A 72,089-nucleotide genomic window follows, 5' to 3' on the forward strand; every position below is an offset into this window, starting at 1 on the left:
AAAGTTTCAGCACAACAACGTGCAACACTGATGTCGAAATTCATAGCAGTTGATTGTTAGGAAAAACAATATAAACGAGAATCGAAGATCCCATTAATAGAAATTTGTCAATATAAAGACAGTCGAAAGCAGACATCAGACGACAGAGTTACGAATTTTTAACAGACTTTAATAGTCTAATTGTATTAAAAATATAAATCTAAAAATAAATTCAAAAATAGATGACAGAGTTTAAATGAAATTGTAGATGTCATCGATAGCTACGCGTGGATATAAAATGCGTTGAAAAACGAAGCTCGTATGGAGAAGATATGAAATTTTGAAGATTTTATAAAAATCTGCGCACAGACCAAAGGCGCGGTGCGCATTTGACAAGCCATGAGATCTTGCCACGTGTCACTCTGCGATCAAGCCATGTCACCTTATCCGACATAGGGCGTCGCGTGCTCCCTCTTTTCAGCGTATACGATGTCTAATTTTTTGCCTCATATCACACACATTTCTTTGTATTCTCTCTAGATTTCTCTCGTATCTATATCCCTTTTACTCTCGAGTTTTTAGATACTTTAGTCAGGCCATGCAATGTCAGTCATGCAGCGATTAGAAGCTCTGGGGTCAGAGTTTTGCCTATCTAATTTCCAGTTTTCATTGGATTACTCTGTAAATTAAGCTACACTTAGTTTATTTAAGTGTAACTTTTAATTATACTCATAGTATTTATTTTGAAACTATAATTAAAATTTATCAATAGTTCTATAGACATTATACTGATTGATCTACTTACGAGAATGATGTCTAGGCTGGATTTAGTGAGGTGTTTAAAGTGTGATTTACAAACAATATACTCTGTATACGAAATGGACCTTACCTCTGATATGACCCTACCTGGTTGTTCCTTACTTGATAGATCTTGATGTAGACATTGGGTTAGTGAGGAATCTAAACTATCATTTAGTCATCAGAATCATTAGACTAAGACTTAATGTTAATCATACTTAGGTCACGTCAAAAGAAAAGCTAAGGTGCTAGGCAAAGTTCTGCAAAATTCTCCAATCACCCACCTAAGTCAGGTAAGTGCGCAGTCTCTTTCATGAACATGATTTTAATATAAGTATTATTTAAAGTATTAAATATATGTTAGAAAGTTTATATGTGATCTGTATGTTTATTGTCTGGTTTATGTGTTAGAAATGTATTTGAGGCTATATGATATGCGAACCAAATATGGTTCTATATATATACTAAAAGATAGAAATTAGAGGAAAAAAGTATAATAACACCTAAAATACTTTGTGCTAAGACATATATACACTACAATAGGATATATTGTCAAAACAGAATTCATATTAGGAGCTTAATAGTTATTCCTGTTAATAATATTAGACTTATGCCTAGTTTGATATTAGGTAGTCTCATTTGGGAAATGTATGTAAGTTAGAAATAGAGAGTAGTGTTATGTTCCTTGACACTTTCATGTGTTGATGGTATGAGATACATACAAGAGTACAAATAATATTCCTTTAGATGACTAGAAATGGTGGGTCTAGATCAGGCAACTGTAATGTTATGTCTGCATATTCCTTTCGATGACCAGAAATAGTGGGTCCATATCGGGAAATTGAAATGGTATGTTTGTATATTCAATACGATTCCTTAGGTGAGTTAATTCTTCCTGATAATCGTAAACTAGGATTTGTGAGCATCGATTTGTGATGGGTATGTTTAGGTATGACGTTGTATAGATATCCAAGTCGGAAATATATCTATATATATATATTGTTTGTAACAGTTGGTTTTGCAAGATTAAGACACACACACACACACAAACACAGACACATATACATATATATATATACACACACACACACACACACACACACACATATATATATATATAACATTGTGGCATTGAAATCCATATGTACTCACCAGTTTTTCCAGCCTGGCCCACTCAGATTGTATGCATCACAAGCTTCAAAACCTAAGCCAATAGAACTTGATTAGGATGCTGAGCGTTTAAAGAGAGCTTGCACAGTTGGTCATGACCATTAATTCCTTACGCTAAACATATGATTATGTACTGATTATGACATCCTAAGAATTTTAACATTTTGGAGACAAGAAATTGTATTAAGAATGATCTTTTGTACTGAGATTTACCACAATTATAAATAAAAGTGTAAAGAAAAAGTTTTAATTTGTTCTGAAATTTAGAGGATGTCACATATTTTTTCAGGAGAAATGTCAAAACTCATAAAAAATTTGATGGAAGGTCCTTTTCAGCAAGTTTGCTTATGGTTTTGGTTAGACTCCAATCTAAAAAGACTATTATACCCTTCTTCCTTATTTTTAAGGATTTTTTAATATTTAATAAATACTAAAAAGATAAGGGCACACACACACACACACACACACACACACACATATATATATATATATATATATATATATATAACTTCTTAGAACCATCTTCATTTTCATCTCCACTATCTCCTATATTTACCCTTAACCCCAAATTACAAAAGCTAATGAAAATCAAAATTAGAATAGGAAAAACCAATCAGATCTGACAACCACCATCATCAAAACCAACACAAAATCAAAAGGAAACCAAAACCAAAGTCCATTCATTACTTATGGTTCTTGATTTATAACAAAAATCCCAGAAAAAAAATCCTAGATAACCTTGATAAAATCTCCACCTATCAATCACAGATATGTTCTGATTTTAACAAGAAGAAAGATTATACACATAAGGTTTAAGATGGGGCATTTTTTGAAAACAGAGTTCTGCTAGTGGATATGGTAGAGGAAGTGATGGTGAAATTTGAAGATCCCAAATGGGTTTCATGGAATTGAAGTATATGTGGTTGATAAAAAGCGGATCTTGGCATATAAGGTTTATCGATTTCAATGCATATGGGTTAAAATCATATGAACCTTGAAGATGTTATGATATTTAGAGCTACTCTCAACTAAAAAGACTATAGATATTGTGAAATTTCACATAGAGAATCCTAAATAATGGTGGGGGTGTTGAGTAGCAGGATTCAGAACAAAGGGAGGAGAGGCGTGTTGGATCTATAGACTCAAGAATCATTTTTGAATGATGTTTTCCAATAACATATGATTCTATAGGGTCACGCCTTTAGCAATTTAGCACATGTTGAATATTTACTATTAATATGATTATTAATAAATATATTCAAGTATTGTATTTTGTGACAACCGAGAAAAGTCAACAAGTCAACTCATTCAACTCGACTCGTACTAAAACATTAAGGCTTAAGACTATGTTCCTGGCGTATGTTTTTCCATTATAATACATAATATATATCTCTCTCTCCCAATATGTATCTCAAATCTCTCCCATATCTCTCTATCTCAAATCTCTCCCAAATCGCTCCCAATCTCTATCAAATCTCTTTCAATTTTCTTATTAAACATCAACATCATCCTATCCTTGCCTTTGTCAAAAACATATCAAAACGGAAGGAGAAAACTCAAAAGAACAAGCCCATTTCAGAATACACTATTCATTCTCGGAGCTTCTCTTCCTAGTTCGGAACCCTCTTGGTCCGGAACATCTCTACTTCAGAATCTTCTGAGTTGGCTTCGCAATTCCTTCGCCCAGAAAATCATGCTCCGGACACCTGCTGATCCGGAACTCCTGACTTCGGAAAGCTTCGCATCGCTCCAGAAGGATCAGCCACCGAACCATCTCACACTTGACTCCTTCACATCTCGGAATAAGGCACTCCAGAAACGAACCCTCTCAAAAGCACCAGCCACTCTGGAAACTACTAATTTGACTCCAGAACCTCTTAACCACTTCGGACCATCGCATATTCAAGACTCTACTCCATAGTTTTTGTCCATTTCGAATCTTTTTTTCATATTAAGATATTTTCACGTCGGGAATCATGTTTTCCATAACTTAGACCCCTTAAACCCCTATTTTACGCCAAATTGAATATTTTAAACATATTTACAAAAAGATAATATCTAGGATTTATAAATATGTTATTTAAGTTATAAAGTGATAAGAGGGTTTTACTTTATGATTTGATGTAATTCCCCATTCTCCATGCAATTCACACTAACTCATGATATACCTATAATATAACAATGTTTTAACCTTTAGATTACCAAGCACATATCCCATATTACTTTATCCCTTAAAAATGATAGTAAGAAAAATTACAAACCCCAACATTTCTCTTATTCTCCAACTTCTCTCATATTCTCTAAAATTTTCCTCTCAAGAACAAGAGTAAGGATTTGCTAAAAGCTTAACTCTTCAAGCTTTCCTTAGAGTTTTTTAGTAAGTTATCCCATTAATCTAGTATTTTATACCACTCTTAGGACAACATTCTTTCCAAGGAAGTTCATCAATTCATCCAAAAATTTAGTATTCAGATCTTGACTCCATCATTCCAAACAACCCTTAGACCAAACTCAAGGTGAGCTTCATACCCCCACTATTTTTTTGTTTTTCAACTTTTTTTTTTTTGGGGGGGGGGGGTACAAGTGAAGTTTTGTGTGAATCTTTGGATGTTTGCATGCACTTGTGTCTTTGAGTAACTACTTGTGTTTAAAATGTTGTATGCTTTATTGCTAATACTACATAAAAATCGAGATTTACAAGTCTCATGAGGATAGAGTTAGTCCATCTTTGGAAAGTTCATGTAGTTTAGTTATGTGTGAAGATGTAACAAGTTCACCACTAAAAAGGTTCTTAATATATGTTAGAACTCACAAAGTACATATTAAAACCATTTTATGCTATAAAAGTTTTGTAGTATATTTGTTCACTCAAAATGGTAAAAATGTGAGTTTACACTCAAAAAGTGGTTAACTTTTCGTCATATGAAATCTTAACCTTTATATTTAAACAAATAAGTGACTATAATAAATTCCAAGGTTTCTATAAGTATTTTGTAAAAATCATGACATGCTAGAGTCATACCAAGATAGTATTTTTGGTGTTACAAAATTCTTAAATTAAAATTCGTGTTTTAGACAAACTACAAAACTTCGTTGTTTTGCTAAAAACTATTTTATTAGTAAAATAGTCGTAATATGTTGTCATAATTTTAAATAGTTTGAATACTTAAACTGATGCATGAAGAACGTTATGATAGGAAATTTAGTCATATCAATCATGGTTGTAACAACTCACATAGTGATTAACAGTGATATTTTGGATTTATGAAATTCTACGCTTCATTAGTTTTATAAAAATATAAAGATATGCATCACTCTTGTACTTTACTATTACCACTCCAGTCTTAGGGTTTTAAGACTAAAACTTTTCATAAAACAGGAAATATGGGATTTTCTGGGGATACACACTCTTTTTACTTACAACCAAGAGAAATCAAATGACACGCATGCAATTATTCACAGTTTTAGAACAAGACTACAAAACCACATTTCACAGGAAATATCGGATTTTCTAGAGTTTTACAAATAATTACAATCAAAGTTGTTACAATGCTTTTTATACAAATATGTTTATGAACTCACCAACTTTTTAGTTGACGCTGTTCAAAACGACTTGTATTCTCAGGGACTCACCGAGCACGTATCCGGGCTATGGATTTTGGACATTGACTACATTTTTGGAACAATCATATTTATTGTCACTTTTTGTGTAAAATTGTGAACAAATAAAATTTTGTAAACAATGTATGTTGGTATCTTTAATTCATGATGTTGGTTGTTATGTTGTCAATTATATTCAATTGATATGATACAATACAATGAAGTCACTCGCCCTTGGACGTTTTCTGTCGTCCTGGTTCGGGGGTGTGACCGATTGGTATCTGAGCATTGTTTATAGTGATCTAGTATATCTAACCATACAAGATATACAACTATAAATACAATGAGAATAAAACACTCTGAATAAAAGTATATTTTAAAAATATAAGTAATTTACCAAAGTGTACATACATACCTGCATGCTAGAAAACAATAAGAAGGGTTGGACATTATAACTAAACTTAGACAGTTATGTAATCATATCTAGGATAAATACAGCCTAATCAACTATATTTATTCAAGATATGAGCAACATGTGTTTAAGAGTGGTCAATGTGGACAACAAAATCTAAAACTCATCGACTGTAAATCCCAAGGGTCTAAGAACAAAACTAAAAGACATAAAATAACATGGTGGTATTTTAACATTCTATCTATTTTTTGTACTCATATATTCTCGTGTATACACTATGGCTGGCTTCCACCACCCTGGGGACCCTTTCTCCCGAATCAGGGAAATGGGGGATGGATCGAGGAAGAACTGGAGGAGGACTCAGAAGAGATAAAATAGGAGGAGGACCCGGAAGAGGTGGAAGAGGAGTTTAAGGAGGATATCGACGAGAATATCGATGTGGATGAGGAGGGAGATGAGGGTGACTCGAATGCAGAGTCCGAAGTCATCAACCCACCCTACATTGCGAGGGTTTCGGCACATTGGATGGGCTACAATGACCTTACGACCCCTTGGGCACTCGATATTGAAAGGTGGAGCCAACACCATGTCCAACGCCCACCATTTGGTATGGAGCAAGGTTTCTACAACCTCTAGCATGGAGACCCGGTGGATATCGCTCTTCCGGATATGGTTCGAAGGACAAGGGACATTGGTGATCAGGCACAAGTGACTGCTAACTGGATGATCGAGACGAGAGCCGCAGTGGAGTGTGCAGAGAGGCGCACTCAGGAGCGGTAGGTTGCAATGGAGGTGAGGGTACGACTCGTTGAGTGTCGATTAGCCAAGCTTCAAGGGGCTTCTACCCCATCACAGGCACCACCAGAGGCCTCTCGTCGTGAGTAGGGCTTATCCTACCTACTACTTTGCTGTAGATTTAGTTATAGGTATGTGTTGATACTAATCTTTTCTTTCTCTATGAACTGTAGACCTTTAAAAAGTTCGGTTTTCATGCATTATGTACTAAAACATTACCATTAATGAAGCTATTATGTGTTTTATTTGTGATGTTGTTATCTGCTATGTTCTCTCTTTTCATTTTTATTTGATGTAATACATTTTCAATTATAAGTACAATCAATCCACTATGATCATTAGAAACAAGGGGTTTCCATGAACTCATCATCATTCCTACTTCATAGCAGGATATACCTAGAAAGTACATTCGCAAAAACACTACAATAGTACCACCGCCACCGCCGCCCCAACCAGAAATGGGATCTACTGCTTTTCAGGCATAAGTCTCAACTATAGTTACTCCAGCACAAGCACACATCAGCAACGGCGCCAACGGGGGAGGGAACGGAAATGGAGCAGGGATTTCCAATCATGGGGATAACCCAGAACATCAAAAAACCTACACGTACAAGGATTTCACCAAAGCAAAGCCTAGACCATTTAATGGAAGCGGAGGTGTGATTGCTCTCACTCGATCGTTCGAGAAGATCCAATCTGTTTTTGAAATCTGTGGCTGTTTTGAGGAGAGTAAAGTGAAGTTCGCAACCTAAACATTTTCTAACAGAGCACTCTCATGGTGGAACGGCCATGTCAAGGCTCTAACACTACCGGTAGCAGACTCTATCACCTGGAGGGGGGGGGGGGAACTCAAAAACCTAATGCTCGATGAGTATTTCCCCCCGAGGTAAAGTGCAGAAGCTCTAGCAAGAACTACGGAATCTCACTGGAAAAGATTTCGACATCGAAGCTTATATTTTAAGGTTCAGCGACCTGACACTCTTGTACTCGGGAATGATTACTACAGAGAGCAAGAAAGTCTAACGATTCATCTGTGGACTAACTCCCCCGATTCAATAAACCCTGCAACATTTGACAGTGCCAAGCGCCTCGTGTAAAAGTTATGCGACCATGGAGATGGAAAGGAGATAAATGTCACACCCCAAAACCGAGAACGGTGAAACGTTCTAGGACGGAGGACGTAATGTAAAGTATCACAACACAACATAATAGCAAACAAGTAAACAACATCATCAATTGCATTAAATATATAATTTTAATACAAGTGTGTTATGTAGTATATAAGACACCAAAACATGAATCAAAATATAAGATGAGTATTGTATGCACTCCATCTTCTCAAAAGCTGGCATCGGTACCCGTCTACTGATGACCTGAGAATACTAGTTATTTTGAAAGAGTTTATAAGCATTAAAGCTGGTGAGTTCATAAGTATTTATTGTATATGTTTGTATCGAAATGTTTGAAGCAGTGTTTGAAGTACGAGTTTGTAAACGTTCGTAGTAAAAGTATGTGAATGTTTGTAAGGAGCTGTTTGTTTTTTCTGAGTCAAAATGTCTGCAGTCTGCGGACCACATGTGTAGACCTCTGTAGTTGAAGAGGTGGACCAAATGTTTGCAGTATGAAAAAAGAAGATTGTTTATTTTTTTAACATATGCGGTCTACTAAAATAAACTGAAATCTAAATAACCTGGGTTTTTTAAACTTCAAAGTGTTTTTTTAATATTTTTATGACTTTATTATAAATAATTAACGAATCTAGATCAACGTTTATGTATTATTGTATAAAAAGTAAAAAATAAAAATTGTATGAATTAACGCATATATTTGATAAAAACCAACAACTTTGATTGTAAAGTTATAACTAAACGTTATAATTAGTGATCGAAGAATTTGATATATATAAATGGATGGAAATAAACTTCGATTTTTTCAATTAAATCCATTAAAAACGTACCATAAATATTTTCACGAGAAATTGATGATACTATATTAAATAATGTTTTACAAAATTTGGCAAAAAATATAAGAATATATTATGATTTTTTTTCATATTTATATAAACAACTTCAATGACTATTATTGTAATAAATCTTTATTTATAAATTTGTCAAAAATATCATGTTTTTGGCACCAAATGTTTTTTTTTTTTAAGTTTTGTAAATTTTTTTTCAAATTGTTTATTATTAATAAAGTTGGAAAAAATATAAATTTAAAAAACTTTAAAAAATAAAGATAAATATGTTTTTTATGCTAGAAGATATTAGAAGACTTTGGTCCACATCTGTGCCAAGAAAACAAATAGTCTTCAAAAAAACAAATAGTCTGCGAAGGCTAATGTCTGCGCGGCGCAGGCAGAAGAGGTCACGCAGATCTGCAGACAAAAAACAAACACTACCTAAGTGTTTGTAAAAGGTGTGTGTGTCTGGAAACCAATTTATAAAAACATAACAATGTCAGAGTACAAATCCCCAGGAAGATCTCATAGTGCGGAATACAAAGCGTGTGTGTGATGTGCTGCTATCGCGCCAGCTCCTTCCCTTTAGAAGAAGAGGTACCTGAAACCAAAACTGAAAACTGTAAGCACAAAACTTAGTGAGTTCCCCCATCATACCACATACCATAAAATCACATATCATACATATTGCCGGGTAATTCTGGGGTGCCCGACTTACCCGGTACGACCATTTTGGGGTGCCGACCTACCCGTGTCAAGCCGTTCTAGGGTGCTGACTACCCATGTCAATCCATTCTGGGGTGCTGACTACCCATCAGCCCTAACGACCGATCCTCGGGGACTATTTCACCCCGTACTGTTACTATCACATATATCATAATATCAGACATATCTGGGGTGCCTGAACTACCCTTCGGTCCTAACAACCGAACTCGGGGACTGGTCCCTCCTACTACCTCTATCGCATATAACATAACAAGCTAGCATGCAAACATATCATCACATACTGTCAGATGTATCTGGGGTGTCTGACTACCCTTCGGTCCTAGCAACCGAACTCTACTACTATCACATACGACATATCATGCTAGCATATAACATATCAGGTAGTAGCAAACCTAGATGATATCACAAAGACAAATATCTATCATCTGTCTCTTATTGGTGGGCCGACATTGTGGCCTTAGACCCACCGCTACTGGAAGGTAACTCACCTCGAAAATAGCTGCTGAAGTCTACTTGCTAAGCGTCTGACTGCTGGATCGCAAATCCTCCGGCTATAAACCATAAACGTAGGTTAGACACCCATAAATACCCTTAGGTCAAAAGACTGACCCTCCCTTGCTCCAAGGTCAATACCTTGGTCAAAGTCAATGTCCATTTGATTGGACTCGCCGAGTCATGTCATAGACTCGTCGCGTCCTTCTCCTATTAACCCGACCCTACTCGACTAGTCCTTCTTCCCACTCACTGAATCACCTTTAGCTCATTACTTGGGACGATTGAACCTACTCACGACCCGACTCGTCGAGTTTGAAGAACAACTCTCCGAGTTCCAGGCAATCTTCATAGGACTCGCCGAGTTGTTCATCCAACTCGTCGAGTCTAAGGCCATCTTCATGGAACTCGCAAAGTTCCTCCTTGGGACTCGCCGAGTCCCTATTACCCATTTCCCATATAGACCAAAACTAAGACATGCAACGCTTCAAAACCACAGGTCCATGTTCCTTGAGCATGCTTATCACGTAAAGTTGCAAACTTTACGTGCATGCATGGCCCTATAAGCTCATAAGGCCAAAACCAAACTCTTAATGAGGTCATGCACTCAATGGGGACCTCAATCACTTCAACCACATAAACTTTATGCTTCTAATTCATCCAATAAGCCTAGATCTGAAGTCCCTTCGGATCATTAAGCACAACACATGGAGTTTTTTGTTTTAGGGCTTGAAAACCACCAAATTGGGACAAAAATGGTAACTAATGACCTAAAGATCAAGGTAAGGACTTTTATACCTGAATGGAAGCTTCTCCCTGAGTAGAGTTTGGATCTACTCCTTTCCTTGCACTCTTCAACCACCTCTTTCCTCTTCCAAGCTCCAAACCTTCTTCACAAAGCCAAAAACACTCTCAAGAACAATATGGGGGCTAGGGTCTCGCTCTACTGCTCTCTGGAAGTGTTACGGACAAAGGAGGCCAAGTTAGAGCGTTTAAATAGGGTGCAAACACCCGGATTAGGGTTTTTGCCCAACCAGGGCCTACTCGCCGAGTCCAAAGTCCAACGCTCGCGCCTTGTCCCACTCCTACTCGGCAAGTTTGCCCATCAACTCGCCGAGTCCAAGGCAAGATGCATTCTTATTATTTATTTATTTTTAAAAGGTAAATAGTAAGGAGTACGTACCAAGAACCAGGTGCTACAATTCTCCCCCACTTATCTTAGACTTCATCCTCGAAGTCTGCTGCTCGATCCTGAAATAGGTCGGGGTAGTGCTCCATCATCTCTTTCACCGGCTCCCAAGTCCACTCCGAACCCTTCTGGTGCTGCCATTGCACCTTCACAAGTTCCACCTTTTTGTTCCTCAGATCCTTCGACTTCCTGTCGAGGATTGCCATAGGCTGCTCGATATAATTCAGGCTGTCGTCGACCTGAATATCCTCCAAAGGCACCACTGCCGAGTTGTCCACCAAACACTTCCGCAACTGAGAGATGTGGAAAGTGTTGTGGATCTGGCTGAGTTCGGCTGGTAGATCCAACCTATACGCCACCTTGCCCACCCAGGCTACAACCCTGAATGGCCCGATGTACCTTGGGCCTAACTTACCCCGCTTTCTGAATCAGATGACGCCTTTCCATGGCGACACTTTCAGAAGAACCATATCCCCAACTTGAAATTCCAAGTCTGAACGGTGCTTGTCGGCGTAACTTTTCTGCTGACTCTGAGCAGTCTGAAGCCTACTCCAGACCTGCTGAATCTTCTCTATCGTCTGGAGCACCACTTCGGTGCTTCCCATGACCCTCTGGCCAACCTCTCCCCAACATATCGGGGTCCTGCATCTCCGTTCGTACAACATCTTGAAGGGAGGACGGTCAATACTCGTGTGGTAGCTGTTGTTGTATGAGAACTTAGCTAAAGGAAGATAGGTATCCCAACTACCACCGAAATCTAGCACGCATGCCCACAACATATCCTCAAGAGTCTGGATGGTCCGCTCACTTTGATCATCCGTCTGCGGGTGAAAGGCAGTGCTAAAATGTAGACGAGTACCTAACTCATCATGAAACTTCTTCCAAAACCTGGAAGTAAAACGCACATCTCTATCTGAAATCACTGATACTGGTACCCCGTGCCACGCCACTATCTCCCTGATATAGATATCGGCCAACTTTTCGGCCGAGATGCTCTCCTGAATCGGAATAAAATGGGAGATCTTGGTCAATCGATCCACGATGACCCATATAGAATCCACTCCTCGCGCGGTTCTGTGAAGCTTTATGATAAAATCCATCATAATATCTTCCCATTTCCACAACGAGATATCCAACGGCTGCATCTTGTCGTGCAGTCTCTGATGCTCGGCCTTGACCTTCCTGCAGGTCAAGCACCACTCGACGTACCAAGCCACATCCCGCTTCATGCAGGGCCACCAATAGTCCAGACGAAGATCCCTATACATCTTCATCGCCCCATGATGAATGGAGAATCGGGATTTGTGTGCCTCCTCCATCAAGATCTGGCGCATGCCTCCGAGGTATGGCACCCATACCTTGCGGTGTAATGTCAATAATCCCCTGCTATCATAGTCGAAGGAGGAAACCTGACCCACTATGCGCTCACTCTTCCGATGTTCCTCCTTCAGGGCCTCCTGCTGGGCCTCCCGAATCTGCTCGAAAAGCGAAGTCACCATTGTCATCCGCATGCAAATATCCCTGATCGGCGCCGCCTTGTGGCTAAGCGCATCGGCCACCACATTGGCCTTCCCCGGGTGGTAAAGGATCTCACAATCATAATCCTTCACCACGTCCAACCACCGATGCTGTCTCATGTTCAGATTCGGCTGATCCATGAGGTACCTAAACTCTTGTGGTCTGTGTAAATGGTACACCGAACTCCATAGAGGTAATGTCGCCAAATCTTGAGGGAGAAAATCACCGCCCCCAACTCTAAATCATGCGTCGGGTAGTTTGCCTCGTGAGGCTTCAGCTGCCTCGAAGTGTAGGCTATGACATGTCCTCTCTGCATCAGCACCGTGCCTAATCCCGAAATAGACGCGTTACAATATACCACGAAATCCTATACCCCCTCTGGTAGGGCTAATATTGGTGCCTCGCACAATCTTTGTCTCAGAACCTCGAATGTTGCCTGCTGCTCAGGCCCCAATCGAAAGACTACGACTTTCTTAGTCAACCGTGTCAGGGGTATGGCTATCTTGGAGAAGTCCTTAATGAATCTCCGATAGTATCCCGCTAAACCCAGGAAACTCCGAATCTAGGATGGAGACTTCGGAACCTCCCATCTCGTCACGGCCTCCACCTTGGCCGGATCTACTGAAATCTCGTCCTGGTTGACTAGGTGCCTCAGAAACTACACCTCGCGCAACCAGAACTCACACTTGGGAGAACTTAGCATACAAGCTCTCCCTCCTCAAAGTCTCCAGCACCTCCCGCAGGTGCTCGTCGTGCTCCTCGTGCGTCTTGGAGTAAACCAAGATATCATTGATGAAAACTATCACAAACCAATCCAGCATCGGTCTGCACACACGGTTCATGAGGTCCATGAACGCGACAGGAGCATTGGTGAGCCCAAACGGTATCACCACGAACTCATAATGACCATAACGCGTCCGAAAGGCGGTCTTCTGCACATCCTGCTCTCTGACCCTCATCTGATGATAACCTGAACGCGAATCGATCTTGGAGAACCAAGATGCTCCCTGTAACTGATCAAAGAGGTCATCAATCCTCGGAAGCGGGTAACGGTTCTTCACTGTAACCTTATTCAGCTCCCAATAATCTATACACATCCGATATGACCCGTCCTTCTTTCTCACAAACAGGATCGGGGCTCCCCAGGGTGAACTGCTCGGTCTAATGAATCCCTTGTCTAATAGCTCATGTAGCTGTGTAGACAACTCCTACATCTCAGGAGGAGCCAACCGATACGGTGCCTTGGCTATCGGAGCCGCACTAGGGACTAGGTCGATCCTGAACTCTACCTGTTGCTCCGTAGGTATTCCAGCAAGCTCCTCCGGGAACAAATCAACGTAGTCTCGTACCACTGGAACCTCATTCACCATCGCCTTACCCGCCTCCCGGGTATCTACAACATACGCGACATATCCCGTGCAACCCTGTTGAAGGTAGCGCCTAGCTCTCACTGCTGAACATACTGTGGGTCCACGCTGTGGCCTCTCGCCGTGGATCACCAACTCTCCCCCACTTGGGGTCCTAATCCGCACTAGCTGCTGTGCGCAATCTATCACCGCCCCATTAGGGCTCAACCAATCCATGCCTATAATTACCTTGTTCCCCCGCAACGGAATGGGAACCAAATCCACCAAGTAGCGCTCCACGAATAATCTCAGAACACAATCTCTGAACACCGCTGATGCCTGCACCGATCGATCATCGGCGATCTATACCTCTAAAGGGCAATCCAACATGCCTGAAAACTCAGTAAACTTCTTGCTAAGTGCAAAAGAAACAAACGATCGGGTAGCACCCGAGTGAAACAACACCTGAACAGGGATACCGTTCACATGGAACGATCCTAAAGCATATACACAGAGCATATATCAATAACATAACAACATGAACATGAAATACAGGGAAAGAATCATACCCGTCACCACATCGGGTGCGGCGCGTGCCTCCTTGGTAGTCAGCTGAAATGCCTGGCTCCTCACCACTGGAGCCTCTGCCTTGCCCTGCCGGCCATCAGTGATCCACATGTGTCACACCCCCAAAACTGAACGACGGAAATATTCAGGGGTGGAGGACTTCATTTGTAGTATCACAAAAATGCATAATAGAAACCAAAGTACAACCTATATTACATAAGATTTTAAGTTTACAATTGTGTTTCAAAAAGTATAATTTACAAACATAAATACAAAGAAACTTGGTCTTCCTGTAAACGAGTTGGTACTTGTTTACTGCTTTCCTGAAAATACAAGTAGTTTTGAAAGGAGTGTCAACAATTAAGTTGGTGAGTTCATAAGTATGTTATATAAATAACTTGTTGTTTGTTCTATGAAATATGTATTTGGTCTTTCAGAAAATCCTATATTTTCTGTTGTATATACCTTTGTTTTCAGAAGTAGTATAGTCTTAACCTTCCATAAGACTTTGAAAAATAAGATAACTCAGATATTGTATAATATTCTATACCTATACTTGTAATAAAACTTGTGAAATAGTATTATAGTTTTACTATATTAAAACTATATAAAGTTGTTACTTATTCTGACACCAAATTTAATTATCAATTTCAAACTTGTGAGTTGTCATAACCATACTTGATGACCGAACCCTCGCCTGAAACACAACGTTCTTCAGGCGTTGTAATATGGTACAACAATTGTCATCCCAAGCCTGCCGGCTTAACTGTAGCTAACAGTTGAGATATGGGATTATCAATCACATATAGATCTATATACAAGTGTCACGTTCTCCCTCAAGGAGACTCTAGTTATAACTTTCAGGGCTATTGTTTTATACTTGAATAAGTACTTGAAGTGTGTCTCACAATTACCTAATTGATAATTTTGTGTAAAATATTGAAAAGTATTCTTGAAATAGTCATATCATAACTATATTATAAATTATACTTGATATAATTTATATATATATATGATTTCATCATAAACTCTGATTATGTAGTAAACACATGTCCTTCCATAAAGTATATTAACAAGTTTGTATGAATAATAAATTATACCTATTATAATTTATATGTTTATTGTAGCAAATAATTCCAAATAAGTGCAATAGTTTATTTACATTAATAATATAACAAAAGAATAAGTTTTATCATTTACGTGAAAATTTCCTTGTATTTTACTTGTATTTCCCCCCTAAAACATTATAAAAATAGTGAAAACATAGGGGTATAAACTCACTTGATAGATAGTGACTTGGACAGAGTTTTGACAGGAGAGAGGTTACTTCTCGGGAATCTCGGGGCTTGGGGGCTTGCTCGGGGTCTAAGGTATGCTTCAAGGGCTTTAGGGGTTGTTGGTGAAGTGTTGGAAGTGAAAGGAGTGAAATATATGAAGTTTTGGTGAAAAAGTGGCTAAAATCCGAGATGTCTCGCAACCTTTATATAGGCGCGAGGGTTCGTTCCGAAGGGGAGTCACCAGACACGCGGCGTCAGCAACAAAGGCCACGTGCGAAGTCGGAAGCAGCAGCGTGCGAGGCTCGGATTGGACCAGAGTTCGATCCAATGTGAAGGGGGCACGTGCGAAGCGGAGCGAGGGAGGAGAAGCCGCGTGGCTCGGATCGCAGGATGCCACCGGTGCGAGGCGCGTCAGCTTCTGATTGGGCCTCGGTTTCGGACGAACTAGCATGCGACACGGGGCGGACACGGAAGGCTGCTGATGCGAGATGACGTGGGTCGGGTACTATTCATGCGAAATTATCCGGATTTTTACTATTTTTCTTTATTTTTGAGCCAAAAACTTGTAAAATTCATAACTTTCGCATACGAACTCCGTTTTTGACGTTCTTTATATGCACGCGTAGGCAAAATTATACTCTACAAATTTCGTTTAGACTTTGTCGGCTAATTTTGAATTTATTTTTAATATTATTATTTTTAACAGACCGGGACAGGAAAATCCGTTAAAAATTCATAACTTCTTTATCCTACGTCCGTTTTCGTCAGACTTTTTACCGTTGTACTAGTATTAACGAGACCTTCGATTCTCGTTTAAGTTGTTTTGGTTAAAACTCACTCAATCTTTATTTCGAGTTTTTAGCTATCTACCGTTAATTCGAACTTTAGAAAAATCATAACTTCTTCGTACGAAGTCAGATTCAAATGTTCAATATATGAAAGTTCTTTATTTTTACGAGTTCTACAACTTTCATTAGGGTCAATAAGGCTAAAAAGTAGTTTATCAAAAACTCACTTTTTACGTGAAATAGCGTTTGTCGGATTTGTCGCGGATCTTCGATTGGTCAAAACTTCTTTGTTATAACTCGGTTTCGGGAGTTCTTTATATTTTTAGAATCCTTGTTAAAATTTCTATGACTTGGTTCATTCCAATTGAGATTATTTAACAGTTAAATTTTGAGGGTCAATTATGTAAATATACCCAATATGATAAAATTTCTCTTTATTATTTCAAAAAGAACTACAGACTACATAGGTTTGAAATAACGGTTTGTTACATTATCCCCCCGTTAGAGAGAATTTCGTCCCAAAATTTTTACATTACAGATAGACTAGGGAAAAAGATGTGGGTATTTCTGTTGCATTTGATCCTCCCGTTTCCAAGTGAATTCAGGTCCTCGCTTTGCATTCCAACGAACTTTCACTATCGGGATACGACTTTGTTTGGTTTTCTTAACTTCCCTATCTAAAATCTCTACGGGTTCATCCACAAAGTTAAGATTCTCGTTTAATTCGATTTCATCGAGTGGGATTACGAGAGTCTCATTAGATAAACATTTCTTTAAGTTAGACACGTGGAATGTAGGATGTATGTTACTGAGTTGTTGCGGCAGATTAAGTTTGTAAGCTACTGGACCGATTCTAGCAAGAATTTCAAATGGTCCGATGTATCGTGGGTTAAATTTTCCATGCTTTCCAAAGCGTATCGTGCCTTTCGAGGGTGAAACTTTCAACATAACTCAATCTCCAACCTGGAACTCCAAGGGTTTTCTTCATTTATCGGCGTAGCTTTTCTGTCTGTCTCTGGATGCTTTTAATCTTTCTCGAATTTGTACTATCATCTCGGTAGTCTCTCTAATGATTTCTGGACCTGTGAGAGTGCTTTCTGGAATTTGACTTCTAGCCAATTGTGTGTCTCCAACTTCAGCCCAACACAACGGTGATCTGCACTTTCGACCATAAAGTGCTTCGAATGGAGCAACTTTAATGCTGGTATGGTAGCTGTTGTTGTATGAGAATTCAACCAGAGGTAAATGAGTATCCCAAGATTTACCAAAATCTATTACACATGCTCTTAGCATGTCTTCTAATGTTTGAATGGTTCTCTCACTTTGCCCATCAGTTTGTGGATGATAAGCTGTACTCATATCTAGCTTAGTTCCAATAGCGTTCTGAATTGACTGCCAAAATCTTGATGTAAATCTACTATTTCGGTCTGAGATAATAGATACTAGTACACCATGTAGTCTGACTATCTCCCTGATGTAGGTTCTGGTCAGCTTCTCCATTTTGTCTGTCTCTTTATTTGGAAGAAAATGAGCGGACTTAGTCAACCGATCAACAATTACCCAGATGGCATCATGCCCACTCGGAGATCTGGGTAACTTGGTGATAAAATCCGTGGTTATCCTTTCCCACTTCCACTCAGGTATTTCTGGCTGCCGAAGTAGGCCTGAGGGCTTCTGATATTCGACCTTCACCTTGGCGCAAGTCAAGCACTTGCCCACGAAAGTAGCAATCTCTGCTTTCATGTTTGGGCACCAATACAGTTTCTTTATATCCAAATACATCTTATCTGAACCTGGGTAAATGGAGTATCGCGTCTTGTGTGCTTCATTCATGACAACCTCTCTGTAATCGCCGAACTTTGGTATCCAGATCCGGTTCACAAGATATCGGGCTCCATTACTTTTGACCTCTAAGTTTTTATCCATTCCTCTTAAAGATTCACCTATCACATTCTCAAGTTTTAAAGCTTCAAGTTGGGCTTCTTTGATTTGTGTAGAGAGATGTGAATGGATAGTCATGGTCAACAACTTTATTCGACATCCTAAGTATTCTTTTCTACTGAGTGCATCTACTACCACATTGGTTTTTCCTGGATGTTAACGAATTTCACATTCGTAATCGTTGAGTAGTTCTACCCATCTTCGTTGCCTCATGTTTAGTTCTTTCTGGTTGAAGATATGTTGAAGGCTTTGTGGTCTGTAAAGATTGTGCACTTGGTACCATACAAATAATGCCTCCAGATCTTCAGAGAATAAATCACTGCTCCCAACTCAAGATCATGTGTTGTATAGCTAACCTCATGTGTTTTAAGCTGTCTCGAGGCATAGGATATTACCTTTCCTCATTGCATAAGAACACAACCTAGTCCTTGGTTAGAAGCATCACAGTACACTATGAAATCTTCCGTTCCTTCAGGTAGAGATAAGACAGGTGCACTGCATAGGGCTTGCTTTAGTACTTGGAATGTTGTTTCTTGTTTTTCTCCCCAACTAAAGGTTACACCTTTTTTGGTTAGGGTAGTAAGAGGCTTTGCTATTCGAGAGAAGTTTTGAATGAATCGGCGGTAATAGTCAGCAAGACCTAAGAATTGACGAATTTCGGTAGGCGTTTTGGGTGCTGACCAGTTTTCTATTGCCTTTATTTTGGAAGGATCAACGTGTATTCCTTCTGAACTGACCACGTGACCTAGGAAATCAACCTTCCTAATCCAAAATTCGCACTTTGAGAATTTCGCATATAACTTCTTTGCTCTTAACGTTTTCAAGATTTGTCTAAGATGTTGACTATGCTCCTCTTTGCTTTTTGAATAAATAAGGATATCATCAATGAAGACTATTACGAATTTGTCCAAATAAGGACAGCACACTCTGTTCATTAACTCCATGAACACTGCAGGTGCATTCGTTAATCCAAAAGGCATCACTACAAATTCGTAATGACCATAACAAGTTCGAAATGTTGTTTTGGGAACATCTTCCTCTAGAACTCGTAATTGGTGATACCCAGATCTTAAGTCAATTTTTGAGAAAAATCTTGCACCTTGAAGTTGGTCAAACAAATCGTCAATGCATGGTAAAGGGTATTGGTTTTTGATGGTAAGTTTATTTAGTTCGCAATAGTCTATGCACATGCGAGAAGACCCATCTTTATTCTTGACAAACAAATCTGGTGCTCCCCAGGGTGAGAAACTCGGTCTTATGAATCCTTTGTTAAGAATTTCATTCAGTTGACTGGATAATTCCTGCATTTCTGATGGTGCAAGATGGTATGGAGATTTAGCTACAGGGGTAGCTCCAGGTACTAAGTCGATTCTGAATTCGACTTGTCGTTTTGGGGGAACTCCTGGAAGATCTTTGAGAATGATATCGGGAAAGTCGCATACTTCTGGAATGTTCTTTATTTCTTTCACTTCTTTCTTTACGGCTATTACGTGAGCAAGGAATGCATGATATTCTTTTCGTAAATATTTTTGGGCTTGAATGCTTGAAATTAGTCGGAGGTTTGTGCCTAGTTTATCACCGTAGATAATTATGGTTTCATCATTCAGTAGTTTAAGACGAATGGATTTCTCGAAACATAGGATGTCTGTGTGATGGAGACTCAACCAATCCATGCCAATAATAACATCAAAACTTTTAATGGAGACAGGCATGAGGTTGATTTGAAATGAATAATTATCTAAGTGGAGGATACATCCTATGTATATATTATTCGTACTTTTAGTCTTTCCATTAGCCATTTCTATTACGAATGTTTCTTTTAGTGCCTGAGGTGGTTGGTTGAGTAAATGTTCAAAGTTTTGATTTACGAAACTCTTCTCCGCTCCACTATCAATTAATATGCATGCGTATGAATTATTGAGAAGAAACGTACCGTGACCACCTTAGGATCTGTCACGGCTTCCTCCTGACCAATTGCGAGTAATCTTCCTGTTCCACTAGTATTCCTTGCTTTTGGCCAGTTCCTTTGATAATGTCTGATTTCACCACAGTTATAGCAAGCTTGGCTTACTCCTTCAGTAGGTATTTGGGTAATAGGTTGAGCTGGTGGTTTACAGAAGCGGGCAGCATGCCTCTTCTTCTTGCAATTTCGACAGTACATCTCTTTACAATCTCCTGTATGATGAAAATTGCACTAATTACATCTTGTTAGGGTTCCCACATAGCGACTTGGAAACACTGGGGTAGTAGAGACAGTGGTAGGAATGGTTGCAGGAATAACAGTTGGAATGGTGGCTGCATTAACTATCATCGTTTGTTGTTTCTTCGAAGGTGCCTGAGATGATTGTCCTATTCTTTTATTCCAAAAACTCTTCTTGTTTTCTCCGTCTTTAGATGGTTCGGGGTATGTTACTTGACATTTTCCATGATCAATAAGAGTTTGTGCCAGATGTTTGGCACTGTCGAAAGTGAGAGGTTTTGCAGCTAAAACATTTCCTTGAGTTGGGGGAGTTAATCCCCAAATGTATCTGTCAACTTTCTTGCTTTCCAGAGTAACCATCCCCGGACACAAAAGGGCTAAATCACTAAATCTAGCAGTGTAACCGATGATGTCAGAGTCCTTCATCTTTAGATTCCATAATTCTTGCTCCAATTTCTGTAATTCGCCTCTCGGACAATACTCGGCTAACATTTTCACTTTTAATTCTTCCCAAGTCATAGAGTTTCCCACTGGAAGAGATAATGATTTGACGTAGCCATTCCACCATGAAAGGGCTCTATCTGCAAAGGTACATGCAGTGTACTTCACTTTATTGGCTTCAGGACAGGCACATATTTCAAATACTGATTCTGTCTTCTCGAACCAGCGCGACAAAACAATGACACCTCCCATACCATCAAAGGACTTTGGTTTTGCATTAGTAAAATATTTATAAGTAGATTCTCTTGGTTGCCCATTGTTATTTCCCGGATTAGGAGGATTGTTACCACCATTTGTATTTAATTGTGCTATAACTGTTGCTACAGCTGCTGCTGCTACTGTTGCTTGAAATGTTGCAGCATAAAATTGAGTTGGTGGTGGTGGTGGATTATGTCGAGGCATCTTTTAACTATAATAAAATAAAGGATAATAAGTTATTCAATTTCAATTTAATTCATAAAAATACTGATGTAAATAAATTGTGAGAACAAGATGGTAATATGAAATATTTGTCACTTTATTTATTTATATCATACATAAACTTTAACTTGTTACAAAATATTTTACATAAAAGAAATTTTTACATACATATTTAAAAACTTAATTAAAGTAAAACTTAGTAGTGAAAACACTATTTGCGGTGTGGGTTACGTCGTTTACTAGGCCCTGCTTCGTCTTGTGACTTCTAGTGCTTTTCTTGCGCCGCTTGATACTCTCTCAATTGTCTTATTTCTTCTTGAGCAGCATCAACTTGTCTTTGAAGGGCTATAGTTTGTTGATCAGTGTCTTCTTGCATCTCATCAAGTCGTAAGATATCCGCAGCATTGACTTGTGCGGTGGCATTTACTTCAAGAATCCGATTTATCGAGATTCTAGGTTGATTAGTTTGGCGATTTATACGCCCTATGATAATTGGATGGGCTTTATCAGCTGTACCTCCATCAGTGAGGTTGTAATATTCTCTGGCGATTCCGTAAGGAGGGAGTATACCTTCCTGTCTGCACCAAGGGTTTATATGCTGGCCCCAGTCTGGTATGGGTCGAGCATTATCATGTCTTAAATGGCGTTGTCCTGGATTAATAACTTGGGGATTTGTATCAGTACCACTTGATTCACTATCAGTGGCTTCCATAGGTTCTTCCTCTGAATCACTTCCGTGGTCAGAAATGTAGGGGTCCCCTGGGTAGTTTCCATCCATGTTATCTGAACGAGATATAGGGGTGAGAAAATATATTAACTATTTAGATGTATTGTTTTATAGTATTCCAAAATACTCCTATAGTATTTCAGTCTTTATGTTTAGATCTAAAATCTTCTGACTATCATGTCACAATACTATAATAAATCCCAAACATATGTTGGTCATATATTGAATTAATATAGTTGATCAGGTTATATTAATCCTAGATGTGATTACATAATTTTCTTAGGTTGACTATAATATTTAACATTCAAATACTTTTAAGTTCTATGATACTATATTTATAGATATTAGTATTAGTATACTTCTTAAAAAAAATATTCAATTTTTTGAAAAGCATACTTGTAGTCAGAGCTTTCAGCCCCTAATGTATTTATAGTTGTATATCTTTTATGGGTTGATATACTTAGTTCACTATAAACAATGCTCTGATACCAATCTGTCACACCCCCAAAACTGAACGGTGGAAATATTCAGGGGTCGAGGACTTCATTTGTAGTATCACAACAATGCATAATAGAAACCAAAGTACAACATTTATTACATAAGATTTTATGTTTACAACTGTGTTTCAAAAAGTATAATTTACAAACATAAATATAAAGAAACTTGGTCTTCCTTTAAACGAGTTGGTACTTGTTTACTGCTTTCCTAAAAATACAAGTAGCTTTGAAAGGAGTGTCAACAATTAAGTTGGTGAGTTCATAAGTATGTTATATAAATAGCTTGTTGTTTGTTCTATGAAATATGTATTTGTTCTTTCAGAAAATCCTATATTTTTTATTATATATACCTTTGTTTTCAGAAGTAGTATAGTCTTAACCTTCCATAAGACTTTGAAAAATAAGATAACTCAGAAATTGTATAGTATTCTATACCTATACTTGTAATAAAACTTGTGAAATAGTATTATAGTTTTAATATATTAAAAGTATATAAAGTTGTTACTTATTCTTACACCAAATTTAATTATCAATTTCAAAGTTGTGAGTTGTCATAACCATACTTGATGACCTAAGCCTCGCCTGAAACACAACGTTCTTCAGGCGTTGTAATATGGTACAACAATTGTCATCCCAAGCCTGCCGGCTTGACTGTAGCTAACAGTCGATATGTGGGATTGTCAATCCCATATAGATCTATATACAAGTGTCACGCTCTCCCTCAAGGAGACTCTGGTTATAACTTTCAGGGCTTTTGTTTTATACTTAAATAAGTACTTGAAGTGTGTCTCAATATTACCTTATTGATAATTTTGTGTAAAATATTGAAAAGTATTTTTGAAATAGTCATATCATAACTATATTATAAATTATACTTAATATAATTTATATATATCTGATTTCATCATAAACTCTGATTATGTAGTAACCACGTGTACTTCCATAAAGTATATTAACAAGTTTGTATGAATAATAAATTATACCTATTATAATTTATATGTTTATTGTAGCAAATAATTCCAAATGAGTGCAATAGTTCATTTACAATAATAATATAACAAAAGAATAAGTTTTATCATTTATGTGAAAATTTCCTTGTATTTTACTTGTATTTCCCCCCTAAAACATTATAAAAATAGTGAAAACATAGGGGTATAAAATCAATTGATAGATACTGAATTGGATAGAGTTTTGACAGGAGAGAGGTTACTTCTCGGGAATCTCGGGGCTTCGGGGCTTGCTTGGGGTCTAAGGTATGCTTCAAGGGCTTTAGGGATTGTTGGTGAAGTGTTGGAAGTGAAAGGAGTGAAAGATATGAAGTTTTTGTGAAAAAGTGGCTAAAATTCGAGATGTCTCGCAGCCTTTATATAGGCGCGAGGGTTCGGTCCGAAGGGGAGTCACCATACACGCGGCGTCAGCAGCAAAGGCGACGTGCGAAATCGGAAGCAGCAGCGTGCGAGGCTCGGATTGGACCAGAGTTCGGTCCAATGGGAAGGGAGCACGTGCGAAGCGGAGCTAGGGAGGAGAAGCCGCGTGGCTCGACTCGCAAGATGTCACCGGTGCGAGGCGCGTTGGCTTCCGATAGGGCCTCGGTTTCGGACGAATCAGCATGCGACACGGGGCGGACATGGAAGGTTGCTGATGCGAGATGACGTGGCTCGGGTACTGTTCATGCGAAATTATTCGGATTTTTACTATTTTTCTTTATTTTTGAGCCAAAAACTTGTAAAATTCATAACTTTCGCATACGAACTCCGTTTTTGACGTTCTTTATATGCATGCGTAGGTAAAATTATACTCTACAACTTTTGTTTGGACTTTGTAGGCTAATTTTGAATTTATTTTTAATATTATTATTTTTAACAGACCGGGACAGGAAAATCCGTTAAAAATTCATAACTTCTTTATCCGACGTTCGTTTTCGTCAGACTTTTTACCGTTGTACTAGTATTAACGAGACCTTCGATTCTCTTTCAAGTTGTTTCTATTAAAACTCGCTTGATCTTTATTTCGAGTTTTTAGCTGTCTACCATTAATTCGAACTTTAGAAAAATCATAATTTCTTCGTACGAAGTCAGATTCAAATGTTCAATATATGAAAGTTCATTATTTTTAGGAGTTCTACAACTTTCATTAAGGTCACTAAGGTTGAAAAATAGTTTATCAAAAACTCACTTTTTACGTGAAATAGTGTTTGCCGGATTTGTTGCGAATCTTCGATTGGTCAAAACTTCTTTGTTATAACTCGGTTTTGGGAGTTCTTTATATTTTTAGAATCCTTGTTAAAATTTCTATGACTTGGTTCATTCCAATTGAGATTATTTAACAGTTAAATTTTGAGGGTCAATTATGTAAATATACCCAATATGATAAAATTTCTCTTTATTATTTCAAAAAGAACTACAAACTACATAGGTTTGAAATAACGGTTTGTTATAACAGGGTCGCTGGAGCTGGTGCCTTCACTGGTGCGGGTGCTGTCAACTGAGGGCAATTGGCCTTCTTGTGGCCCCTCTGGTTGCAGTGGAAACACAGCAACTCAGACGTCTGTATCACAGGTGCAGGGGCGGTACAATCCCTGCTGAAATGCCCCGACTTGCCGCACTTATATCAGCCCGACGATCCCAGTCTACATGCCCCCTCATGAGGCCTGCCACATTTCCTGTAGCGGCTCGGTCTTGACTGACCTTTCGGCCTACCATCTGATCCGTTTGGCTTCTTCCCCGAAGCCCCTCTTGTCTGTCCCTCTTCTGTCTTCCTGTTTCGAATGTGCTCCAGATCTATCTCTCTCTCCCTCGCCCTGGCAATCATAGAGTCCAAGGTAGGGCAAGCTAAAAAACTATCACGCTCTCGAATATCAACTCGGAGCATGTCATGGTAGCGGGTCCTCCTCATGTCCTCATCACCCGCATACTGGGGTACCAACAATGCCCTCTCCCGGAACTTGGCGGTGATCTCCGCCACAGTCTCCGTCGTCTGCCTCATATCCAAGAACTCTCTGGCTAGCTGCTGAAGCTCGATAGCTGGCGCAAACTCTGTCATGAACCTGGTCGTGAAGTCCGACCAGGTCATAGCCTTGACAGCCGAGGCTCCCAACGAGTCACTCACGGACTCCCACCAATCCCTAGCTCGATCTCGTAAACACCCTGCTGCAAACCTCACCTTCGACCCCTCATGGCAGAAGCTAATCATCTATGCAGACTCAATGTCTGCAATCCATCGCCTGACAGCTATTGGGTCCTTCGCCCCGTGAAAATCCGGCGCACCACTGCCCCTAAAGTCCTTAAAGGACAGTGTGCGAGATCCTGACTGGCCAGATGCCATGTCGCTCCTGAATGCTCGGAGGCGATCCTCCATCAACTCAACTATCCCTTCCTTGATCGACCCGAAGATAATGGGGGTCGAATCAAGGATGCCCCTGGTGATCTCTGACGCGATGAAATCGCGTAGCCCCTCATCCACCAGCTCGGAACCTGATCCTGAACCCGATCCCTCTCCTGAACTGCCAATTGTTGGTCTAGGGCGCAATACCACCATTCTGAAACACAGCATAATAAACGTCAGGAACACTTATATATCTCGAGGAATCACTACTACCACATGTTTCCTGGTCTCATCTCAGCTTTCCTTGATTCGAGTACGGAGCCTCTGCTTCAGTAGTACAGGCCCATACTACCTTCCACATCTATTCGTATTTTCCTCAAGTACTGCCTTGACTCCACCAAGTCACTATTACTGCTAATAATTTCTGCTACTCCCATCCTAGGCTTGCCCTAGGGAATCCTCTGACTATACCCGACCCAGTCCTCAACTGCTGAAAGCTTCCTTGTGATGTCAATTAGCCATCACCTGAATACCATCACATGCGGCGAGGCTCAGATAATCCTTCAAGTAAAAGACTTGTCCCTACAACGGTTAGACTCAGACAAAAGCTGTGCAATAGGGCCAAGTGTAGCACTCTGAGATTATTCAACCCTGTTCGCATTGACGTGATGCATTCACCTAATGGCTAACTCCCATCAGTTAGAGTCCCACAAAGCACAAAGCAAGCAGCATTCAGACATAAGAGGCTACTCAAGCAATTCCATTCTCATAATGGGAAACTGTACTAGCATACAATGCTAAGCTCATGCTATTAGGCGTAACCTAAACAGGCTATCCTACTGCTATTTACTCAATCCTAGCATGAAATTTTCATATACTGAAGCACATAAAGCCGGCACATAAGGCATCACTCCTAGATCCTTAGTCCTATTCTAGCATGTTGTTCTACAGGAACTGATAAACATATATAGACTTGTATGGGTACATTGGAGAATATTTACTTGAGCTCGACCAGTCGCGCACATCACACACTTCGTTCCTTCTTAAAAAAACTCTTAGAAAACATTTTCTTTTTAAAATTATTTTAATCCCTCGATTTGAGCCCAGACACTCCCGAAGGTGTGTCCGAATCCCTCAAAACAGGGCTCTGATACCAACTTGTAACATCCCAAAAATACGAGCCAAAAATTTCATTTTTAAAACACATACTTAGCAAGACATTAGAAATAAAACATTCACTGATCATATCATTTCATAAAAGATGTGTGTGTCTGGAAACCAGTTTATAAAAAACATAACAATGTCAGAGTCCAAATCCCCATGAAGATCTCATAGTGTGGAATACAAAGCATGTGTGTGATGTGCTGCTACCGCGCCAACTCCTTCCCCTTCGAAGAAGAGGTACCTGAAACCAAAACTGAAAACTGTAAGCACGAAGCTTAGTGAGGTCCCCCATCATACCACATACCATACAATCACATATCATACATATTGTCGGGCAATTCTGGGGTGCCCGACTTACCTGGTACGACCATTCTTGGGGGCCAGCCTACCTGTGTCAAGCCGTTCTGGGGTGCTGACTACCCATGTCAATCCATTCTGGGGTGCTGACTACCCATCGGCCGTAACGACCAATCCTCGGGGAGTATTTCATCCCCCACTGTTACTATCACATATATCATAACATAACATAATATCAGACATATCCGGGGTGCCTGAACTACCCTTTGGTCCTAACAACCGAACTCGGGCACTGGTCCCCTCCTCCTACCTCTATCACATATAACATAACAAGCCAGCATGCAAGCATATCATCACATACCGTCAGACGTATATGGGGTGTCTGACTACCCTTCGGTCCTAGCAACCGAACTCTACTACTATCAAATACGACATATCATGCTAGCATATAACATATCAAGTAGTAGCAAACTTAGATGATATCACAAAGACAATCATCTATCATACGTCTCCTATTGGTGGGCCGACATTGTGGCCTTAGACCCACTGCTACTAGAAGGTAACTCACCTCGAAAATAGCTGCAGAAGTCTGCTTGCTGAGCTTCTGACTGCTGGATCGCAAATCCTCCGGCTATAAACCATAAACATAGGTTAGACACCCATAAATACCCTTAGGTCAAAAGACTGACCCTCCCTTGGTCCAAGGTCAACTCCTTGGTCAAAGTCAATGTCCATTTGACTGGACTCGCCGAATCCTTCTCCTATTAACCCGACCCTACTCGAACAGTCCTTCTTCCCACTCACTGAATCACCTTTAGCTCATTACTTGGGACGATTGAACCGACTCGCGACCCGATTCGCCGAGTTTGAAGAACAATTCGCCGAGTTCCAGGAAATCTTCATAGGTTCGCTGAGTTGTTCATCCAACTCGCCGAGTCTAAGGCCATCTTCATGGAACTCGCCGAGTTCCTCCTTCGGACTCGCCGAGTCCCTATGACCCATTTCCCATATAGGCCAAAAATGATACATGCAACGCTTCAAAACCATATATCCATGTTCCTTGAGCTTGCTTATCACGTAAAGTTGCAAACTTTATGTGCATGCATGGCCCTATAAGCTCATAAGGTCAAAACCAAACTCTTAATGAGGTCATGCACTCAATGGGGACCTCAATCACTACAACCACATAAACTTTATGCTTCTAATTCATCCAATAAGCCTAGATCTTCATACCACCAAATTGGGACAAAAATGGTAACTAATGACCTAAAGATCAAGGTAGGGACTTTTCTACCTGAATGGAAGCTTCTCCATGAGCAGAGTTTGGATCTACTCCTTTCCTTGCACTCTTCAACCACCTCTTTCCTCTTCCAAGCTCCAAACCTTCTTCACAAAGCCAAAAACACTCTCAAGAACAATATGGGGCTAGGGTCTCGCTCTACTTCTCTCTGGAAGTGTTAGGGACAAAGGAGGCCAATTTAGAGCGTTTAAATAGGGTGAAAACACCCTGATTAGGGTTTTTGCCCAACCAGGGCCTACTCGTCGAGTCCAAAGTCCAACTCTCGCACCTTGTCCCACTCCTACTCAACGAGTTGGCCCATCAACTAGTCGAGTCCAAGGCAAGATGCATTATTATTATTTATTTATTTTTAAAAGGTAAATAGCAAGGAGTACGTACGGGGAACCAGGTGCTACAGTTACAACCATATAAGATTGTATATGAGTGGTATAGACTATACAAGGGAGTGTATGGTCGAAATGCACAACAAATGAGTGTGTACGGCCAGGAGATGTGTGTAGTTGCACACTCCTTATGGAATGTGTCAAAACATGATTTTAAGCTATAAGGGACATCTAGGAAGGTTTCATTCTTCATGTCTTAGCCTTAATTGAAGTTTGTTGCCATTTTGGGACCTAAAAAGGGTGTGTATGGTTACACAAGGTGTGTGCGGTCGTACACTTGGTATGTACGGCCGTACACACTTGAAGATCATGAGAAATGACGTTTTTCAGGTATATATTCAAGTGTTCATGGACTAAAACAAATTATAACAAGTATATACGTGTTTGAATAAATCGAATCAACTATCCTAAAAAATAAAGTTTATGTGTTTCGAGACGAAGCAGAATGAGAGGGAGGGGAACGACGACATCTAGTGAAAGAAGAACGAGGTTTGAATAAATCGAATCAACTATCCTCATTAAAACAATTTCTAGTATTTTTTTTTTCAAATGAGTTTAGGGGAGAAACCAAACGGAGTCGTAGGTTTCATGGCAGTGGTAGGATAAGGGGTTGAAGAGTTTGAGTCCGACCATGATCTTCCTCGAATCCTCTCATCTTTGTTCTTCGTTTAACTGATTTGTAGATCAAGTGTATGGATTTGGGTTTGATTTTAGGGTTTAATTCCAGTCCTTTTTTTTGAGATGAATGGTGATGTTTGCCGGTGTTGGCTTGTGGCCGGAGGTGACAGGTGGCCGAAGGTGGCTGGTTGTTGGAAGTGACTGGTGGTAGGAGGTGGTTAACGATCGGAGGGGTTGGAACTGATTTAAAAGGAAATTTTATTTTCTAAAAGTTATAATTAAAAAAATAGTAGATAAATTGTAAACAAATAAAAATAAATGAAAAAGAAAAAGAAAAGGGCAAGATAGTCATTTTATGTATGCGAGGGACAAAACATGCACCTTTTAACGATACGAGGGATGGTCCGAGTTAATTTTTGAAAATAGGGAATAAACGTGCTTTCTGACACATGCACGAGGGACGATTGGTGTAATTTACCCTAAAAAATAAAATTTAAGAATAAATCGAATAAAATAGGGAATAAACGTGCTTTCTGACACATGCACGAGGGACGATTGGTGTAATTTACCCTAAAAAATAAAATTTAAGAACGAGGTTTGAATAAATCGAATCAACTATCCTTATTAAAACAATTTCTAGTATTTTTTTTTTCAAATGAGTTTGGGGGAGAAACCAAACGGAGTCGCAGGTTTCATGGCAGTGGTAGGATAAGGGGTTGAAGAGTTTGAGTCCGACCATGATCTTCCTCGAATCCTCTCATCTTTGTTCTTCGTTTAACTGATTTGTAGATCAAGTGTATGGATTTGGGTTTGATTTTAGGGTTTAATTCCAGTACTTTTTTTTGAGATGAATGGTGATGTTTGCCGGTGTTGGCTTGTGGACGGAGGTGACAGGTGGCCGAAGGTGGCTGGTTGTTGGAAGTGACTGGTGGTAGGAGGTGGTTAACGATCGGAGGGGTTGGAACTGATTTAAAAGGAAATTTTATTTTCTAAAAGTTATAATTAAAAAAATAGTAGATAAATTGTAAACAAATAAAAATAAATGAAAAAGAAAAAGAAAAGGGCAAGATAGTCATTTTATGTATGCGAGGGACAAAACATGCACCTTTTAACGATACGAGGGACGGTCCGAGTTAATTTTTGAAAATAGAGAATAAACGTGCTTTCTGACACATGCACGAGGGACGATTGGTGTAATTTACCCTAAAAAATAAAATTTAAGAATTCATTCAAATTTTTCAAAAAACATTAGGAATCTTGTATGATTTCCCACAGATAAAAATAAATATAGTAAATTATACGAATGGTCCCTATGGTTTGGGGTAATTTGTGTGTTTGGTCCCTAACTTATTTTTTTAACTCGGAAGGTCCATGTAGTTTGTTTTTGTTACGCGTTTGATCCCTACTGTTTATTTTTGTTACGCGTTTGGTCTCTGTATTATCTAAAAAGACTATTATTTAAAGATGAAAAAATGATGGGGTAGGTGAGGTAAGGTGAGGGGTGAGATTAGGGGTGTGTTTATTTAAATAAATTAAAAAAATCAAGGGCAATATTCTTTTTAGGTAAGATAGGGACCAAACGCATAACAAAAACAAACAGTAGGGACCTTTCGAGTTAAAAAAATAAGTTAGGGATCAAACGCGCAAATTACCCTAAACCATAGGGACCATTTGTGTAATTTACTCAAATAAATAAAAGGCTCACTTGACAAACAGCCCCCCTCCCCAAGCTCAAACTACACGAGGGTAAACGGGAACTTCTGTGGATCATGTTCACTATTGTCTATGAACGAATCTAATCCATTTTTGACATTCGAAAGCCAATCTGACCGATAATAACCCAGCAAACAATACAATGGAATCAGCTATTACGTGCCCTCACTATGTACCTGGCTTGCATCCGATTTTTGCATTTAGCAAATCGAAGCTGGGAAGGCTCGGTTTTTCTCTAAAAGGTACTCTTTTCTCCTTACATTATAACCCTAATTATATATGCTCTTTGAGACCAGGTCTCTGTTTTTAATGTCTGTGTTCGTTATATACACAATTTTATGTGCCTATGTTTTACACATGTATGTACTGATTGGGGTTTTTCATTTGGGTTGTTTGTGTTGTGATTATTTTGGTGGAAAGTAACTGATTCGTTGAATGCCTTTTTTATTTTGAACACCCGCTAAATTAAGGGATTCGCTGTGTTTATTTTGCATTTTCTGGATGGAATCTGAAAAAAAAAACAGCGTGTAGTTAGGAAGCATCATTGGAGGTAGTTTGTGGTTGAAATTGATAATCCTCGCGAAAGCCTATAGCTTTAAAGTATAACGTATTCGTTAAGTTGTGATTGGATTTAAAGACCCTAAAATTCTTTAGGGGTTGAATTCTGTAACTGTCAACATGAACATTAGGGCTGTTATTAGTGATGAGGATTTGGAGGGTATTTATGTCTTTTGCACAACACTATCCCACACAGTCCATTTAGATTCCTTAGAAGATTTGTTACATTATGATGAAGATGCTTTTCTTTGTTAGAACCTTAGATTTAAAATTCTTCCACTTTTTGTCGTTTATTTTTAATCTTGAAGATGATGGAAAAGGTACTGTTGTTTTCTGACAATAAAACATTTTCACTAAAAACACATTTTTATACAAAAACCAAAGTCTACAGTTTTGGAGGGCATTCATGTCAATGCCTAGGTATGCTCGGAAACAGAGAGTACAAGTTTTAAGATATGATATATTGAATAGGTAGAAGGCTAAATGTAATAGATAACAATGTACTTTCATTTATCCATATCATAGCATCTTCCTTTTATTTATTTTCTATTGAAGCATTGTATTTTCAACTTTTTTCTTATTAAAGCATTATAATTTAAAAAATACACCAATTAGAGCATCATACTTTCCATTTTTTCTTATTAGGACATTGGATGTTGAAAAATCTACCCAATTAAAGCACTACAAATTGCTTTGTATCTGGATGACATTCACATTGCTATAGTTGGGTAGATTTTTTGTAGTTCAATGTTGTAATGTGAAGAATGAAAAACAATTGAATGAAAGTATATTGTTGTTTTTTGCATTTAACCCTTGTTATTATAAAAGATGAGAACAAAGTGTGAAGTTCAAATGAAATATTTAATGTGATATCATTAAGTTATGAGACCAAGGCACTACGAAGAATGTATAGAATGGACAAGTCTCTACTCTCTATGATCTTATATCATCCCTAATTGCAAATTGTACAAAATAACATCGCACTTTCCTCCTTTTACCAATATAGGTAATGTACTTTATTTTTAAGCTGTAATAGCAATGAACTTACATTTCTTACCCATTAGGATTAGAACTTATAAAACGTCTTCCAAATTGTTTTCGAAAGAGAAATGTCTTCCAAAATTAGAAGCTATTTTTTTTGTCTTTTGGAAAAAGATGTCAAAAAGATCTTTTTATGTCTTTTGTCTTCTGAAAAACAGTATTTTCCTCAAATGTCTTTCCTCCCACTGACATAAGAGGTTTTGGCAAAAAACAAACACCACTTTAGTCTTAAAAAAAAGATTGTTTTTTAAATTCTTCATAAAAACACCTTTTGTGGTGGTGGTGTTGGTGGCGGTGGCGGTGATGGTGGTGTTGGTGTTGGTGTTTGTGGTGGCGGGCTGGTGGTGGAGGTGATGGTGGTGGAGGAGGGTTGAGGGTGGTAGTGGCGGAGGTGGGGGTTGTGTTGGCGGAGGAGGTGGCGAAAAAGAATTATCACATTAGGGTTAGATATTAGAAAATGTCTTCCAAAATCGAAAGCTATTTTTTGCCTTCCGGAAAAAGAGGTCAAAAATACATTTTTATGTCTTTTGTCTTTTGAAAAACAGTCTTCTCCTGAAATGTCTTTCCGCCCGTAGACATAAAAGAATCAAAAAGACTTTCTGACAAAAAAAACAAACACCACCTAAGTTTGTCATTATGAGTATAAAATAAATTACATTGCTATTATTGACAAAAAAAACGATATAACTACATGTCTACTATGGGTAAGAAAGATGAAGATAGTTAAACAAACCTCTAGGATTTTACAATATTCCTAGTAGCAAATTGTAGGAAATAGCAATGTATTTACTACTTTTGCCAATATAGGCATTAGGCAATGTACTTGACAATAACCATGCACTTACCTAATAGCAATGTACTTGCATATTTTATTGGTAATAGCAACATGCATATGTTTGATTATTGACAAAAGCAAGATGTAACATATAAAGTCAATTTCTGATGTTGATAGCAATATGTAAGTACGCTATTATTATGAATAAAAATATGAATAATATGTTGCTATTATGAATAAAAAAAGTAGATTGTTATTAAAGGTAAAAAGATACAAGTACGCTGCTGTTATTAGCATACAAACTTGTGACTGAGAAAACAATCTTTTGATGCAGCTTGTTAAATTTGGCAGAATTTGCAGATGGACACTTGTTTGCACATCCGAGCACCCTCCAATTTCCGATATCAAACATTAGAGCCGATGGAAATAGAAGAGTAAGATTTGCACAAAGAAATCATGATAGTGGAAGATCAATAAATGGTGATGATAACAAGACACCTCAATCATCAGAAGACAAAACGTATAATAAAGATGAGATTCTTGCACTTTTTAGAAGAATACAGTCTTCAATTTCCGGAGAATCCAATGCTTCAAAGGGAAGAACAAACAATGCATCGGCCGAATCGGTTTTAGAAGTTCTACGTCAATCCCGGAAGCAAATGAAAGGTACTTTTAACGATTTTGCCACTGAACTATTATTATAAAGTAAAAGTTTGGTGGCTAAATCGTCAAACTAGATTGTTTTTTCTGTATTTTGGCCTTTTTTCAAAACCGGGTAATAGTGGAAACTGGTTTTTTTTTCGACTATCAAAAAAAGTATAATGGTTTAATCACCATAGAATATTGTTAAGTGGCTAAACCGATAAGATGGTAATGCAAGATGCTACTAAAGATCTTAAGATGGTAAGTGGCTAAACTGTTTTTTTCAATTTGTTTTTTAATCAATTTAGCCACAGAACTATTTGTTTGGTAATTAAACCATTTTGATCATTTAAAAGAAATTGTTCCTGGTTACCCGCTTTTTATATTAATATCAGGGAAGAATATGAAAAAAAAAAAAAAAGACTACTTATTTTCACCATTTTATTGTGGGCTAATAACCTAAAAAGCACTATATTTTGTCACTATTTCAGGTTTAACCACCCATTTTTACTTTGTGTTAAACAAACCATCCCTTTTTGGATAAAAATTCTGTCGTGACCATTATGATATGTCGTTGCCCCCTTTTATCCAAAAATGGGTGGCTCTTTAACACAAATTAAAATTGGGTGGTTAAACAAGTGACAAAATATATGTTTTTATGTCATTATCCCTTTTATGGTAGGAATTAAATTATTATTCTTCTTTTGATCGTTTGGATAAGAATAGTTTTGATGGTGTTACTTTTGATATCATATCAAAGCAAAATACAAAGCAATACAAGTTACTTTTACCATTGTATGGATTTAGCCATCTTTTATGGATTTAGCTACTGAAGAAATATTATATAGTAATTAATAGAGTAAATTACACAGACGGTCCCTGTGGTTTGGGGTAATTTGCGTGTTTGGTCCCTAGGTTTTTTTTTTTAAACTCGGACGGTCCTCATAGTATGTTTTGGTTATGTTGTTGGTCCCTACGTAACATAGAAAGACTATTTTGCCCTTAATAATTTATTTTTTAATTTATTTATCCTTTTTATATTATTAATATATTAAAAAGATATTAAATAATAAATAAAAACAAAAGAATCCTTTGCATCCCCACCCCCTTCTTCACTGTATCCTCTTCCACCTTGTACATCATCACCAGCCAATATGTCCAGCAACCAGAAAATATCCCATCCCGTTGACCCCCAACAACCACCTTCTATCAGCAACTACCACATTGAGGAAAACTTATGAATCAAATCCAGAAAATCAAGAAATATCAAATTTGCAAACACCCAAATTGATTGGCTTTGCTTTGTTCTTCCAATTCCCACACCTCCATTATCTTGCAAAAAAAAAGCTGCAGCGAATAAGTAGGACCAAATCCAACACAGATCATTGGTTTCACATACATCTGAGAAATCGATTTTCAGACCATTGGTTTCAGATTGAGGTAAAGAGATTGAAGTAAAGTTGCCTAATTGTTTGTTCCCATATCTCTGAGAACCGTACGCAACCAAAAATAAAGAAACAAGAAAGACCAACACTCTTTCTCTTTCTCTCTACACAATCCCCTCTCTTCAAATCTTCCTCTTTCTTTAAACAATCGTCCTTCTTGCTAAGATTTATGCTTCGACCCTTCCCTTGCATATCTTAGTTTTTACTCTAGCGAACCTACTTCTTTTGAGTCTAAAAAACTCGGTAACCCTAATTTCTTTCGATTTTGTTTACCTCTTTGTACCTCAAACTTGAGATTCAATCAACTATTCAAATAGTTTGCGGATTCCTTTTTCCTACCATTCTTGAACTGTTCAATCAAGGCACCGGTGGTGGGTGGGACGAAGGGGTTTTCCGACGTTGATTTTCAAATCGATTTTGCTTCACGGTTTACAGACGGCAGCGACTTTGTACTAGTCGGGGATGTTGCAGATAGAAGGCACCGGTGGGTTGAGGATGGAGGCTAGAGGCGGTGATGGATATGGGTGGAAGTGGAGACGTGGGAGATGAAGTGAAACGAGTAGGTTGAGGATTTTTTTTTTATTTTTTGATATTTAATGTATATAATAATAAATATATTATTCATTAAAAATACTTAAAAATCTATAAGGGCATAAAAGTCTTTTTACTTTTGATAGGGACCAAACACGCAACAAAAACTACTATGAGGACTGCCTGAGGTAAAAACTAAAGTTAGGGACGAAACCCGTGGATTACCCCAAACCACATGGACCATTCGTGTAATTTACTCTAATTCATAAATGAAAATAAATCGATAAAATAGTAAAAATATGTAGTGCTTTTAGTATTTTGTGATAACTAGGAAAATTATTTTTTTAATGGTCGAAAGAAGTGTAATGATTTAATCACTATAGAACGCCGACTAAATCGATAGAATGATAATACTACTAATGTGTTTTTTGTTCTTTCGAGTAAATATTTAGCACAAACCCATCGCAAGATTGTAACATGCTGATAGAACATAGTTGTTTCATGATGGTTTAATCACCACAAAAAATATTTAAGTTGCTAAATTGATAAAACAATTAAAGTACAAGTGTTTCTTTTTGTTGTATTTTATAGCAAGATTGAAACATTTGTTTTGATGATGACTAAAACCCATATCCAAGATCCTATTTTTAAGTGAATTTTGTCGTTCAGGAAAGTCATCAAACAGAGAAGGGAGCATGTTGTCGGGTGAGTGGAAAAAAGAGGAAATTGTAGATTTTAAGTCAACCGATGCTAAAATAAGCCGCCCTCCCTCAAATTTCACGAAGAGGTCACCGATCCCATCAATAGAAAGAGTACAACAAGATGAGGTGAAGAGTGAGAGCGAGGGGCTTGAGACAATGAAACTTGCAGATCTTAAAGAATTAGCAAAATCTAGAGGAATCAAAGGCTATTCCAAATTGAAGAAAGCTCATCTCATCGACTTGCTAAGGACTGTATGAATGGAAATTTGGCTGTTATGTTAAGTTTTCTTGATCAATTTTCGTCATTAGTTTTTTTTTTTTTGTTGGATTCGTAGTTTGTTTTAAGGACTAAATGCAAGAAATGGCAATGTATTTTCATTTACGTGTTGTCTAGCATTTTCTTTTTCTTTCATTTCTTTCTATTACAGTGTTGCATATTTAATTTATTTTTCTTATTAAGACATTATAATTTGAAATTTTCTTTTATAGGACATTATACTTTAAAAATCTAGCTAATTATAGTAGTGAAAAATGCTATGTATTTGGATGATATTGGTAGAATTTTTAAAGTTACAGTGTTGTAATAGGAAAGTAGAATATTATAATATAAATAAATCAAGGCTTGTACATACAGAATGTGTTGGTTATATATGAGTAGAGAATGTGTTGGTTATATATGAGTAGACTGAAAAAAAAATTTAGAGTTATTTTTTATGGTGAGAATGAACCGGCCTTTAAGTTTTTTACATAGATGATTGATAGTGAGTTATTATCACATTTTTGTTTCACATATTTTATGTTGTCCAATTGACATGAGTTCCACTTCAATGTACGTAAAATAAGCTACAATTTGTTGTCTTCTGTTGCATAACAAGCGGGCTATAGAAGTAATTGGTTTCATAATTGTTTTTTTTTTTTTTTGGTTCTAAAAAACTTTGAACATGACTCTTTAAGGTTAAAATCTAATAAAGTTGTTTGCTATTATTTCAATTATTATTTGTACACAAATAGACCGTGATTATGTTTTTTAATTGGTTTGGATATGACTGTACATAAGTCATCGACAAAAAACAAAATAATGAATCTATAGAGTTAGACTTGCATTACAGACAACTTTCTTTCTTTGGTGTTTTCACCGATTATTTGTGAACATTTAGAGTCATAACACGTATAATTTGCAGTTTAAGGATTGATATACAACTAATCAGATAAAAATTTTGTACGTTGTTTTAGCAATATTCTATCTATTTTTTATTTTTCAGACGAAAGATGCAACTTATAATTTATTTTGGACCAGAATATGCATCGTAACCAAAGTAGGTTCCTAATATTTACAGTGATATTTTATTTTCTACCAATTTATGCAAAAATGTTTTAATCTCTTATAAAGTCACAAATATTGCAACCACGGTTATAAACATTCCCTATATTTTCTCCATTGTTCTTGTATTATTTCGTTGCCATTAAAGATTTGGCAATGACAATGCGACGTAGTTTCTCTCATCCGAAGAGTCCATTGGTATTCAGTCAGTTCCTTTATCCTCCTAATAGGCCACCAAGTACCTGATTTGACATTCACAATGGAGGTGAGTAGTTACATATACAAAGGAGGGAACTAGTCTCTTACGTTTACATTTCTAAAAATCTTTAGTTCTACTCTTTCATTTTTAATAAAATCATTCAGTCAAAAGCTATGTACAATAATTCGTATCAGAGCATTCGCCCGAGTTGACAAGATATGTGCCACACAAGATGAGGATTTGGAAGGCAACATTCAATCGGAAATTAGAGCTTTAAAGGAAGATTTTCAAAAAGAAATCATAGCTTTGAATTAGTTAATGGAACATCTGCTTAAAAGCAAGAATGAGCCAATAAAAGAGAGTTAATGAAGCAACATCAAAGGACGAGGAAGAATCAATAGTAGAGTTCAAATGCACAAAATAGTTCTTAGCAATCAAATTTTTAATCAACCTTCGTCTCTATTGGAACAGGATGTTTTACCCTAACATTGTACTTTTAATTCTTATTAGAGCATTATACTTTAAAAAAAGAAAAATATATAATGTCAAAAAAAAAGAAAGTAAGTAAAACACTATAATTACAAACTCAGTAAAATTTACAAAGTACGATGTCTTAGTGAGAACAAAAACTGTATTTAATTAAAAATACTTGGTACATTTCTTGAAAAATGGAAATTGGTTTTAAAAAACAAAAAAACGGCTAAAAAAGCAAATTAGGCAGATATTTTAATGTACGGTAGGTATCTTATTAAGAAAAATTGCATTTTGCCCTGCAACAGGAAGACATATTAGCAATGCTTGTAGTTTATATAACGAAGGACCATTCGTCAATCATATGAACCTCAACAGAAATCATAATGATTTCTTAATGTAAATTGAGCAGCAAAAAGGAAGTAGAAATAAGTTGTAATATATATATATATATATATATATATATATATATATATATATATATATATATATATATATATATAACCCTTGGAAAAAACAGGCGATTGGGATACATAACGAGGGTGAAGAGTGACTGACTTGGCGGCATGAGTGAGACGATCGCCAATTTCACCGACGGATATGTTGAGAACAAGTTTCTGAACCTTAATCTCCCTCATTGGATTCGCTTGCTTCCTCTCTGAAGCCTACAATACATTCCGTTTATTAAAATCAAAGTTTCTACGGAAGGAATTAAACATTTATTCGTCTTTACCATTGATTGTTGTTGTAAAGATGTGAGGCAGCGGCAGAAAGAAGAATGGAAGAGAAAAAGCGTCGGTAGAGGTAACTGGTCTGAGACGATGAACAATGCCTGTCTGTTAAGTTTTGTTCGGACTGCGATATGACAAATATACCCTTTACATAGGCAAAAATGGAAAAAAATTTTCCGTTGCCGGGACTTGAACCCGGGTCTCTCGGGTGAGAGCCGAGTATCCTAACCAACTAGACTACAACGGACTTGTTGTTAAATTCATACATAAGTTATTTCTTTGTGGGAGCGATTAGTATGTAATAATTTTTTTATCGTAATTTGTACATTTAAAATGTAATATTATACAACTCTACCTAAATTTTTGTAAATTTTGTGTATGAATTAATTTCCTTTACTCAATGATTATAAAATATCAATATAATAACATATTTCATTTAAATAAGGCAATATGCAATTTGTAAGCATTTGAACATATCTCGTGCGATTAGGACCGTAAATAAACCAAACGTTCGACAAACTGTTTGTGAACCATTTGACAGGAAGTTTGTTTATTTAATAAATGAACGAACATGAACACAAATTCTCGTTTATTTAGTTAAATGAATGAATATTAACAATGATTTTATTCGTTCAATTATGTTCGGAGTTATCTACAGAAAAATCTCAAATTTTTTTCAAAAGTTTCAATAAAATCTTAAAAGTTTTTTTTTTTTAACAGAAAAGTTCCAATATGTTGAAAAAATCATATAATCTATCATTTGCTGTTCAAATATAAAAAAAAGATTTTTTCGTTAATTTAGACAAAATATCAAAATATTATGACTTTTTTGTTTAAAAAAAAACTCTTAGGACTTTATTGAAACTTTTAAAAAAAGTTTGAGACTTTTCTGTAGATTACCCTTATGTTCATGAACGTTCGTTATATTTGTTTATGTTCATTCATTTTAGTTCATTTTATGTTCATATATATGCTTAATTGTGTTCGATTACATTACGATATTATATTTTTTTGTTTATGTTCATATATGTTTGTTTATCTTCATTCGTTTATGTTTGTTTAGCATGTTCACGAACATAAAACGAATAAACATGAACAATGTAATTTGTTGAACGAATGAACATGAACAATAAAACTTGTTCGCTTATCGATTCGTGTTCGTTTGTTTGTTCGACTAACTTAAATGAATGAACATAAACAACTATCATCGTTCGTGCTCGTTCGGTTCATTTACAGCCCTGCATACAACTCCAACTCATTTTTCTGTTTAGCCTAGATGTACACAAAGGGCTCGAACCGAATTCTGCGCAAACATCAATGGGTTAAACTCAGAGATGACTCTATATTTATTAGTGTTGTAAAATTTTCGACTAGGTCCCGATTAATTCCTAGGTGCCACATGAGTGACTAGAAGGCACCTAACAATTAATTTTTGCCTATACAATGAGCGAAGTACAAACTATTTGAGGAATTATTATTGTTATATTAATCATATTAACCTGTTTTGTTATTATATATGATATTAATTATATTTAATTCTTTAAAATTCAATGAATTAGCAATTGAGATTCCCTGATTAATCTCACGATTAATCCCCGCTTAACTGATTAATCCTTGCATCGAGCGTTTTATACAACCTTAATATTTATAGACCAAACTCAAAGTATTTTTAAAGCATTAAGTCATGAGGAAAAAAATAGAAAAAAATGACATCAATGTTTTTCTACATATTTTCTAAGAGTTATTTACTAGATATAAAGCATAACATGAATAAGAAAACAATAATGGTAGTGTATGATGTTTTTCTACATATTTTCTAAGAGTTATTTACTATACATAAAGCATAACATGAATAAGAAAACAATAATGGTAGTGTATGAATGTTAGTTTTCACATAATCATCTAGTGGTGTGTCTATGTTACAATTATTCAAGCTCTTTATTTGTATTGACACTAACTATATAGAAGTTATAACAGAACAATGAGTGCCTTTAATAATGTAAAATGGTGGCAAGATAAGCAACAAAAAGAGTTATTTAACGTTTTAGCCAAAATGCCACACAATATTTTAATAATCCAAGTTATTACCATAGCTCCAGAAAGTTGTTTTCCTTTTAATGGCATGATTATAAATTATGTTGGAGCAGGAAATGCTCTACAATGATGAATGATAGCTATGTTGGAAAAATTTCTTTGTGATTGTAAGCTTCTCCTATCTCCTATAAATAAAGATGGAATTGTCATTACTTTATGTATACCTCTAAAATATAGTCTCTCTAGTTAGATAGAGTGGTTGGAATCTCTTCCAAACCTTTGTTCTTCACTATAATATTTTGCTCTCATTATCTATATTATAATCAATTAAAATTTGCGATTTTATTCTTTCCCGCAAGGCGATCATCTCATGGGATCCTACAAATTTAAAGAGAACTGAAATTGATGATAGGTTCCATTCAAATGTTGGTAGTGCTTAAAGACTACAACTACTCAATTACTAAGAGCTAAGAGGATGCAACTCTTGAATATCTTTGTGTTTTTAAAGAGTGACTTTAGCAAGATCAAGTGGATCAAAAAACCGAAAATTCATAAGCATATTAAATACTATTATGAGATGGAGGGTATTTCGAAAACTCAAGTACCATCTCCAACCTCGAGTAGCCAAATGTCAAAATACTACAACTATGATAACTTTAATTTTTTCAATTTACCTTTCGAGTCTTTCTGATTTATTAGATATGTTTTTGTTGAGGATATTATGTTGTGAAGAATAAAAATGCTAAAAGTATCTTTGAAGTGATGATGATATCGAAGACTTTTCATGTAGTTTATATCGAAATATTCATTATTTCAATATATTTTTTTATTTCACGTAACAGTTTTATGTGTACTTAAACGTCGAAGTCTACATGTATATTTTGTGATAAGTTGAGGGCACTAGTATCACACCCCCAAACCAAGGATGGTGAAAACGTCCGGGGGTGCAGGACTTCGTGTATAGTATCATAACAACAGTTGCAATAGTGACTAAAGTAAACACAACTAACATAAATATAATTGAAAGAGTTACATCATTATATGAGTTTACATGTTTCCAAATCAATTACATTATGTTGACAAAAATGAAATGTTTGACGCCTTAACTGTGACAACCCGAAATTTATTCCGTCATATTTAACCCTTTCTTCCGTTAATAAGCCTCGTTTTATTTAATTGTCCGTAAACTTATGGACTGGTTAATTAATTTGGGACTTTTTGAATGACTTTATGAAGGTTGAAATAAAATAGAAACACCCCAAATTTTTCCTTTGAAAATTTTTAGTTTCAACCAAGTCAAAATACGACCACTAAATCGGGCGCAAACAAAAGCCCCGTTTAGCAGCAATATCGGGTAGATTTCCACTAAGCCCCAACTCAAACCCCTATATAAGGATGAGTGGAGTCAATTTGAGACTTTTTCACTCTCTCTCTCTCTCTCTACAACTTGTTTTCGAGCCAAAAACGCCCGTTTCGAGCCCCAAACTAGTAAGAACTCTATCCTAACTTGTTGTATAGCTTAGTTAACATGCAAATTCGTGTTTAAGACATCAAATAGGGGAAAAATGATGTGTTTACGGCCCAAGAACACTCTTGGACCGTGAACACCATTAAATGGGGGGGTTTTTAAGCCCCAAAACCCCTCCAAACTACCCTAAGGCTTAGATATGGCTAAATGACTTATGGGAACATACTTAGAACACTTTGAACTAAACTTTTGGGGAGTAAACTTGAGTTTACTACCCAAGAACATGCTTGGGCCGTAAACTCCTCCTCATGGGGAGTAAACTCAAATTCAAGTGTTAGAAATGCCCTCAAACACCTCCTATGGCCTTAGAAAATATCTAGAACCAACCCCCATTGAAGTAAAGACTTTAAACTTCAATAAATCCAAGGAAATAAGAGTTTACGGCCGTAAACCCCCTTAGGAAAGGTCCATGGGCCGTAAACTCCTAAAAGGTGCCCAAATGATGCCCTAAACTCCCCATTTGTCTTGGAAAAATGCTTATGATTTTAGTCTCTATCATTTAAGCCCTTTAAACACCAAAAGAATATGTACATAGGAGCTTACGGCTATAAACTCCTTGTTTTGGTCCGTAAACTCCTTAATTGGTCCATTTGATGCCTTAAATCCATTCATACACTTTATATTTGTACCTAGCAAAATTCCACAAGTGATATAAGACATTTTGTATTCTATGTTTGAAACATCCTCATCTTTTTCCGAGTCTATGATTTGTATTCTATGTTTGAATTTCGGGACGAAATTCCCTCTAACGGGGGAATGATGTGACAACCCGAACCTTTTTCCGTTATCATTAACCGACTTCCGTTAATAAAATTTGAATTTGTGACAACTCAAAACTCTTATTCTGTACGATTGGTCAACTTTATCAACATTAAACTCGATTTTGTTACCTTTTAACGCCGTTTAAGGGTTCTTTTTAAGTGTTCTAAGCCCATGTACACTTGGGAATGAGATTAGGAATGATTCAACAAGTCGTATAGGGACAAAACTGGCTCATACACCCTCCTGAGAGGTGTGTACGGCCGTACACATGGGTGTGCGGCCACACACCCATCCTCCAGCCACACACTCACCCCTATATATAGAGGGTAACCCCCTTCACTCATCCCTTTCTTTTGGCTGCACTCTACTTTCTCTCTGTACTTCCTCTCTCTAGAATCCTCATCCAAGAACATTCCAAGGGCCTCAAAAACATGAAGTATTCCATCATTTAGCTTGTTATACTGGTAAGACACCTTGATCTAAGCCAAAAACTCTTCATGTTCTTCGTGTTCTTTATCACTTGAAGGTGTACGGCCGCACACCTTCATAAGGTGGTCGTACACACCTCAAAGACCCTCCAAAGTGAGAGTTTGACCCCGTATCTTCTAGTTAGACTTGGTTTGAGCCTTAAAACACCTGGAAATTGACTTTTGGAGCATAAATGAAGAGTGTACGACCGCACACCCTTGTGTACGACTGCACACACTCTGTACGGCCGCACACACCCGTGTGCAGCCACACACATCCCCTGGCCGCACACACACACAAAACCCTTGATTTTGTGGCCATATACCTCCCTCGTTCGATCATTTATGGGTCCAACACTTAGTACAAGCATTTCCAAGTCCTTAGGGTGGTTTCCCGTCATGTTTAGTCATGGAATACCCTAATCTAATACATATATGTGTTACTATATGTTAATAGGATCGACTTGCGTACGAAACATCCATTGACATTCATCACTCATACCGATCGTACATTCGGATCCTACGTTAAACTGTGAGTTCATACCCCCTACCCTTTTACAGTTTTTAAACATCTTCAGGGGGAGTACAAGCCAAACATAACGGTTTCACAAGTTAAAAACTAATGCAATTACAACGGTTTTACATCAAATATTTAGATACTTTACCCCTTTTGTAATATATGGAGCATAAGGGATGTTTTTTCTAAACTTAATTGCATAGTTTTTAGAATAGTACATGAACGTAACAAACCATTCAAACTATAATAGGTATAGTTTGGGATTTCATTACCAATCTTACAGATTCAAACTACGTACAAAGTCAAACATATAAACTATGACATATTTAGTTTATCTATTATTTCATTTGATTACAAGAGTATCTTACTAAATAATTTTTTGGTGCATAACTATCTATATACTCTACACCGTATACAAACGATTTCGAACACGAGTATCAAAGAATAACACGTAAACTAGTTAATCCTCATCTTTAGTATAATCAGAGTCTCCTGGAGGGAGAGCGTGAAATTTGTGAATAGATCTATTCGGGACCGACAATCCCACACCTGAACTATAAGCTACAGTTAGGCGGGAACGCCTGGGGTGAAAAATTTTGTAACCGTACGACGCCTGAAGAAACGTCAAGCAGGTCATCAGTCATATTAGCATGGTTATACGAACTCACAATAAGTATAAAGTAACCTTTGTTTACGGGATTTCTTTCTTCTATAGTTTTATTTCAATTAATAAAACTACCTACCTACTTACTGGAGGGTATCCAGGGATACAACCTTTGGTTTTATTTTAAGTAATAAAACTACTATAGATACTGGTGGTAGCCAGGGTTTTCAAACATATCATACACTACATGCTAGTGGTAGCCAGGGCTTTCGAACAAAATATACACTAGATACTGGTGGTAGCCAGGGTTTTCAAACAGATCATACACTACATACTGGTGGTAGCTAGGGCTTTTGAACAGAACATTCAGTACATATTGGTGATAGCCAGGGCTTTCAAACGGAACATACTTTTCATATAGTAATCAACAAACATGTTAGAAAATGTGTAAACCCGTCAATTTCTGATCAAGTCAAAGTCAACCGATCAAACCGGTCAACTTACCCAACCTGTGTATACTAGGGTTCACTTTATGTAATTACCATACAACTCACTATTTTAATAAGAAATCACCACTTGAAAAGTTTGTATTTTTAGATTTCTTAAACCCTAATCGGGGTAAGTGAGGTAGCAAAGCGATAAAACACTATTACATACCCTTTTGGGGGTGTGTAAGACTCTTAAACATGGACAAACGAGGTTTGCGGACCTTGTGTTGGAAAGCTAAGCACTAAAAAAGGTCACAAACTAAGCCTCTCTCAATCCCTCTTTATCAATCTCTATCTTTCCCAAATCTCTCCAAGTATGTGAAATCTCTCCCAAATCTCTCCAAGTATGTGAAACCTTTCCCAAATCTCTCCAAGTATGTGAAATCTCTCCTAAATCTCTCCAAGTATGTGAAACCTCTCCCAAATCTCTTAAAGTATGTGAAATCTCTCCCAAATCTCTCCAAATATGAGAAATCTCTCTCAAATTTTTATAGTCATCCAGGTCATCCCGGCCCTTAACTTGGTCAAAAATCACTCGAAAACGGAAGTTTACGTGAAGAACAGGTTTAAGGAGTCGAACCCTCTTAGGAGCTGAAACTCCCTGAACCGAACCCTCATGAACCGAGAAGCAGCCAAAGCCGAACCTCGTTGATCAGCCGAGACCAAACCTCATAGGGAGCACTGAGACCGAACCTCACCTTCTATTCCCTCCCCTCCTTCGCACCTTCGGTTCCTCTTTCCCTTCTCTCGGTTCCTTTTTAATGACCGAACCCTACTATCGGTTTACCCATCAACTTCTGGTTCTAAGGGCTGGAACCGAACCTCCGGCCCAGAATTTTGGAAATTGGCAAATTTTGCCCGGTTTTCAATATTTTTAGCGTTTGAAGCTCGTTTTCGTGATTTTAATGAGGGATTTTCCCCAAAAATCATATTTTAACATATAAGACCCAAAATATTCATAATTTAAACATATTTTTAGGGAAATCTATATCTAGGAATAAAATCTAGTGGGTGAGATATTTGAGGTTGAGTGTTGACTTTACCTTAGTGTGTAACACAAGCAACCTCCCATACCCACTCCTTGATCATCCCTAGTCACTATTTCACCATACCTAGTTAATCATTATCCTTTTCCCATCACTTTCTTCCAGCCATACACTTGAACAAAAGGGTAGAATCATTATCTCTCCTCTCTCATTTTTCTTATTTTCCACCAAAGAACAAACACCTTTCTCTCTCAAATTCGAGATTCAAGGACTGATCATCAAGTTTTCTTCTACTTTGGATAATGATTATCATCCTCCATATGATTATTTCACTTCCTTCTACTCAAATCATGGATATTTTACACAAACATCATCACATTTGTGGTAGATCTTCGAATCTTTAAGGCATCTTCTAAGTGTTCTTGAGTAGAACACTTCGTTTCTTCAATATCCATCCATTAAGAACACTCAAGGTGAGTTCATACCCCTATATTTTCATGTCTTCTAAAGTTTTAAGGGGATGGGGGTGGGGATGGGGGGGAATACAAGTTAATACACCAAGAACACAACTTAACTCATCAACAGCTTTCATTAGAAAAGTTTAACTCCATTCACGGACTGTTTTGGGTAACTTAAATATTTTAGTTTTCAAAATTGTATTAGATGCAAATATTTCAGGTTTATACCTTTCAAATTACTACTTGCACATGTCCATACGATTTTCTACAATTTATGGCATTTTTTACAAAACTACCTATCACTATAGCTACGAATTCGGACCAGTCTATGAATATGGACATTTACACACAAGTTAGAAACATCTAAAAATCATAATAAAATTTATGAACAAACTAGACACATTTGTTAAACACTTAGAGTTTACGGATTCAGTTTTTGATTTCGTATGATTTTTCTGTGATTTTTCCAAAACAGTGCAAAAATGTTAACAACTTACAACTTTCATCACATTTTGTAAATGTTGAGCAAAGTGTTAGTCTTTGATGATTTCATATTTTACCTGTGTTTTCCATTGTGGTATAATTATATAATAGAAAATACTCACTGATTGGTAAGAGTCCTTTGTCATTACAAATAATACAAGATAAGGCATGATGAATATAGTTATGTTTTTGCTATACATCCGACTCACATAAAATGGGGTTCATTTGCATTACAAACGTTTTGGATAAACTATAATAGGTATAGTTTATGTTTCATATACATTAAAAATACTTATGTTAAACTATAATAGGTATAGTTTATATTTCAATTACATTTCAAACTCATTACCAAAAGGGGTTTTCAGTTCACGTGAATCTGTTAATGAATAAATTTGAGAGACATTTGCTTCGCGTTACATCCAAAGTAACGATATCAAAAGTCCTTTAAATTGTAAACAGAGTCTATTGTAAGGAGAATGTGATAGTTGTGTATGGATCTATATTGGGTCTGACAAATCCACACTTGAGCTGTATGCAACAGCTAGACCGGCAGGTTTGGGGTGACAGGTGTCATTTAACTTGCGACGCCTGAAGAACGTCGTATTATGAGGCTGTCTGAGTCATAGTATGATTATAATAACTCGCATGGGGGTATTAACAAAACATAAGATTTACGGGTTTTACTTATAAATTTAATGAGCTTATGTCGCTTAAAACTTGCATAAATTTCTTTAAGTATGGTAAAATACTTGTACACTTCGGTCTTGACTTTTAAGACTACAATGCACTACTTAAGGAAAATATTGGATTTTTTTCTCAAACAAACATCATTTTTACAAGAAGAGGATTTTAGTATCACTTTCAAAAGCTTATGAACTCACCAACTTAATTGTTGACACTTTTTCAAAACTACTTGTATTCTCAAGGAATAAATAAACAGGTAATCGGCCACTTTTGAGGTGGAACGCTAAGGCGTCAAACGTTTCATTTCCTTTTGTTAACATAATGTAATTGATTTGGAAACATGTAAACATATACTATGATGTAACCTTTTCAATTATATTTATGTTGGTTGTATATACTTTGAGCACTATTGTAATTGTTGCTATGATACTACACATGAAGTCCTCCACCCCCGGACGTTACCGCCATCCTTGGTTTGGGGGTGTGACAGATTGGTATCAGAGCAATGTTTATAGTGAACTACGTATATCGAACCACATAAGATATACAAACTATAAACACAATTGGGACTAAAAGTCTCTGATTAAACACTTTCAAATGACTATACTTTTAGAATATAAACAGTTTCTTGTTAAAAGTATAAGTACATGCATACATGCTCGTGTAGTGTCATAACTAGGAAGAACATGAAATAAAAGAGGAGTCGTGCATTACGAGTATGCCTCAGGATATGTGGTCAAGTCTGGGATGGATATAGCATGATCAACTATATCTGTCCGAGAAGTGACTTGTATATATCGGGGGATAGTCGTAGTGGGCAACAAATCTAACAACCTAACATTCATCCTATAATGAATGCGCTAAAAACCAAATATAACATTGGAAAATACTATGGGAGTATTTTGTAACTTCATAACTCGACATTTTAGGTTCATTTCATATGTCTTACACCTCTATTCTCTTACAGACGACATGGCAAGATTTCATATACCTGGAGACCCTTATTTCCCTAACGAGGGAAGAGTTGGATGGCTAGAGGCGGAACCCGAGGAAATGATCGAGGAAGATCCTGAGGAAGACCTCGAAGAGGATGACAAAGATGAAGAACCCGAGGAGGAAGAAGAAATGGAGGACGAAGAAGAGGAATCCGAAGAAGAAGAAGAAGAAGAACCAGAGGAGGAAGTCATCAACCCTCCTTACATCGCTAGGGTGCCTGTGAAGCGTTTCGGCTATAACAGGCCTGAGCCCCGTTGGGCAACAGTAATCGAGAGGTGGAGCCGACAACAACGCCAATGATCACCATATGGCGATCAACGTGGTTACTACGACCTCAGCCACGGGGGACCGGCTGACAAAGCCCTCCTCGTCATGGTCCAGCATATTACGAATTTGGGAAACCAGAATAGGGAAATGGTAGATTAAGTTCGAAATCTCAATGCCGTTACGGGAGCCACCAATGCACGCACTAGGTAGTTGGAAAATGACTTCTATCCCGTGGACCAACTTATCGAGGATATTTCTGCTGCTCCAGCGGAGGTAAGGGAGTACCAAGTGAGGCACACAGCTTTCGAGGAGAGAGTGATCGCATCCGAACACCGGATTGCAAAGCTTCAGGGAGCCTCAACCTCATCTTAAGGCCTCAGTGGACCAGATGCCACCCACCTCGAGTAGTGTTTACACTGCTCACCTTTTGCTATAAAATTAGGATTTCGAGTATGTGTTGGTGTTACTTTTCTTACAAGTAGGTTTGACTCTAAGTGATTACACTATTCGAAGGGTTGTTATGCTGTTACAATTTTCTACTTCTTTAATATAATGTAGACCTCCTATGAGGTCATGTTTTCTTAAGTAATGTGAACTAAACTTAAGTCAATGAAATTAACTTGCGTTTTATTGGATGTTTGGCATTGGATCTCATAACTTGATAACACAAACGATTTGCAAATACAATAAAGTTGGATACAATACCAATAATTTAGCTCAAATAGCACCCGACTCGTCCTTACTAATTGAAAACTCACCAACTTTCCGTCCTTAAAAATTTATGACAGAACCATGCTGCTAAGGAAAAGACCAAGTCCTTTCAGCATCGCACAACCACCTTGTAACAATGTAAATTTTCAAAACAATTTTTCACTTTTCAAACAACATAAACCATGATTTAATATTCTGAAATCACATGTATAACAAATGTCGTCGTAACAAAATACATCCCAAGACCATAAAACAATTCTTCCGTCAGTGTGTACAGATCACGTCGGTGCCTTCCCACGGTCCTCGCTAGTACCTGAAACACATAACACAACAACTGTAAGCATAAATGCTTAGTGAGTTCCCCAAAATACTACTTACGCACATACGAATTTCCAGGCCCTGACCTTCCGATCCATGTGTCGCAGGGGACTTCCGTCCCGACTCGGTAAACCTTCCGGTCCTACTGACGTCAACCTTACGGTCCACATCACAACGCCTTCCAGCCTATAACATATATGCCTTCCGGCCCATAACATAATGCCTTCCGGCCCGTATCAAGCATAACATACATAACACATATAAACGATTAACTTATCATATACAATGCATATAACTCATATCCGACCTTCCGGTCACACAATAAAACCCTTCCGGGTACAGTATAGTGGGAAAACTCACCTCGTGGAAAGTCTAGAATCTCACGTGCTCGCTATCTCCGAATCCCAACCCCGCCTAATTATAACGAAATATCATTTAATTATTATAGACTTCCACAACTAGACTTCACCCTTATTAACATTCCTCAGAGGGGTAAAGACCATTTTACCCTTCCTTGACTCAAAGTCCACATGTTGACCAAAACCCTAAAAGTCAACAAATGTCAACATTCACAGTACGCGGGGCGTACAGACTCATGTACGCGGGGCGTACATCGCTGATTCACAGTCGGGGGTCTCCACCCAGTACGCTGCGTGTACTGGGAGTTATGTCCAGCTTAACACCTAGATTCAGCCATTTTTCATTTCTGGTCTTAAAGGGTTAAGACACTTCTTCAACTTCTAGATCCGGCTCACTTTAAGCCTCCTTACCCATAAAGTCGAAACCTTTAAGCCTTGGCATCGCTGTAAATGCTCCTACACTCCTTAATACATTTCCATTTCAACTCAATAGATCTAGATCTCATGCATGGCTAATCATTCACGTCCAAGATTACATTTTTATGAATCTACGACTCAAATGGACCAGAAATATGATGGATCTAAGCCAACGGAGGCTACTTGCTCATAAAGTCTCCATCTTTAGGACCAAAACCCTAGAAAATGGTCCATAAAGCATACCACAAGAACTACAAGGCAAGATCCAAACTTTTTACCTTAAAAAGAAGCTCCAACCTTTGCTATTCACGGATATACACTTGAACACCAACTTCTAGCCTCCACAATGGACTCCTCTTCTATTTTTCTACCTTGAAATGACACCACCAAGCTTAGAACACTCACAAACAAGCTATTAACGAAGGAATAACTCTCTTAGGGTTTCTTTCTGAAGGATGGTGGCTGAGGAACCAAGCCATCTCATTCCTTTTATAGCCAACCACCAAATTAGGGTTTTTGGGTCTGGACCGGTTACGCCCAGTGTAACTTTGGGTACGCCCAGGGATGGTGCGTTTAAATGAGGCGCGCGAGTACGCGCAACATACTCCTTGTACGCCCAGTGTACTCGCCTAACACAAAAGCCCAAAAAATGACAACATAAAAAAAGATGAAGGGCTAATTAAAGGTACCTGGATTTCGGGCTGTTACAATTCTCCCCCACTAGAACCAGACTTCGTCCCCGAAGTCTTATACCGAAATCAATTCCGGATACTGCTCCCGCATCTCAGACTCGGACTCCCATGTCAGCTCGGACCCCTTCCGATGCTGCTATTGCACTTGCACCAAGGGTACTTCCTTGTTCCTCATAACCTTAACCTTTCGATCCCTAATTTCTACTGGTCTCTCAACATAGTTCAGGCCTACATCCACCTGAATATCCTGTAATGGTACCACTGCCGACTTGTCAGCAATACATTTCCTCAACTGCGACACATGAAAGGTGTCGTGAATCTGACCCAACTCTGCAGGTAGATCCAACCGGTAGGCTACCTTGCTTACCCTAGCGATTACCCTGAAAGGTCCAATATATCGAGGTCCCAACTTGCCCCTCTTCCTGAATCGAATCACTCCTTTCCGATGATAGACCTTTAAGAGCACAAGGTCCCCAACCTGAAACTCGAGCTCGGACCGATGCCTATCCGCATAACTCTTCTGGCGACTCTGAGCGGTCAACAATCTCTGCCTGACCTGCTATATCTACTCGGTCATCTGAAGCACAATCTCCGTACTACCCATTACCCGTTGCCCCACCTCTCCCCATCAGATGGGGGTTCGACACCTCCTCCCATACAACAACTCAAAGGGTGGCATACCAATGCTCGAATGATGGCTGTTGTCCTACGAAAACTCTGCTAAGGGTAAATAGGTGTCCCAACTCCCTCCAAAATCCAAAACACACGCTCGGAGCATATCCTCGAGCGTCTGAATCGTCCGCTCACTCTGTCCGTCCGTCTGCGGGTGGTATGCGGTACTGAAATGCAGCCTCGTACCCAACTCCTCATGAAACTTCTTCCAAAACCTGGAAGTAAATCGTACGTCCCAATCTGAAATGATCGACATCGGAACCCCGTGCTGCGATACCACCTCCCTCACATATAACTCTGCCAATCTCTCCGCAGAAGTGCTCTCACTGATAGCAAGAAAATGAGCGCTCTTCGTCAATCTATCCACAATCACCCAAATTGCGTCGACCTCTCTCGCAGTCCTTGGCAATATGGTGATAAAATCCATGGTAATCTGTTCCCACTTCTACTCAGGAATCTCCAGCGGCTGCAACTTACCATGTAGACACTGGTGCTCGCCCTTAACCTGACGACAAGTCAGGCACCTCTCGACGAACCATGCAACATCCCTCTTCATACAGGGCCACCAATACTCCTTGTTTAGGTCCAAATACATCTTAGTAGCCCCGGGATGGATCGAGAATTTCGATTGATGTGCTTCTTCCATCAAAATGGTACGCGTCCCGCCCACAAACGGTACCTAAATCTAACCCTGAAATGTCATCAGTCCCCGACCATCAGTAACAAATTCCGATACCTGCCCGACAACCCGCTCCCTCTTTCGGTTTTTTGGTCTCGCAGCCTCAGCCTGGGCCCCTTAGATGGTGTCCAATATCGGAGTCATTACTGTCAACCTCATACAAACGTCTCGTATCGGGGCGCTCTCCGCCCTACAGCTCAATGCATTCGCTACGACATTCGCGTTGCCTGGGTGGTACAGGATCTCACAATCATAATCCTTCACCACATCCAACCATCTCCTCTAGCGCATATTCAAATTTGTCTGATCCATCAAGTACTTCAGACTCTTGTGGTCCATGTATATGGTACATTGAACCCCATATCGATAGTGTCGCCAAATCTTTAGGGAAAGCGCCATAGCCCCCAGTTCCAGGTCGCGGGTGGGATATCTTGACTCATGAGGCTTCAGCTGCCTCGATGCATACGCTATCACGTGCCCCCTCTACATAAGCATTGCCCCGAATCCATATATGGATGCATCACACTATACCACAAAATCCTCCATCCCTTCCGGGAGTGCGAGCACTGGGGCCTCGCACAATTTCTGATGAAGGGTCTCAAATGAGGAATGCTGCTCCGGACCCCATGAAAATGCAACACCCTTCCGGGTCATCTTGGTAAGTGGCACGGCAATCTTGGAGAAATCCTTGATAAACCTCCGATAATAGCCGGCCAATCCCAGAAAGCTCCTGATCTCAGTGGGCGATCTCGGCACTTCCCATCTCATCACCGCCTCAATCTTGGCCGAATCGACCAATATCTCCTTCTGGTTAACAAGGTGCCCTAGGAACTGGACCTCTCGTAACCAGAAATCATACTTGGAGAATTTGGCATATAGCCTCTCCGATCCCAGAACTCCAAGAATCTTCCTCAAATGTTCCTCATGCTGCTCTCTAGACCTCGAATATACCAAAATATCATCAATAAATACGATCACCGACCGATCCAGCATCGGCCTACACACCCTGTTCATAAGATCCATGAACGCAGCCGGGGCATTGGTGAGCCCAAAAGGCATCACCACAAACTCGTAATGTCCATAACGAGTTCTGAATGCAGTCTTCTGGATATCTTCATCCCGAACCCTCATCTGATGATAACCCGACCTCAAGTCTATCTTATAGAACCAAGATGCCCCTTGCAACTGATCGAACAGATCATCGATCCTACGTAATGGATACCGGTTCTTAACCGTCAACTTGTTCAACTCCCAGTAATCGATACACATACGGCGTGAACCATCCTTTTTCTTGAAAAAAAGAATCGGTGCTCCCCAAGGTGAGCTACTCGGTCGAATAAACCCCTTTCCCAACAGCTCCTGAAGCTGCGAGGATAACTCCTGCATTTTCTGGTGGAGTGAGGCGATAAGGCGCCTTGGCGATGGGTGCCGCTCCCGGAACCAGATCGATACGGAACTCCACTTGGCTGTCTGGAGGTACGCCCGACAGTTCCTCGGGAAACACATTCGAAAACTCGCACACTACTGGAACCTTGTCAACTGAAAATGGCCTCCCTGCAGCCACTCGTGTGTCCATCACATAGGCTATGAATCCACAGCAGCCCTGCAACAAACTCTGTCTCGCCCTGGCAGCCGAACAAAACGCTGACCCACACCGGGTCCCATCACCATACACAGTAAGTACTCCCCCACTAGGGTCTCGTATAGTCACCAGCTGTCTCTCGCAGTCAATGACTGCTCCAAACTTACTCAACCAGTCCATGCCCACGATGACACAGACATCTCCCATCGCTATAGGTACCAGATCTATAGGGAACTTGACACCAAAAATCTCGAGCACACATCCTCGAATCACGTCGGTGGCGTATACTGCTTTCTCATCAGCTATGGAAACCCTCAGAGGTCGACTCATCACCTCCCGATCAATACCGATGTGCTGACTAAAAGCCAAAGATACAAAAGACTGACTCGCACCCAAGTCAAATAATACCAAGGCAGGTACAGAATTCACAAGAAAAGTACCTACGCATATCATAATATAAGCACAATATCTCAGCATAAAAGTAAATACACGAAAGAATACATACCAGCCACGACATCGGGCGCCGTGCGGACCTCCTCCGCAGTCAACTGAAAAGCTCTCCCACGAGCCTTCGGAGCCTCGGCTTTCACCGGTCGAGTCTCGGTAACCCTAGCTGTAGGCGCAGATCCCTGGTGAAGCTGAGGACACTCGGCCTTCCGATTGCCGGTCTGGTTGCAATGGATGCAAACCATAAATCCCTTGGGGCAATCCCTAGCGATGTGCCCCTCCTTGCCACACTTGTAGCAAGCACCTGATCGACAGGCCCCCTCATGAACCTTGCCACACTTTCCGCAAGTGCGACTCTTCTGACCTCCCGTCCTCGTGTCGGCGGACTTGGTCCGCTTGGCTGCCGGCTGGGACTGAGCCGACCGCCGATCCACCCGCTGAGACTCGGCCTCCTTCGTGGCCTGAGTCTGCAACTCGATCTCCCTCTTACCTGGAGCTCTGCAAATGTCCGGTATGTTGAGTTCTATACGAACTCTCGAATGTCCCTCCTCAGTATACCCAGATATCGGCTCATCCGAGCCCGCTCAATGGACACCTGCTCAGGGCAGAACATCGCCCTCTCATGAAACTTCCGGGTGATCACAGTAACTGAATCGTTACCCTGCTTGAGGGTCAAGAACTCCTGAATCAACCGTTCCCTCTCCACCGGGGGAACATACTCGTCTATTAACATAGTAGTAAATCTCTCCCAAGTCACGGCCGAAATCTCCGCAAGAGTGAAGTTCGCCGTCACGAACTTCCACCAATCCTTTGCTCCTAGGTAGAGTTGGTTCAAAGCGAATCGTACCCTCAGATGCTCCGGACATGAACATGTGTAGAAGCATCCCTCAATGTCAGCAATCCATCTCATCGCAACTATGGGATCCTACGTCCCATCAAACTCGGGTGGCTTCGTGTTGCTGAACTCCTGGAATAGCAATGAGTCACCTCTCTGTGGTCTGGCAGCAGCCACAGCTGCGGTAGCTGCAGTGGCTGCGGCCTCAGTCACCGCGGCATACCACTCATCGAAAGTCTCCATCAGTGTGGTCTTGATAGACCCAAACATCTCCGGAATCTCGGCCCAGATCTCCGCAGCCACCTCATCGTGGATCATCTGACGAAGCTCCTCGTCACTCACACCGCTCGTACCAGGTCTGTGGCGTGGCCCAACCACAATGCCTCTGAAATACAACATAAAATTATCAGAGACTCAATCGAGCATACTCGCACTCGATAACACAACCTTACTCGGACTCCGATACCCAAAGGATTCTTACTTGGGTTGCCCACTGATCCGGTGTCTTCAGTAGTATGGGCCCTATACTACCGACTACACCTGTGACAACCCAAAGTTATTCCGTTACATTACCCCGTTACTGTTAACGGAATATTCCACTGTATAAAAGTTCCGTTAATTAGAGGTCGCCAATTTAATAAATATTTCATTTATTTATGTCATTAAGTCGTGATAAGAGAAATAAAAACTCATAATACACATTTCCATTTAGCTGGAAAAGTTAGTTTTTATTATTATGACCACTAAATCGGGTACAACTAAAAGCCCCGTTTAACGGCAGTTTCGGGTAGATTTCCACTGAGCCCCAACCCCAACCCCTATATAAGGGAGAGTAAACTTCATTTCACCCTTTTTCACTCTCTCTCTATACTCTCTCTCTACAACTTATTTTCGACCCAAAAATCGTCCGTTTCGAGCCCCAAACGAGTAAGCCACCTATCCTAACTTGTTATATAGCTTATCTAGCCTACAAATTCGAGTTTAAAACATAAAATAAGGACAAAATTTATGTGTTTATGGCCCAAGCACACTCTTGGACCGTAAACACCATTTAATGGGGGGTTTTTAAGCCCCAAACCCCTCCAAATTGCCCCTAAGGCTTAGATATGACTTTTAGGCTTACATATTCGGACTTAGAACACCTTGGATCGAGCTTTTGGAGAGTAAATGATATGTGCATATTTAATTTGTATTAAGTATAGATTTTTATTCATTTATTAGCTAAATTATTGCATTTCATGGACAAAAGGTACTAAAAATTGTTTAAATTGTATTTTCAGTCCAAAAATGATGCTCGGAAGCAAAAGGAAGCATGAGAAGTGGTTAGGAGCTCGGGAATTGGATAAAGAAGAAAAACACCAAAAATAGCACCTACTCGGCGAGTAGAATCGACTACTCGGCGAGTCCAAGTGAGGATAATGACTCGGGAACCCAGATGCTTATCGCATACGGATATTGTGAGACGGACTCGACGAGTCGCCACCTGACTCCTTCGGATAATACCAAGTGTTTATAATACAAAGATAATACCAAGAGTTTATAATTAAATTTATATATAATTTATTTAATAATCTTCAAAAAATCATATCTTCTTCATACGAACTCCGTTTTCGATGGTCTTTATATCCACGCGTAGGTGAGACTACGCTCTAGAACTTTCGTTTAGACTCCGTTGGCAAACTCCGAAATTAATTTTTATTATTTATTTATTAAAATGACGTGATTAAGGAATTTCTTTAAAAATTCATAACTTTTTCATACGATGTCCGATTTAAGTGTTCTTTTTATGCACGTTTGTAGTTTAACGATATCTATGACTTTCATTTAGACACATAAGGTCAAAAAGTGTTCTATTGAAACTTTGCGTTTTTACGTAACTTCGTATTGCCGGTTTTTGTCGGAAAACTTAGAGTGGTCATAACTTCTTCGTTATAACTCGGATTTTAGTGTTCTTTATATGTATGAAAACCTTGAGACGATATTTACTACATAGCATACTCCGAACAGAGTTTTTGAATACTTCATTTTTCGATGATATTCTAATCCCTTTTTCAAAGAGGTTACAAGACTTGATCTTTAATGACCTGAAATGACAGGTTGTTACAACCTTGAGGGTAAGAGGTTTTCTGAGGATGGATTCGTAGGGTTACATAAAATGAGCATAGTTCGGGGTGAGTGGGTGAATGTTTATGAGGATTGTGAGTATTTGGAGTATGGGGGGTCCTTAGGAAAAATTTTAGACACAAATGCATGCGTTGCGGTCTTGGCATAATGGCTGGGTTAGATTGGAGTTGTCATACATAATTCTAATGTCTTAAAATTCAGTTTTGCTTGGGGGCAAGCAAAAGTCAAGTGTGGGGTATTTTGATATGTGCATATTTAGTTTGTATTAAGTATATATTTTTATTCATTTATTAGCTAAATTATTGCATTTAATGGACAAAAGGTAATTAAAAGTGTTTAAATTGTATTTTCAGTCCAAAAATGAAGCTCGGAAGCAAAAGGAAGCAGGAGAAGTGGTTAGGAGTTCGGGAATTGGATAAAGAAGAAAAAAAACCAAAAATAGCACCTACTCGGCGAGTAGAATCGACTACTCGGCGAGTCCAAGTGAGGATAATGACTCTGGAACCCAGATGCTTATCGCATACAGATATTGTGAGACGGACTCGACGAGTCGATACGCAAATATATAGATAACTTCTCAGATCGAGGAAAAAAACTTCTAGGACAATTCTGGAGTAATTAGCTGTGATTCAGAGGCTAGAGAAACCCTAGAAGACGAAGATAGAAGCTACAATTCAATCCCGAAGGAGATTTGAGGCAAATTCCATCATTATACTTAATCTTTTGTTTTCCACTATGGTTAGACAATTAGAATTCGTTTTTGTGCTGTTATTTACTTCAATCATGAGCTAAAACTCTTAAACTTCTGTGTGGGGATACAAAATTGAGACTATGGTTTGATTATTGGTAGGATTAATTCAATGTTGGTGATTTATTTGTTATTTTAGCTTGCTAAAGAACCTTGTGTGTGAATGATAATTAATTTTCTTTTAATAGGAAGATAATTAAATAGCATGAACATCGTTGGATTATCAACCTCATATATCTTGTGACTACTTTGCTATATGTCTAGGATTAATGAACATGAAACTAGGATTAATAAGAAAATTAAGTAAATTTATGTGCAAGCTTGTGTGATGACCATCAACAAGAAGTTAATTAAAACCAAATTGATTAACTATTGTGAGTCTAAAGTAATCCGAATAATTAATCTAGTGAACTAAATTGAATTAGACAACTGATCACTGTTTAAGTTAGTTTATTTGCTAAGGATTAGTGTAGTGAACGCGAACCTAATCACTTGAGTCGGTAACCAACAAAAGAATTAATCCATTGCACTATTACCTTGAAAACAACCATAGGATCAATTGAGTTGAACTAAACAGAAGTTCCTTCGCATTATTGAATCTAGTTAATTCTCTGTTTTCTAGTTTTTAGATTAAGTAATAGTTAGTAAGTTTCTAGTCTTGTAAAACTAGAGAAAACCCTCTACTTATTAATTAATTTAGATAGAATTAGTTTTTAGTTTTAATTTGCCGTTCCCTGTGTTCGATACCCTACTTGCTTAAACTATTCCACAATTGATAGGTACACTGCCTTTGTGTGTTTATTTTACAGCTAAAAGTAGGATTAAAACTAAGTGAGTTTACGCACATCAAGTTTTTGGCGCCGGTGCCGGTGAACGGTTCTAAAATTAGCATTAAATTCTAATTCAATCGATCCTTTGTGTGAGATTTATCTTACACAACGTTAATTACTGTTTAATTTAGTAGGTAGTGTATAAAGAAAACCTGATTTTATCTTGGACTCGCCGAGTGCATTCGCCTAGACCCGACGAGTACGACGCTAAATCAACATTAATTTTATTATATTTTTTTGTTCTTTTTACGTGTTTTCTATTTTGTTTGCAGTTGTTTCATGACCCGAGGATCTGATACAACCCTGGTTCCCCCTCTTGAAGATCCGGAAACCGCACTAAGAAGGAGCAAAGGCAAAACCGTTGGAGAATCCGCTTCTTCAAAGAACTCACCACTCAAAAACCTCAAGTCCGTTTTCAGCAAGAAAAGGAGCAACAAATCAGGAGCATCCAAAACCTCGTTGACAATCGACGACCCAATTCAAAAAGACACCGAGTACGAGACCGAGGAAGAAGACGAACCCACATACGAGCACACATTCGAGTTTGAAGACGATTTAGCTACCGCTATGGCTAATATTGATGAAATCCCCATGGGGGAATGGAAGAAGAGGATGCGTGATGACACCGGCCCGGGACTTGTGCAACCCGCAATTCCCGTAACCGCTACTTTCGAACTAAAAGGCCATATTCTCGCCCAACTCAAGGAGATTCCTTTTTATGGGAAAGATCACGAAGACGCCTATAAGCACTTGGATGAAGTAAATGATGTGGCTGATTACTTCAATGTATCAAATGTGCCTCGTGAGATCCAGCTTCTTCGCATGCTTCCTGTCACATTTAAAGGAGCTGCAAAAGATTGGTTAAAGTCACTTCCTCCTGGATCGGTCACCACATGGGTCAAGATGAAAGAAGAGTTCATAGACCATTTCTGCCCGCCTTCCAAGATAGCCAAGCTAAAGAAAGCCATTGCCAACTTCGAGCAACAACCCGGAGAATCTCTTTATGAAGCTTGGGAAAGGTACAAGAGCCTACTTAGAAATTGCCCACACCATGACCTTAATAGCCAACAAGAGGTCTCCATTTTTTATGATGGAGTTAATGTCACCACAAGGCAACTGCTCGATTCACAAGGCTCGCTCACCAGAAATCCGCCTCCGGAAATCAAGGAGTTAATTGAAGAATTCTCTAAGCATTCTAGAGAATACCACAATCCGAGGAATGAAGTAAGTCGGGGAGCAGTGAACTCGGTGAATGATAGCATGGCGGCGGTAATAGCTAAGCTCGATAGCCTAGATCGAAGAATGAAAAAAATGGATCAAACAATCCATGCTATTAGGGTAGGATTCAAAAATTGTAGCGGGCCCCACCTCACCAAGGATTGTGATCGAGACGAAAACGGAAATAAAAAGGCTCAAGTGTTTTACTCTAGTGGCGATAGATATGACGAAGATTGGAGGAAACCGAAGAAGGAATGACTCCCATACGAAGAATATAAAAAGGCTAAGGAGGAGAAATACAAGCAGAAGGAGAGGGGATTCTATCAAAAGGAAGAGCCAGTGATGGAAAAGAAGGCCAATTTAGAAGATATGCTCACAAGATTCATAACCGCGTCCGAGAAAAGACATAATGATCACGATGTAGCAATGCAAGAGACCAGAAATATGTTGAGGAATCAGCAGGCATCCATTCTCAACATTGAGAAACACCTGGGACAGCTTGCACATCAAGTGAATGAAAGAAGACCAGGCCAACTTCCGAGTAACACTGAACCCAATCCAAGAATGGAGAATGTAAGTGTAATAACCTCCAGCAGTGAAGGAACATGTACAGAAGCACTGAGAATCTCCAAGAAGAAGGCATAAAAGGTAGAAGAATCGGACCCAGCAAAACCCGATCCGACTCGCCGAGTCACTCCATTGGAGTCGACGAGTCCATGCGCAAATGATAAACCTGTCAGTTCTTTGAAGCCTTATAATCCTCCTCTGCCATACCCAATCAAAGCCATGCCTGCAGAAAAAGTAGAAGCATACAGAACCTTCATGATACATGTTAACGCTTTACAAGTTAATGTGCCATTTGTGGAAACAATGCTCCAAACACCTAAATACTTCAACTTGCTTAAGGGCCTTTTTGCTGCTAGGAAAGATTTGGCTGAAGTCGCGGAAGTATTGATGAGTGAGCTACCTAAAAAGAAGGGTGATCCAGGAAATATTGTGATTCCGTGCCAATTTGGTAATGAATTTTTCACCCGAGCATTAGCTGATTCGGGGGCAAGCATCAATCTGATGCCTTTTTTATTCTTTAAGAAGTTGAATTTACCTGAACCAAGGCCGGTAAATATGAAGATCCATTTGGCGGACAAGACGATAATTCATCCACAAGGCGTTTGTGAGGATCTCCTTATAAAAGTTGTCAAGTTTATTTTTCCAGTAGACTTCGTGGTAGTTGATATGGAAGAAGACCCCGAAATTCCAATTATTTTGGGGAGATCATTCTTGGACACCGCGTGTGCTTTAATTGATATATGTGAGTCTACATTGACATTAAGGGTGGGTGATGAGTCTGTAATGTTTAAAGTTATTCTAGAAGCCAAGCAAGAAGAGGAAAAGAATGAAGAAATCTCAATGATCCAATTGGATGATGAGATATTAGAAAAAGAGCTTGCACGTTTGCTAAAAGAAGATCCAAGCAAGTTTTTGATACACTCTGAAGAAGATGGAGATGTTAACAAGGACTTGGAGGAGTTAGAAAAGCTACTGGAAGGAGCCAACTCAGAAAACACCCAAGAATTGATGGAACCCGCTCAGACTCGCCGAGTCACTTTAATGGACTCGACGAGTCCAGTCGACTTTGGCAAAGACTTGGCCGACTTAGATCTGTTTGTTACTAGTTCTTCACATACCTTGGATTTCGATGTTATTCATGATTCTTTAGAAGAACAAACAGCAGAAGGAGGAATGGGAATGAAAGTTCAATACGCCAATGTAGCATGTCTTGATACGATTCCATTTGAAGAAGGGTTGAGCACAGGCAAGGATGAAGAGACAAAGAAAAGGAGGGTGGAAGCTGATCAACCATTCACTACTAAACCTAAAGCACGAACCGTCACGAAATATGAAGTAATTAAATTTAAAGAGAAGGAGGTGCAAAAGAAGGCGAAAAAGAATGGGGTAACGAAGAAAAAGAGGAAAAGGGAAGCCCAAGCAGCTGAGGATGATGCTGTGAAAAAGAAAAGAGAGGAATTAAAAAGGGCTTATAAAAAGAATATTCATGCTTACAAGACAAAGTACAAACCACAAAAGATAAGGTGTGAATTCCCGATGCTAGAAGATGACGAGACGTAGACGGGAAGGAGTCCAGCTAACGACTCCTTAAAAAGAAGCGCTTGGCGGGAGGCAACCCGTTATTTAGAGTTTGCTTTCTTTTACCTTTTCTTTTGATTGCATTTTTTCTTTCGTTTTTAGAATTTTAATCTTCCAATTCATCGGATTTGTTTGCTTGAGAGTGCGTATGGACTAAGTGTGGGGTGAAAAAAAGTTTTATTTTCTAAAGAAATTACAAAAAGTGTTAAAAAAATTTGGATTTTTGCAAGAGACTCGCCGAGTCTAACCATGACTCGACGAGTCCGTACAGATTTCAGAAAATATCATGCACCACGACCAGACTCGCCGAGTCTGGCCCCGACTCGACGAGTCGGTATTATTCACAGAAAAAAATAATAATAACATTTATTTTTACAACTGGTTTAACCCTAATGAATCAGTTTCTTTTCACACACACTCGCCGTGCGCCTCTCTCTCAACTCCCTCCCAAGCATTCATCTTTTTCCTTCAATTATTCTTCAAATCTTTCAAGTATCATCTCAAAAGGTAATGAATTTCTTCTTGTTTTCTGTTAAGAACATGATTATAAGGCTGTATATGATGGACATTGCAAGAAAAAAACCCGATTTTGGAAATATAGTAAATTCTAGGGTTTTGATTTTTCATGGAATATGATGTTTTACTTGCTTATTCGTACTAAATACCTTATATACATGTGTCTAGACAAAACCCTTGAAGTGATTTGCAGGTTTCGTGGCCCAATTTCAGTATACTCGCCGACTGACTCGTACAGTTCATGTGACTCGCCGAGTCATACATGGACTCGACGAGTCGAGTCGTGGAAACCTGTGCATGATTGTTTTTTTAATTATGATCTATGTTTCTGGGTTTTTGTATCCTTGTTTTGCAGAAGTATGTTTAGCAGGAGGCAGAGTTCAAGTGCAAACCAAGAAGATTTTTCTTGGTTAAACTTTCCACGAATCGAGTCCGCTTCAACAATGCGGAAGTGGAAGAAGAAGCTGGCTGACATACGGAAAAAAGAAGTGTACGTGCCTAACAAGATAGATTGGGAGTGGTTACAAAGTGTGCGGTATGAAGAGGAGTTAGCTCCTTATCTTTTGAAGGAGTTTACCCATGGAGGCGAGACAATGATTTGTGACGGGTGGAGCCGGGTCTTTCGGATTCAAGAGCCGGTGTACTTGGAACTATGTTTAGAGTTTTTCTCCACGGTGTCTTTCACGGGGGGAACGGATTTTTATCACCCATCAAGTTTTAGTTTTTGCCTTGGGGGTGAACTTCATCATTGTTCGGTTATCAATCTTGCTTGTCGATTGGGGATATATTACCAGCCCTGGTTCTCAACACCTATCTTTTGGTCTTTCTTGGAGCAAACCCACATGGTGTTTCCCGACGGAGTAACTAGCACAGGTTGGTGGATCACAATTGGAAACAAGGTTTATATTCCAAAGTCAGCACAAGAAGGGAGCATTAGATCACCTACCCACCGCCTTATACGTCGTCTCATTTCTTCCACCATTAATCAAAGAAAGGATGATGACAAGGTTTCTAACCTTGATGTCTTCTATCTATGGAGAATTATTACACCCGGTATTTTCTGCAACATTCCTTGGTGTTTGGCTTCGTATCTCGCGGAGGGTGTGGTCAAGGATCGCAAAACTTCCCATATTAATGGTGGTATGTTTGTCACCCGGTTAGCCAACTCATTTGGGTTGATGAACCGTGGTGCATGGAATTTTATGATGATGATTCCTACACCTTCATTCAATCCAATTCTTTTCCGGCGAACAAGAATCATTGAAGACTATGGTGGTGGTCATTATGCTATCCCGCATGATGACCCCGTTGTTGGTCCCGAAGCACCGGGAAGGAGGGTTAGATCGAGACGGGAACGAGATGTGGAGGATGAGCCATCGGTAATTCCGGTTGAAAATGAAGAAGTACCAATGGATTGGTACAATGTGGAGATGAGGCGGCTACCGGATCAAATGGCGTGTGGGATCAACTTCAGCAATCAATCCCACATCTAATTATTCGACCACTTCAACATCCCACATATTGATGGTGGCAATTATCCATTTATTCCATCATGGGATGAGGTGATTAGTGCGAGAAGAAGTGGTGCAGGAGGAAGTGGAGCAGCCGCGAATGATGATGAGGAGGAAGATTGATTTATTTGTGTTTTAATCAAACAATTTTCATTTTCTATTTTTATTTTTATTTGGTGTGTATGAAATTTTTAAGACATTATTTTGTTTAATGATTGTTTGCATTAGTCATTTTTCAGGATTGGATTAGGAATGCTTGCTTAGGAAGGGTTTAAAGTCATAGCGAACTGGTGTTATAACGAGTGAAAGAGAGTCAAGGAAGCGAAGCGTTAAAGTCAAAGTGTCGAGTCTGGTCCCTAGGGATATGAGCAATTGAGTCTAGAAGTGAGGAGGAGTTAGAAGAGTTCTTAGAGGTTGACACAGTTGCAAAATACCATGTTTTTTCGTCTAGTGGCCTACTCGTCGAGTGCACTTAACTGACTCGACGAGTCGCCTTGTATTTCCACACATTCTGAGATGGCCGCGCTGGTACTCGACGAGTCCTATCTATGACTCGACGAGTCAATCATTTTTATACCAAAGGACTGCTGATTTGATGCTGCTAAGTGTACCACTTGATCACTTATTCTTCCATATCGATTCTTGAAGACTTTGCACTGTTTTACCTGCATATTTGGAGCTGCCACATGAGATTTTGATGCCCAAGTCATGGATGCGTTGTTTTCATGGCTAAAGTCAATTGAAGTAGGAGCTTGAAAGAAGAGTGTCAACCTATCGACTGCCACCCCAGGGGAGTTTGTTCCAATTCTCTCTATATTTGCATTTTTATTTTTGCATAATATGCAATGAGGGCATTGCATAAAATAAGTGTGGGGTAGGGGGTTAGTCACATATTAGAAAATTTAGAATCTTAATTTAGGCTAATTTTAAAAAAATTGTTGCATACCAAAAATATGACTTAGGGATTTAATTTAGGAAATTTTGGTAAGCAAAATTAGGATTCCATGTTAGAATTATATTTGATGATTGCATGAAAACCCAAATGTTTAGTTGAGCCTATACACATTCTAGTGCATTTGTGGCTTCCTTATTCCAGTGAAATCATGAGACAAAAACAAGACCTTGCTCAGTATGAGGGATGCAATATGTTTAGCAGCCTAAACCTGAAATGTATCTAGGAAAATTGTTATCGTTAGCCAATAAAGGTTGAGATTGAGCGCCCCTGCTTAAGCATGTAGGTATTTGAGTGAAAAAGTGAGGAATACATGAAAAAAAAGAGAGAATTACTAGAAAAGTTGTAAGAATTTTGGAGCAAATAAAGTGAAGATCTAAAGATCAAAATTCCAGGAAATCCAAAAAGTTGAAGATTCCAAAACTCAATCAATACAAGGTGGTGAATTCAAAGAGATCAAAGATCAAATTATCAAGGAAGTGAAGAATTCAAAAGAGCTCCATAATGGTATCGAAAAGTTGTAATTCTAGATTTGTCACACCCCCAAACCAGAACGGTGGAAACATTCAGGGACGGAGGACATCATATTCAGTATCATAACAGTTCATAGAAAGGAAAGTACACACCACCATACATATATAAAGGTTTTAGAAATGTTTACATAATTGTATTCATTACATGTTCAAAAGATAAATACGTAAACATCTTTCGAAAGAAGTAATTAACGCCAGCGCGTTAATCCCAAAAGTTGATTTCCAAACTTGCTTAGCGGTTCCCTGAGAATACAAGTTATTTCAAAGAGAAAATGTGAACAATTAAGTTGGTGAGTTCGTAAGTGGTTTAGAAAAATTGAATGCCATTCCAAAATGGGTGTATGTTTTCCAAGAAAATCCCTTATTTTGTTATAAAAGTAGGAAATGCATGAGAGTATTTGTGTTTGAAAAAAAATGTAGATAGTTGAACCAAGAAAATCCCTTATTTTCCTAATAGTTGTTTAATGTTTAAGAATAAAAATTGGAAGCAAGCCACATGCTTTTAAACATAGATCTATATAATAAACCTATCAGAGGATTACCGTTTGTTAGATAAAGAATAGTTTTAATAGCTACTCGTTCATCAATCAGAAGTACTATAATAATTGTGTATCCGATGAGTTTTATAACCATACTAAACATAATATGCCTGTAGCGACGTTCTTCAGGCGTCGTAGCGTTATGACAGCTGTCACCCCAAAGGACGGACTGTAGCTAACAGTCAGGGCGCGGGATCATGACTTCCCGTATAGATCTATACACATTTGACACGTTCTCCTAACAGGAGACTCTGGTTATAGACATGACTTGTAGCATTACTTTCTAATAAGAAAGTAGTATTTGAAGATATACACGTCTCATGGATTCTCAACTAAGTCTATATTAAAGTGATAGTTTTGTATGCAAAGTATATCCTTTTTCACAATGTTTGACAAAGCATAGATCATAATTTTTTAGAATGTATAAAACGACTTAGCAACGAAAGGTACTTTGAAATCACTATATACTTTGTATAAGTCTAATGTACGCAAAGTATGACAAGAGTTTTCCATAGTAGTAATGAATTCCAAGTGATTTATTCGATAATTCAAGTGAAGTGAAACTTTATAAAATACCCGATAATAACCGTATGTTTACTTGTATCCCCCCCCCTTAAAAGAGTATAAAAGCATTTAAAATGTATTTAAAGTGTGTTTGAAGGGGGTATGAACTCACTTGAAAGTTTGAAGATAGCGAGATGGAAAGCCGGGCAGAGTTTCGTCTCGGGAAACGGATTTTTCTCGGGATTCGCGGGAATCTCGGGAGTAAAATCGACCTTCGAGACTTGAGCAAAATGACGAGGGCTTCGGGGTAGTGTGGGCACGGAAATCGAGGCAATATCGTGAGAGAAATGAGAGAAATGGGGTGATTTTCCGAGAACCCTCGCATCTCTATTTATAGGGGTCTGAGATGCCTCGGTACGCAGGCGTACGCTCGTACGCGGGGCGTACGCGTACGTCACGCATGACCGAGTCCTCGACTGCCTCGGACTTCGGATGGGACAGGCGTAGCTCGCATAGACCGGGACGTGGACGATCCGAGGCCTTGCCTTGAGTACGCGGGGCGTACGAGGATACGCAACACGTACTTCGGCCCTATCTGCTGACTCCTTCGGATAATACCAAGAGTTTATAATTAAATTTATATATAAATTATTTAATAATCTTCTTAAAAATCATATCTTCTTCATACGAACTCCGTATTCGATGGTCTTTATATCCACGCGTAGGTGAGACTACGCTCTATAACTTTCGTTTAGACTCCGTCGGCAAATTCTGAAATTAATTTTTATTATTTATTTATTAAAATGACGTAATTAAGGAATTTCTTTAAAAATTCATAACTTTTTCATACGATGTCCGATTTGAACGTTCTTTTTATGCACGTTTGTAGTTTAACGATATCTATGACTTTCATTTAGACACCTAAGGTCAAAAAGTGTTTTATTGAAACTTTGCGTTTTTACGTAACTTCGTATTGCCGGTTTTTGTCAGAAAACTTAGAATGGTCATAACTTCTTCGTTATAACTCGGATTTTTGTGTTCTTTATATGTATGAAAACCTTTAGACGATAGTTACTACATAGCGTACTCCAAACAGAGTTTTTGAATACTTCATTTTTTGATGATATTCTAATCCCTTTTTCAAAGAGGTTACAAGACTCGATCTTTAATGACCTGAAATGACGGGTTGTTACATCATCCCCCCGTTAGAGGGAATTTCGTCCCGAAATTTTAATACAAAAGAAAAGCTTTAGGGGCTGAGGAAGAGGTGTGGATACTTCTGTAGCATTTGATCTTCTCGTTCCCACGTGAACTCAGGTCCCCTCTTAGCATTCCATCAGACCTTTACTATTGGAATGCGACTCTGTTTAGTTCGTTTAACTTCCCTATCAATGATCTCGACGGGTTCTTCCACAAAGTTAAGATTTTCATTTAGTTCGATTTCATCGAGTGGAATTACAATTGTTTCGTCGGACAAACACTTTTTCAGGTTCGATACGTGGAATACTGGATGTACTTTGTTAAGCTCGATTGGAAGTTGGAGTTTGTAGGCCACTGGACCAACTCTTGAAATGATTTTGAAGGGTCCAATGTTCCTAGGATTTAGCTTCCCATGTTTTCCAAAGCGTATCATGCCCTTCCAAGGTGAGACCTTCAGTAGTACACGGTCGCCAATCTGAAATTCCAAGGGTTTACGTCTTTTGTCGGCATAGCTCTTTTGCCTATCCCTTGAGGATTTCAGTCGTTCTCGTATTTGCACGATCTTTTCAGTCGTTTCTCTGATGATCTCCGGACCAATGAGGGTGCTATCAGGGACTAGACCTTTTGCTAATTGCGTGTCGCCCACTTCCATCCAGCACATAGGTGATCTGCACTTACGGCCGTAAAGGGCTTCAAATGGAGCAGTCTTGATACTAGTGTGATAACTATTGTTATAAGAGAACTCGGCTAAAGGTAAGTGAACATCCCATGCCTTACCAAAGTCGATTACACATGCTCGCAACATGTCTTCCAAGGTTTGGATCGTCCTCTTACTCTGTCCGTTAGTTTGGGGGTGATAGGCTGTACTCATGTCCAATCTTGTTCCCATGGATTTTTGCAATGATTGCCAGAATCTGGAAGTGAATCTGCTGTCTCTGTCTGAGATGATAGACATTGGCACTCCATGAAGTCGTACGATCTCTCGGATGTAGGTTCTCAATAGCTTTTCCATTTTATCAGTTTCCTTGATCGGTAAGAAATGAGCGGACTTGGTTAATCTATTGACGATTACCCAAATAGTATCTTGGCCACCCTGAGTTTTGGGCAGTTTCGTTATGAAGTCCATGGAAATCTGCTCCCATTTCCACTCATGTATTTCAGGTTGTTGGAGTAGACCTGAGGGTTTATGGTGTTCTATTTTTATCTTGGCGCAAGTCAAACACTTGCTCACATAGGTAGCAATCTCCGCTTTCATGTTTGGCCACCAGTAGAGTTGTTTGAGATCTAGATACATCTTGTCTGACCCTGGGTGTACGAAGTATGGAGTCTTGTGTGCCTCGCTCATAACTACCTCTCTGAATCCCCCAAACTTGGGTGTCCATATTCGGTTCATGAGGTAGCGTGCTCCGTCACTCTTGATTTCTATGTTCTTGTCCATTCCCCTAAGGGTCTCACCTGTCACATTTTCGGGTTTCAAGGCCTCTATTTGAGCTTCCTTGACTTGTGCTGACAGGTGCGAATGGATCGACATGGCTAATGACTTCACTCTTCGGCCAGAGTACTCCTTACGACTAAGGGCATCTGCCACGACGTTTTCCTTTCCTGGGTGATAGCGAATCTCACATTCGTAGTCGTTGAGCAATTCGAACCAACGTCGCTGTCTCATGTTCAACTCCTTCTGGTCGAAGATGTGTTGGAGGCTCTTGTGGTCTGTAAAGATAGTGCACTTGGTACCGTATAGGTAGTGTCTCCAGATTTTTAGAGCAAAGACCATCGCCCCAAGTTCTAAGTCATGAGTGGTGTAGTTGACCTCATGCGTTTTTAGTTGTCGTGAGGCATATGTAATAACCTTTCCCCTCTGCATTAGCACACAGCCCAGCCCTTGCTTCGAAGCGTCGCAATACACCACAAAATCTTCGGTCCCCTCTGGAAGAGAAAGGATGGGTGCACTGCAAAGGGCATGTTTCAAAGTCTGAAATGCAACATCTTGCTTTTTTTCCCAATTGTAGGTCAAACCTTTCTGGGTTAAAGCGGTAAGAGGCTTTGCGATGCTAGAGAAATTCTGAATGAACCTTCGACAATAACCAGCAAGACCTAGAAATTGGCGAAATTTTGTTGATGTAGTTGGTGCAGACTAGTTTTTGATAGCCTTGATTTTTGATGGATCCA

The 72,089-nt window shown here is 38.8% G+C and overlaps 1 protein-coding gene, 1 long non-coding RNA gene and 2 other non-coding genes across 4 annotated transcripts; 1 reads left to right on the top strand and 3 right to left on the bottom strand.

Annotated features, from left to right (window-relative positions):
- Positions 1-31,717: 31,717 nt before the first annotated feature.
- LOC145044732 (Rho termination factor) lies at positions 31,718-37,774 on the top strand. The gene is made up of 3 exons (XM_078993221.1): positions 31,718-31,941; positions 34,425-34,739; positions 37,361-37,774. The coding sequence occupies exons 1-3, from the start codon at positions 31,842-31,844 to the stop codon at positions 37,648-37,650; spliced, it is 705 nt and encodes a 234-aa protein (XP_078849347.1). The 5' UTR covers positions 31,718-31,841; the 3' UTR covers positions 37,651-37,774.
- Positions 37,775-38,659: 885 nt separating this feature from the next.
- On the bottom strand, positions 38,660-40,224 carry LOC145000878 (uncharacterized). The gene is made up of 3 exons (XR_013661415.1): positions 40,117-40,224; positions 39,942-40,048; positions 38,660-38,955 (listed from the first exon to the last, which is right to left on the bottom strand). It is a non-coding gene; the product is annotated as an uncharacterized LOC145000878 (long non-coding RNA).
- Positions 40,225-40,288: 64 nt separating this feature from the next.
- TRNAE-CUC (transfer RNA glutamic acid (anticodon CUC)) lies at positions 40,289-40,361 on the bottom strand. Its single transcript has one exon. It is a non-coding gene; the product is annotated as a tRNA-Glu (tRNA).
- Positions 40,362-61,753: 21,392 nt separating this feature from the next.
- Positions 61,754-61,860, bottom strand: LOC145028041 (small nucleolar RNA R71). The gene has a single exon (XR_013675798.1). It is a non-coding gene; the product is annotated as a small nucleolar RNA R71 (small nucleolar RNA).
- Between the last annotated feature and the right edge of the window lie 10,229 nt (positions 61,861-72,089).

Source organism: Lactuca saligna, chromosome 1 (assembly GCF_052625555.1).
Source record: "Lactuca saligna cultivar CGN05327 chromosome 1, ASM5262555v1, whole genome shotgun sequence".
NCBI classification, from domain to species: domain Eukaryota; kingdom Viridiplantae; phylum Streptophyta; class Magnoliopsida; order Asterales; family Asteraceae; genus Lactuca; species Lactuca saligna.

Bases quoted from the DNA above. Each gene is read 5' to 3' on its own strand.
- LOC145044732 (XM_078993221.1), top strand. From the start codon at position 31,842: ATGGAATCAGCTATTACGTGCCCTCACTATGTACCTGGCTTGCATCCG. The intron at 31,942-34,424 runs GTACTCTTTTCT...TAAATTTGGCAG, and splicing joins GCTCGGTTTTTCTCTAAAAG to AATTTGCAGATGGACACTTG. The intron at 34,740-37,360 runs GTACTTTTAACG...TTTGTCGTTCAG, and splicing joins ATCCCGGAAGCAAATGAAAG to GAAAGTCATCAAACAGAGAA.